The sequence below is a fragment of the Rhipicephalus sanguineus genome, chromosome 5 (assembly GCF_013339695.2).
Source record: "Rhipicephalus sanguineus isolate Rsan-2018 chromosome 5, BIME_Rsan_1.4, whole genome shotgun sequence".
Classification (NCBI taxonomy): Eukaryota; Metazoa; Arthropoda; class Arachnida; order Ixodida; family Ixodidae; genus Rhipicephalus; species Rhipicephalus sanguineus.
Window position 1 is genome coordinate 79,718,442 of NC_051180.1, and position 72,089 is coordinate 79,790,530.

The 72,089-nt window shown below is 45.6% G+C and overlaps 1 protein-coding gene and 1 pseudogene across 1 annotated transcript; both read right to left on the reverse strand.

Moving 5' to 3' along the window:
- Positions 1-33,668: 33,668 nt before the first annotated feature.
- LOC125758615 (uncharacterized) lies at positions 33,669-34,333 on the reverse strand (annotated as a pseudogene).
- Positions 34,334-59,998: 25,665 nt separating this feature from the next.
- Positions 59,999-61,686, reverse strand: LOC119394749 (short transient receptor potential channel 4). Its single transcript, XM_037662055.1, has 2 exons — positions 60,490-61,686; positions 59,999-60,388 (listed from the first exon to the last, which is right to left on the reverse strand). The coding sequence occupies exons 1-2, from the start codon at positions 61,684-61,686 to the stop codon at positions 59,999-60,001; spliced, it is 1,587 nt and encodes a 528-aa protein (XP_037517983.1).
- Positions 61,687-72,089: the final 10,403 nt, after the last annotated feature.

Sequence of the window (72,089 nt, forward strand, 5' to 3'; positions counted from 1 at the left end):
TTTAATTGCGCGCACATCGCGGCTCTCTTCTCCTGCTCCACCGACGCTATGGTAGCGATGTGTTTCTTTGTTTCGCTTTATTTTTCGCAACGGCTGCGTGATAAAACTCCAGCAGAGAAAAAAAAAGAACGTAAGTGTTGTGGGAGAGACGCTGCTCCGCGTGGTTGAGGCAGTGCTCTTTGTTCGCTGAGCGAAGCCAAAAAAAACGATGCCCAGCGCTGGAAAGTCAAGCGCAGACTACGTCGCCGACGACGTCAACCGACCGGTGTAACGCACGTAGAGGAGGACGACGAGGTCGAGTGACGAAGGGGGGGGTGGGGGGTGGGGAGGTACAGTAGCTGCAGCATAATGCTTCCCTTCCCTCCCTCATCGTCTTCTGCCAACACCTACCTTACCCTTTTCGACCTGTACCAAGGCTCGCTCGCTTTAACTAGCGCAACCCACCCGCTTTCCCTTGTGTTTTACGCCGCGCTGTAAATTAAAAGATGTGTCGCCTGTTGTAGCTGATAAGGAGCTCGAAAAAAAGCGTTTTCTGGGACTCTCACTCACACGCTCGCTCGCTCACTTTCACTCTGCTCCTGTTGGTTTTTTTTTTATTTTGTCTCTCTCTCTCTCTCTCTCTGTGGGCAACGACGGTTTCGGAGGGCATCCGTGAACGCCGACAAGCCCCAAGTGCACCGGCACGACGCCGCCAGCGCCGCTTGCGTTCCTCGGGGAGACAAAAGTTCAAAGGGCCGCGCTGGGAGAAGAGAAGCCATCTGAAGAAAAAGAAACTATACAGGCAACAACGCTGCACTTGCTACCCCCGCTCCTCTTCCTTTAACCATGCCCTCGGCAGCCCCCTGACGCTTGCTGGTTTGCGAGCGCTAGGGAATCTGTGTCACATTGCTGTTGCTCGTGGGGCTCCTCGGAGTCCTAGTTTTTGTCAGCCAATTTCTTTGGTTTTGTCGGTATCGTTATTCTCTTAGCAGACTTCGCAGCTACTTGAACGTTTTTCTGCCGTTCTCCTATCGTCGTCCGGTGTCTCCTCGTTTTTCTTAATTTGTTTTGTTTGGTTCCCTGTTCAGAGCGCATCCTCTCAAACTTGCCCTCACTCTTCGGTTGTTTTCGAGCGTGCACTCTGATATCGGTAGCTTCCACGCTCAAGAGTTTACAGTGTGTTCCGGTGCTTTCCTTTTAGTGTCTCTTTTTTTCTCTCTGTCCCTTTGCTTTTGTTCGTGTGTGAGGCTTAAAAATACGCGAGCGCTTGTTCACGCTTCCCTTCGGTGAACAAGGAACTAACTACTTATTACAAACGCTGGTTATTTGCCCCTTCCAGCGCGTTGCTTCTGGAACTTTTTGGAACGCGTTGCTTTTAGAACAAGAAAACTGACCGTACAACTTTTTAATAAGCTTTTTTTTTAGCACTCTTAACTGCCTGCTGTGACAACGAAAAAGCGAGTGCGTTTGTCGGATGAAACAGGTCCTACATTCTGTAGCTTCTGTTTGTGGAGCACCGTCTCAGCTCAATTAGAAATTACTGAGGCGAAATCCTTACACGCCTCATCAAACGCGTAATTTGACCGTCGGCGTCGGCGGCTTTAACACGAGTGATACAGAAAATCATCGTCACGTAATGACGTCAGCATGACAGCTCAAATCGCCAAAATTTGTGACGTCATGATGACGTCACATGATGGCGTCATCACATGGCACTGTCACTTGGTCGAAGGTGGGCCGATCAGGGTGGCCGTGCAAAACCACGTTAGGGACAGAAATATATGTGAGCGCGAAAGAGTGAGGCACAAGAAGAGAAGGCGAATACATGAGCGCTCCTCTCTAATAATCTTCTTGTGTCTCGTCCTTTTGCGCTCAAATCTATTTCAGAGTGAACCAACGCGCCCAGCAAAGCACTCTATTAAGTTACAGAAAGCTTTCGAAGGGGAGGCAGGAAGAGCAGGGGGGGGCGTGATATGTACAGGGTGGTTACAAGAAATGTGCCCAACCTTCTCAAAAAATCAGGACAACGCGATATTTGATTGCTGCCTTCAGGAATTGGGTTTTCTGTAGTGGCAGGGATTTTAAGGTGGCTAAAAAATTATTAGGACTTTATTAAAAAGTTAAATTAATTAACTTTTGATTAGTGGAGTTAGGTGGTGTGTCAATTTGGGAGAACTGAAGTTCTTCATGCCAGAAACCCAACCCAACTTTAGATTTTGAAAAAGTGACGTCGAGTAATTATTACGAAGTAATGAAATTCAACCAAATTCAATGGCGAAACCTAAACAGAAACATGGAACAACGCAACTGCCATATTCTTCTGAGACGGTCCAAAATGATGTGAATGGACTTTTTCTGTAGCGCTAGGCATCTTAAGATGGTTAGAGACATTACTGAGACAGTAATTAAGAAAGTTACCATTAATTGACTTTTAATTAGTGGAGTTAGGTGATTGTGTCAAATTGGGGATTTTAAGTTCTTCGTGCCAGAAACACATCCCAATTTTGAGATTTCGAAAAAGCCGCTTCTAGTAATAATTACGAAATAATGAAATTCAACTGAATTCGAAGGCTTTCGCTGTTGAAAGCCGTTGCATTTCGTTGAATGTCATTACGCCACAACAATTACTATAGGACGTTTTTTTCGAAATCTCGAAGCTCGGATGAGTTCCTCTCATGAAGACCCTCAATTCTTCCATTTGACACAATCACCTAACTCCACTAATTAAAAAGGTAATTAATTTAACTTTCTTAATTACTGTCCTAAATGATGTCCTTAACTACCTCAAGATTCCTGCCGCTACAGAAAAAGCAATTCTGAAAGCCCCGAGCAAATATCGCATTTTCCTGATTTTTTGGGAAGGTTGGACATATTTCTTGAAACACCCTGTACATCAAATGAGAAGAAAAATATGGCTTTTGCCTTCGAGTCGTCTTAGGCGAATGCATAGGGGACCCTGTGAGTATTCCTGCCTACCATCCCGCTGTTGTTTAACTGCACATGAACCCGATGCCCCACGAGGCTTGCTTCTCTTTGTGGGTGTCGGAAATAAGGCGACATAATTCCGAGTGTGAGGATATAGTTTCGTTACGTAGACACCATTTCGGAAGCAGTGCTTTTGAATGTTCTTGTAATGCTTACTTTCAGTGAACCTTTATGCTGACCTTTGTAGACCAAACGAATCTAGCCACCCGTTTATAAGCAATTCTTATTTTGTGCGTGCATGTGTGTGTGTGTGTGTGTGTGTGTGTGTGTGTGTGTGTGTGGTGTGTGTGTGTGTGTGTGTGTGTGTGTGTGTGTGTGTGTGTGTGTGTGGTGTGTGTGTGTGTGTGTGTGGTGTGTGTGTGTGTGGTGTGTGTGTGTGTGTGTGGTGTGTGTGTGTGTGTGTGTGTTTACCTACTTTTGTCCAAGTCTTCGTCATTTATTTTCTTTACTTTCCAATCTTACTTTCCTCTTCCCTCCTCCCGAAAGAGCAGGCAGGCGTTGTGCCCCTCCTGGTGGCAGTTGTCAGCCTGCTCTCTCCCTCTTTTCTCTGTGTCCTTGTGTATCTATGTATGCAAATAAATAAATAAATAAACCAAATCTGCGCTTAATTGTTAGAAGACTCGCCATGGTGGTCTAGTGGTTATGGCACTCGACTGCTGACCCGAAGGTCGCAGTATCGAATTCCGGCCGTGGCGGCCGAATTTTCGATGGAGGCGAAAATGCTCGAGGCCTGTGTACTTACATTTAGGTGCACGTTAAAGAACCCCAGCTGGTAGAAATCTCCGGAGCCCTCCACCATGGCGTCCCTCATAATCATATCGTTGTTTTGGGACGGTAAACCCCAAATATAATTATTATATAATTGTTATAATTCACTGCTTCTTGACATGGTGCTTTTCCTATATTTTTTAGAAATCTTTCTCTAATCAGTTTAGTTCAAATACATCATTTATTTCTTCAGCCTCTGACTAGACCCACGATCAATATTATCAATACCATTGATACAGGATGCTTTAAGAAATGCGTCCGGAAATCCTCAAAAAGAACGGAAATAGAATAGTTGCTCACTGCCTCCATAGTTACTTTTTCTGTAGCAGCATGCATCTTAAGATGACTACAGATGTCAATTCGACCGTAATAAAAGAAATTAAATTTGATTAGGTTTTTAATTTTACGTGATAGGCGCTCGGATCAAATGGGAGAAGTGAAGTCCTTCCTGATAAGAGCCCATTGCCGCTTTAAGATTTCGAAAACAGCAGCCTGTGGTAATTATTGCGGAGTAAAGAATTTCTGCCAAATTCACCGGCAAAGCCGTCACCGAAGCGCAGATGAGCTCAACTAGCAGACGACCAGAATGACGTCACTGTTCGCGAAAGCGATTACAGCGGTGTTGTTTCTTCTGCATATGTTAATTTATGAGCGCAGTGCGTGCTATAATTGCAAGGAGAGCCCACACACCCACGAAGCGAAGTCGATCGATGGTTGATCTGACGACTGTCGCGCATTCCGGACGTGTGGGTAGAATGTGGGGGTAGGGCTATTCCGCATTTAGGTTCTGGTTTCCCTGGAAACGTTGCTGAGATTTCGTCACGGTGATAAAAGTACCAGTCTCGCTTTTTGAAAATCGCATAGCAGCAATGGGCTCTTCGCAGGAAGGGCTCCAATTGTCTCATTTGACCCGACCACCTCTCTCCTCCAATTAAAAGGGTAATTAATTTAGCTTCTGTCGTAAATGATGTCTCTAGTCATGTTAAGATGTCTGCCTCCACAGAATAAGTAATTACGGAGGCAGCGAACAAATATTGAACTTCCCTTATTGTTTAGGATTTTCGGACACACTTCTTGTAACACCCTGTAAAGGTTGACATGCAAACGTACGCAGATATACAAAGACGCCAAGAAAACGGGCATGAAGCAGGCTGACGACCATAACTGTGAAGGGCCCATTGGTTGCCTACTCTTTCGAGAGGAGAGAATAGAATTGAGAGATGAAGATAGGAAAATTCAAGAACGAAAGAAGTAAAGAAATGGCAGAAAACATGGACAAAGGCTATTACAACGAAACAATTTACCGACGCTTTCGTTTCAGGCTAATCAGTATGAATGAGAAAGCGCGACTATTTTTGAGACTATAGTAATAATTGTCAAATATGTTTGGTTCATCATCAGTTCTCTGAGTGCTACCTAGAGGTTTCGGTGGAGGCGCTATAAAGATAGGGCGGCTCGTTACGCACACTGTGATACAACTGCTTCGATCTGATTTTTTTTTCAGTTTTAAAGAATATTTCGTTATTATTAGCCCTTTCACTGCAATATATCAAGTTCATCATGAATATTTTCCTACACTATTGACAAGGCTGTGAACATAACCTATACGTCTATATATATCTATATATATATATATATATATATATATATATATATATCATATATATATATTATATATATATATATATATATTATATATATATATATATTATACCAGGGTGTCCCAGCTATCTTTAGCCCAAGGGTTTAAAAATACAATATTAGAGGCAGGCGAGTGGAATCACTTGCAAATTACTAACAGTCACCTTGCGCACTACAGACAATTTTTGTTTGGTAATTAGCTAATTGTTAATTAGGATTATTTCATTAAATTGCTGAATAGTGACTGTAGGCAAGAAAATGCTGCTTGCAAAGTTCGAGGGCGTTCTTCAGAAACCCATTCCATATTTGCGATAGAGAAAGTCTCACGTCATAACCATTTCAATTTTTTTCCAAGCTGGCAAAGAAAGCCCGCGAAATACAAAAAGAAACCACGTGACTAGCGCATTCGCCCCGCCGCGAGTATGCTGCCCCTCAGCCGTGGTTTGAGAGAAACGAAAATCAGCTGCGGGCCACGACTCGCCAGCTCCGTTGCAGCAGTAGGCTGATAAGTTAAACGGTGGTTTTCTTGGCCCGTTGCAGCAGTTGGCGCGCGTGACGGTGCAAGTTGTAGCGAACGCGGGCCAAGAAACCACCGTCAACTATCAGCCTACCGCCGCAAGGAGCCGCCGAGTCGCGGGCGCAGCTGATTTCGTTCTCTCAAAGCACGGCTGAGGGCAGCATACTCGCGGCGGGCGAATGCGCTAGTCACGTGGTTCTTTTTATTCGCGGGCTTTCTTTGCAGCTTGGAAAAATGGTATACGTGAGACTTTCTTTGCGCAAATAATGGAATTGGGGTTTCTGAAGACGCCCTCGAACTTTGCAAGCCGCATTTCTTGCCTACAGCCAATATTTTGCAATTTAATTAAATAATCCTAATTGACAAATTAGTTAATTACCACACAAAAAATTGTCTGTATGCGCAAGGTGACTGTCAGTAATTTGCAAGTGATTTCACTCGCCTGCCTCTAATATTGTATTTTAAACCCTTGGCTACAGATAGCTGGGACACCCTGTATATATATAATATATATATATAATATATATATATATAGATATCAGTCGCAAACTTTAATGGGATGTCAATAAATGCTTCAAGATATAATTTTTATTCTAACAAGCTACAAACTTATATTCAATGTGGTATAATCACTTTGCATTGGAAACCCTTGGGCCTTACAGTGTAGTGCAGCGAGACAGACGTTGAACCTTCTCGCTTTCTACGCTTCCTTTCTTTCCCACCCCTCGTTGCTGTGGTATCTATAGAAAAGGAAAATAAGACATCACATCTGATAAAATTAACCCTCTAGTCTCGGCCATCCGACAGCCCACCGACTTCGACAACCCCTGCCCCTTTGTGAAGGAAAGATAAATGAGAAGAATAGACTGTTGGGCGAGTTGGTAATTTATGATGAATGAAAATAGCGCGAAAAAACGTAGGATGAGATGAAGAAAGCTACAGCACAAGCTCATGCGCTTGTGCTGTAGCCTTTTTCGTTTCGTCCCACGTTTTTTAGCGCTACTTTCATTCATCGAGAAGGAAAAATGCTAAAAACAAATATCCTACAATTCAACTAAATACGTAAATGTTCATGAACCGGTCGAATTGCGGACTAATAATTACTATTCTTTTTGTTGCCTCCATCAGCCTCCCCCGCTTCGTCAAGCCAAAACATGCACTATCAATTATAGTTCAATTGCTTCACCGCGTGCAGTGTTGCCTTACAGACAAAGCATGCTATACAGGCACACTAATACACGAAAAATTGCCGCTTCCTACTTCCTAAATTACCCATGTGCCCCTCGAAGCCCTTAGGACACACGGAAGCAATTGTTAATAATCTTTCAGAAAAAAAAAGTCTGGTTCAACATCGGCAGAGCTGCGATATCAATGGATGCAGCCCAACGGATGGCGCATCCTGCGACCACCGATGCGCGTGTTTGGCGTTAAATTTTTGCAACGTCGAAACATCGCTAATGCGGTAGCTCGAAAGCCCAGAAGCCGGGCGCTATCGCAAGAGCTCTCCAACCCAGACGACTCACCAACATAACCATTAAACATAAGATTTCCCACCACCACACAAGTCCCTCAACCGAGAGGAAGCTGTTGCGTGGCGGCAGCCTCAGATTAATTCATTCACCTGCCATTCCATAATTCATCTGTTCCACCTCACACAGTAGCCCTCATACTGCCCCTACTGTGGAGCAAAGCCCAAGCGCATCACAACACCCGGGAATGTCCCACCCACCAAGGCTACCCCTCTAATCCTTCCCGCCACATTCTTACCAAAATTCCCTGTCATCTGCTCTGGTTTGCAATGTCATACCATCGCTTTACCGAAGTCGCAGCCTGGATGAATAAAGTACAGATAACGGTGCTTTACGTGGATACGTTTCTATATGTCCGTAGGAAGTGTACACGAATTCTAGCCTAGAAAATGCCAGATAATTTATGCCCTTTGGATTTTTTTTACATCGCATAATGTTGCGGTAAGGCTATGTATTCCCTATTTTAATTTTTGGTCCCATCAATTTCACCGCTTTATTAGTCAAAACACAACCACCATCGCTTTGTGTTTTAGTGCTTCACCGCATGCAGAAATGTCTTACAGACAAAGCACGCTTTAAAGGCAGTTATAGTCCAGAATAGCGTTATTTCTTTCCTACTTTCTCTCTGTCTTCATGAAATCATCAGAAATCATTAATTATTAATATCTATCTCTTCGCACGCTGTTACCACCACTGCTTAAAATACTGTCGTCCTCCTATTCTTGTTCAATCTTTCGCCGCTCTCTCGAAAGTTTCGAACACAAAGGCATTTCCTATGTGTAAAATAAGCACTTAACAGTCCTTAATCAATCATTCGTCATTAATGCTTGAACTTTTGTTTTTGAGCTTCGTAGTGATATCTGTGCTGCTGCCACAACGCTTCAAAAAATTTTTGTCGAATATTTATACCGCTCATTTCTTGCTATTCAATTCCTTACTTCAGGTCCTCCCACCTTCGGTAGCTTGTTTCTTGGGTTCAGTTTCTTTAGTTCGAATTCATTATTGTCAATGTTTTAATAGAGAATATGTAAACGCGTGCGTCCTTTATTATTCTCGAAGGGAAGACATGCAGTTGAACTTTCTGCATTGTTCCGCCGTTGCGAACTGTTGTGATTTTCGCGATCGATCCCTAATATCTCAACAAAAACATCCGTGCCCAAACTCCTATGCTATTAAAATGCGAAAGCATTTCTTAGCGAACCTCAGGCACTTTGGCCGTTCTATCTATCTATCTATCTATCTATCTATCTATCTATCTATCTATCTATCTATCTATCTATCTATCTATCTATCTATCTATCTATCTATCTATCTATCTATCTATCTATCTATCTATCTATCTATCTAGGCCGCCTACGTCTGTGGCGCTCTCCTGATCCTCTCCATAAATTGTAATATACCAAATTGGCATAGCTGGGGATCAGATGACGAACACGATTCACTGGTCCATGACATGAATACACAAAATAGCTCTCCCGTACGTCATGAAACCGTTCTCTCAGTCACCTGTGGCACACACCCGCATACCTGAGTTCATGTTATGCGGGTATGTGCCACAGGTGACAGAGAGTCTCAACCAACAAAGTAACCACGAACACACACACATTGACACCGCAAGTACAGTGATATATGAATTGTTCGGGTTCATGTGCCAAAACCACGATATGATTATGAGAGACGCCGTAGCGAAGGGCTCCGGAAATTTTGACCATCTGGTATTCTTTAACGTGCGCCGAGATCGTAAGCACACGGGCATCTAGCATTTGTCTCCATCGAAATGCGACCAACACGGCCGGGATCGAACCTCCGACCTTCGGATCAGCAGCCGAGCACCGTAAACTGCTACACCCCGAAGCCGACGCAAGGAAAGTGGGGAAGCTGAGACAGAACACCCCTGGATGACGCTCAAGTACCATCCACTCGCCCACGTGGTCCGCAACGTGGACTACATGGACTATCAGAAAACCGGTGTGAAGGCTTCCCTACAATGATTCTGCCGAGAGAACCAGGCCTCTCAACATTACCGGTGACTTCAACATTGCCTTGTCAAGACCCACAACGCCCGGTCCTTTTACTGCGTGAAAAGACGGCTTGGATGTGGACAGGGCATCGAAAGACGTCGCTACCACGTCCACCACAGGAGGCATCGTAGATCATTTCATCGTAAGAGGCATCCAAGATTTCCACCAGCTGCACTATACCACTACACTCGGACCCCGTGTAGCCGTGATCACGAACGGAGCCGATAACAAGTCCGGTCCAGCTGCTGGTGCTCACTAATCACGGTGATGATGACCTTGTTCAAGAACTGCCAAGAACCCCTCCTACACATACACACATGTTCATGAAACGTGCGTGCGTTCTCCGTCATAACCGACAAGTATAAGCATAACAACTGTAACGCAACTGTAACAACTGTAACTGTGACTGTAACGTACGTGCGGTGCGCCTGCGCGTGCCACTCGGCTGTGTATATATCTAGGGAAACTTTCCTAAATGAAGCTTAGTTTCGAGTAACGCCTGTCCTGTGCATCTGTGTTCCTTTTTGTCCTATTCGAATTCGCGCTATCCAGTATGCAAGAATATAAGCACTACATATCAGCTTACCGCGTCTGGTGGTGGTAACACCCATGTTGCTGTTGGCATCGTTACGCAACTGTAAACAACTGGTTACATAATACATATGCGACTCTTGAGCATATGGGTGTGCGTACACCACTTCCAAATTTCTCAAGCGTCATTCTGTAACGTTTCGCTCAATGTGAAAAATTACGCCACAGTCACCATCTCGCGCAAGCTTCGCATAGCATCGACTTCCACGGTGCGTGGGAAATGCCGAATTTTTCATCGTTGTAGATCAGCTGATATGACTGTTTGCTCTAAATCACAAGGTCACACGTTCATTTAGTGTAGCATCGGCATGCGCAAATTCTCACTCATATCGATATTTCGTGTATGCTAAAAAGATCTGTCAGATTGATGTCGGTTTGTTTAAATTGAAGAAAGCCACATATTTGTTTTTAATTGTCCTTAAACAAATATATAAAACGCATAATATGGAGCATCATCAGATGTGTGACGTCAAACATATGATCAAATTGTTCTCACTTTATCGGCATGCACGAAAAACGACAAGAAATTTGCACATGTTGCGTTCATTTTTACTGTGGTACTTTATAGCGAAGGCAACAATCACCAAGAGCTAACGCACGTTCACCACAATCAAAAATAGGAAAATGCAAGCGTGATATCTGCACACTTGGAGCTCGGGCAGCACGAACCAAAGCTAGTTCAACTGCTGCATAAAAAATGTACCATCGTCTGTGTCTGAACTTGCCTTAAACTATGACAGCTATGCAAACACAATATCCTCTTCGCCATGAAACGATGAGTTCCCTAATTTGCATGATTTGAAAGAAGGCATGTCCGAGTGCGTCAGTCGCATTTAGGGGATATTTGTGCTCAGCCGTGTAATTATTACTGCGTGGCCTGTACTTTCTATATTCTCATGGCGATTGTGGGAGAATTTTTGCGTTGCAATATTTCCAAGTGCCTCCTTAAGTTAACACCTCATCAAAATATTACGTAGCAAACGCGCTACGCTCCAATACCTGTGCTACATTCGAAGTATTCACAAAAGTACACTTCTCTGTTTTCCAATATTACTAGAAAACGTCACACGTTGCAATCAGGGGCGTAGCCAAGGGGGGGGGGGTTCAACCCCCCCCCGAAATTTTTCAGTTTTGCTTGCGTATATAGGCATGCACACATACAAACGCACGCACGAACATACATAAAATATGGTTGAACCCCCCCCCCCGAAAAAAATTTCTGGCTACGCCCCTGGTTGCAATTAATTCAACTGAAGCACACGCTTTGTTGAGGGCGCACCACCACCACGCTTTGTTACCGTTTCTCTTGAGATCGTGATATTTAGCAGCAGTGCTATGTCACATGTCGGTACAGTGGTGCAATCTATCCAAAATATCGCGAAGTCGTGTTCCGCATTTGGCTAGGCAGTAACGCCACCTCGAGCGCCTATTCTGACTTGAGCGCGCTGTTCCCCTTCTTTTTCCTCAGGTCTTTATGCGAACTCCCGTGAGGGGGCGGTGGTGGCGGCGGCAGTAGCCAGAGACGTGTTCCGAACCGCACGACAGATGGCGGCGCTATGTAAGAAAGCCTAGGGTGCCTTGATGCGCGAAGGGGGGCGCACACATCGAGGCACACTAAGAAAGCCTAGAGTTACTGTATATGCTACCTTCAGGTAGCAGAGTTGCGCATAGGTCGGGCAAGCAACCACAGCTATGCGGCGAAGCCACTCTCCGTTTTTGCAGGCGACATGCCTACCGCGTCGCCGATCGATATGTTTGCCGTGTCGAATGCCGGTGATTAACTTAACTGTCGATGTCTGGTGTCAACCCAATTCGCTGTAGCGGCGGCGTAGAGAAGTATAAGAATTGAGCCAAGTGGCAGCTTCTCCGCAATGCATGATTGCTAGCGGCGTTTGGAAGACATATGCGCAACTCTGCTACCTAAAGGTAGCATATACAGTAACTCTAAGAAAACCTGGACCGCGCAAGTGCCCGCTCCGTCCGCGTGGCTTCTGAGACTATGGTAATCTGTAAATTAAATTTCTCGGTGTGCTTTATGGTAGCAGCATTTTAATCCATTTTGCTTGGGATGCGATCATTAATCTATTACTTTTTTTTCACAAATAGAAATGACATTTTGTACGATTGAATCGTTTTTACGGCTGCGCCCTTGCCGTCTTTTACTGCTTGCTTCGCTACATCACGTTGTTTTATACTTTATCGTCAATGCACATTGTATCTCTTGTATTACTTTATATATGCGCCAGTATGAAGGCTTATTAGCTTATCCTGGGTAGTATGAAAAACATTGACTATTTGCCATTTGGTTATTCCATTAATTTTTTTTTCGTTTAATAAAAAGTCAACTCAGATTTCGCACGCAATGCCAATTAGCCTATCCTCAGTGTAAGCACACATAAAGGCTTTACACAAACTCTCGCTCGTCGGGGCAGCCCGCCCGATTGCTGTGGTCGCGCTAATAAAAATGTTTCTTATTTTAATCTCGTCATTTTTGTCTCCTTCTCTGATTTTTTTACTGAATATTTCACTCTTTTTTGTTTTTTTTGTCAATTAGCTATGTAAATATATTATTTCTGCCATAACAGGCCTCTTAGAAACATGGAACGTGCTAGGCTGAATGCATTTGTTTATTTGCTGTATGTACGTCCACTATATTATGTATGTTCTCCTCGAAATAATAAATGGAAAAAGAAAAGAAAAATGAACGAATACGAGGTTCCTCACGAAACACCGGCCCGAAGTGTGAAGTCACGAGATATTCAAAATAAAAATATTCAAAGTTTTCAATATTGCTTAATTTGTAAGCACGCCGAGGTTTCAATAATTAAAGAGCGCCTAAAATAAGAAGTTCACAGAAGTTACGTGAGACAAAATACAGTACTCAGAAAGCCCATTATATCCCCTTATCTGACCAAATGCCCGCCTTAGGTCACCCCTCGATATTCTGATGCATATTTTTTTGCATATAAATGTTAGTCGTAAGGACAGTGCGTGCTTCAATTTTGTGCAAATGGATGTATAAAACGGCGTTCACCGTACTTTGTGCAATTTTGTGCAAATGTCTTTAAATGTGTGCCTCGCGTTTTGTGCAAATTTGTGGAAATTTGCAGCTTTATTTGGCCTTTTATTACAAGTAACAATGCCCCGTCTTCAATAAATGCATTTTTTATTCTATGAACGTTTAGGGAAATGCTTAGGGAAAACAACAAGCTTAATAAACTCCAAATAAAAGAACATTGTTCATTCATGCTTACTTGAACAACTCCCATCGAGGCCCACTGCGCTCGAAATCCCTACACCAATTATCTTGCTTAAGAAGTGGAAGTGACCGCAAACATAGCCAAGCATTTAACGATATTGTCACGCGCGATTATTTCTTTATTGCTAAGGGGTCGAGGCTTCCCCGACAAAAACTTGGAGGACGCTTGAGCGTCGTTTTCAAGAGTAAAACGCGATAGCGTAATTGAACAGTGTTCGTATCGCTAGCCTGGCTTCACTTCTCGGTGGAGACCTAAATCGCGCCGCAAGGAAAGCCAAAGTGCGGACGCCCTCTGGCTCCTATATCCACGCATGCCGCGCTACGAAACACGGTCACACGGCGGGGCGAGAAGGCCCTTTGCGACTTCTCGCGGGTGATATCCAAGCCGCCGAAGAACCTCCGAGATGTGCGTACCACCGACGGTAAACGGTGTATGCAAATAGCTCGCCGTTAGTACGCTAGAGGATGTATGCGTGGTGGCCGAGTGGCTGAACGCATAGCACCGCGGAGTGAGAGGTCGCAGGTTCGAACCCCCGGTCCCACTCGAACCGAAGACTTTTAGCGGCGAAGCTCCTTAGGGTCGAGGCTTGTCCGTTGTCCGTTGTAGCCACACTAGTACTGGAAGCGCTCACTCTCGCGCTCGAGCCAAAGAGAAGTCTTCTTGCTCTTGTTCTTCGAGCGCCTTGATGATGATCATAGCCACGTATAAAACCACATATAAAAATTGAAAAAGAGCAAGCAAGCGAGAATAGAGAGAAAGAATTAACCTTTGGCTTTACATTTCACCGATCATAAGGCGGTCAAAACGAAAAGAAAAAAAGAGAGGAGGAAAGAAAGAGAAAACGGAAGAGAAACAAGGAAGCTGCCCAGCTCCGACTTCCTTCAGGCTCGATCAGAGGGACTTGCATTGACCTCGTCTTCCGAAAATTCAGGTTGGATCCCATGCAAGAACCTTTGGCTTTACATTTCACCGATCGTAAGGCGCTCATAATGAAAGGAAAACGTCGCCCACATCTCAACGCCATATACGCAGTGCGATTAACAAACAACTTTGTATATACTGTACACACGTGTTGTCACGTCTTTGCATGATCGAGTGGGCAGTGTACGGGGGGATTCACGGTTAATGATCCCCCACCATATACGCAGTGCGATTAACAAACAACTTTGTATATACTGTACACACGTGTTGTCACGTCTTTGCATGATCGAGTGGGCAGTGTACTGGGGGATTCACGGTTAATGATCCCCACCATATACGCAGTGCGATTAACAAACAACTTTGTATATACTGTACACGCGTGTTGTCACGTCTTTGCATGATCGAGTGGGCAGTGTACGGGGGGATTCATGGTTAATGATCCCAACCATATACGCAGTGCGATTAAGAAACAACTTTGCATATACTGTACACACGTGTTGTCACGTCTTTGCATGATCGAGTGGGCAGTGTACGGGGGGATTCACGGTTAATGATCCCCCACCATATACGCAGTGCGATTAACAAACAACTTTGTATATACTGTACACACGTGTTGTCACGTCTTTGCATGATCGAGTGGGCAGTGTACGGGGGGATCCACGGTTAATGATCCCCCGGAACATCGCCCACTCGTCGTCATTCACTTTGTGGATATGCTGTGACTTTTTTTATTATTTGTTTATTTGCATCTACCTCAAATTTTCGCTCCCAGACACGCTGATTTCTCGCTCACAATCGAAGACCCCACCGCCGACACCCACCAACACCGGAATTTCTGCGAAACGAGATCTTTAATGCTATATCGTTAACACTGTTACGACAGCTCTACGTACCGGAACTCCTCATCAATAAAAAAAGATATGAATTTAGTTGTACATGATGACTTGCACATTTGTTGGTATTGTGAAGGTGGTACGCCAGGCTGAGTAATCTTGCGGAAGGACACGTCACCTTGTGGTTCGCTCGATTAATCGGGCAGAGAAATATCAGAACATAACGGAGCTTTACGCCCATTTTGAGGCAAGATATGGCACATTGAACAACGATCAATGATCGCGAAAGGACAATTTCTACTTAAATTTCTGCAATACCGTTTTGAAACAGCTACCGTAACCAGGTTCAAGTCAAGTAGCGGCATCTGTCGTCAGTTTGGCCAGGCATGCACAGACGTGCGCGAAGTTGCCGAGAGGAGTCACATAGACTGCATCCTTTGACTCCTCTGTTCGCTCAAAAGAGGGCGCCAGAAGCCTGGACTGCTCCTTTCTACAAATATCGTTATTATTGATGCCTTATACGTTCACCATTTCAATATATTCAGTCGTGAAAGTATTGCGTTTTCTTTTGGGGGGGGGGGGGGTATCAGCGGGCAACGATAAAGTGAGAATGTTCTTAACTATGATACGAATGCTGTAAACTTTGATAGTAATCTAACCTTGTGCAGACAAACGGCAACAACACTATTTCACTGCGACACAGTGATGCGTATGCCGACGTCTTCCCAAATTTCATTTCATAATTGAAAATCACGAAGTAAGAATGGCAGACTAGGCGTGTTTGTTCTCCGTGTGTGTATATGACTCTCCGTTTTGTCCGTTGTCGTCGTCGCGCCGTTCACCTCAAAGTACATTGAAAATCACCTTCTGCGATTATTTCACCAAAAGTATCGGAAGAGGTCGCACGTCCAAATACCGGCAGCTTCGGCGGCATTTCGATTAAATTAAAATGCAAAACCACTCGTGTTTCATACCTTAAGAGCGTTTACCATGGCCGGTACATACAACGGGCAAGTTTTTACTTACAATGGTTATATTGCGCCCGTGGTTTAATAAAAACCCAGGTGGAAGAAATTCTACCGGAGATCCCGTCTACGATATTTCGCGTTTCCCGCGACCTAGTTGAGGACAATAACTTCTGTAATTTATTTTCAAATAAACTTATGTTAATAATGAGTCTCCACGACTCTGTGTGTTGTGTGTGTGTGGTGTGTGTGTGTGTGTGTGTGTGTGTGTGTGTGTGTGTGTGTGAGTGTGTGTGTGTGTGTGTGTGTGTGTGTGTGTGTGTGTGTGTGGTGTGTGTGTGGTGTGTGTGTGCGTGCGTGCGTGTGTGTGTGTGTGTGTGTGTGTGTGTGTGTGCGTGTGTGTGTGTGTGTGTGTGTGTGTGTGTGTGTGTGTGTGTGTGGTGTGTTGTGTGTGTGTGTGATACTATGGCCCACGAACGTGAAACCGTGCTATGAAACAAAAGATATACTGACAAAGGCCAGAGCGAAATTCTGCACGTATGAAGAGACATGAACGACATATTTTAGCGCACAAGATAATGAGCCGCGTTGAACGTATTAATCCGCATAAACAGAGCACCTGACGAATCTTGTCTAGGTAGTTACCAAACCTAAAGAAACCGCGTGTAGTACAAAACGCAAGAAAGGGATCGTTGAATTCCAGTCCCCGTGTTCCCACTTTTTTTTTTCGTTCGGAGTGACAAAACTTTCCCTGTTCTGCTCCCCGTGCGCTCCCCAGAATCCACAACACACAGCTCCTCGTGCCATCAGCCTGTTTCCCTGGCTTCTCCACTGGACCGTAAGGAAGCTCAGCCAGCCAGGCAGTGACCAACAGAGGAGAGAGAAAAAAAACCATAAGTGATCAATGTGCAACCGAACATTCAAAGCCCCTGTCGAAGGAGACGAAGAAGAATTGGGTGACAACTAAGAAGCAAGAAGCTGTCGCGTCATCTTATTTCTCGGTAGACTAGTAGTCCCTTCTTTCTCGCAAACAAACAAACAACAAGCTCAGTCCTCTTCATACGCGCCTTTTGCTTCTCTCCCCCGCAGGTTTCTTTCAACTCTACCTTGCTTCCTTCCTTTCCTTAGCGGACAAAAGGGCCTGTGTCTACCCAAGCTCTTGTCCACGTGGTGCGGCCCTCTTCTCCTTTTTTGCCTCCGTCTCTCTTTTTCTCTTACTCTATATTTCTCTCTAACACACTCTCTCACTCTCTCTCTCTCTTGAGCTCTGGAAAGGTAAAAAGGCATGCACACGCCGCCAATAGCGAGGTACCGCCTCCAACGTCGCATAGCAACAAGAAACGCCGAGACAACCTTTCAAGGTAGCCGCAGAAACAAGGGCAAAAATAAGAAATCCAAGGGAGGCCTAGTCTAAAAACCTTAAGACGGAATCAGCTCTGTGCGTTTTCAGCAAAGCCGGCACGGGGTGAGGGAGGTTATCACAGCGGCCCGTCGCGCGTCTTTCTGGAGCACTATCTTATGCGGTTATGGTCTTCTTCTTTTTTTTTTATCTCGGGAATGGTGCTGCCGCAGATGTTTTAGTTTGCTTCCGAATATTTGGCTGTAAAAATCTGTTCGCTTACACGTGCATGTAGAACAATATTTCCGAGTGCTTTAAATTTTTTATGCCACTCATGATTCTTTTGATGTTGATTCTGTGGCCTCCTGCCCTGAAAAATTTTTACCCGAAGAAGACTAAGTTATAAGATAAAATCCGTTCGGAAGAAGAGAGCCAAAACAACAAATATGAAACGTAGAAAAAATACTAGAAAGAAGTGAAGCCTTTGCTGTCTATGAAAGTCATTAAGATGTATCTAGCTCTATTTTTCAACCCATTCCGCAGGGATTACTGGGACATTAGGATGAACGAAAGAAGAGGAACTATTCGAAGGACACGTGTCTTTGTAAGACGCAGCCAAATGAATCCAAAACACAATTAAGCCAAGAAAAGCATAGGTGATTTTTTTTTTAACTGAGCCCAAGGCCTTCGAGTAAGGTTGTGGGCTCTGGTCGCATCGTCGGCGATGGTGATTTTTCGTCCACTCTAACTTATTTCATTTGTTTATTATTTACTACACTACAGTTAAAAACAACAAGTGATGTCTCCTTTGCTTTCCTTGGCTTAATTGCCTGCTGGATGCATTCGGTTGGGACATTTGGATGTTACTCGTAACAATTGTTTTTTCTTTTCCTCTTTCTCTCTCTCTCTTGCTGCCTATAAGTGAAATCAAACCTAAGGGTCTTAACAAAAATACTGTAAACGTTCCACACACGTTCTGACTAAAAAAATTATAAACTGGGCTGGTACTCCTGAGAGCGTCTTACGCAAAAAGTGTTCTTCAGAGAAACAAGTGAATCCTGATGCTGCCCATATCGTAAGGCGAGACGGCCGTCTAATGGCATAGAGCAATTGCGAAAGCAAAGCTACGTAAATTCGGTCCTTGTTGAGCAAGTCGGCGTTCTCCTGTGAGGCTCAAAAGTGATCTTCACAGACACCATAAAATAAACGGTGGCGTTCTTAATTCCCCGCATTATAGGCACACGGCGTAGGCAACGTGCAGCTATAGAAAATACATTCGCAAGACTGGTTCTTAAATTATTTAAGAAGAATATGCTGAGGCATGGCTGTTTGTGCAGCAGCCATGCCTCAGCGAAACATTTATGTGCCTTTCTGCAATGTTTATCTAAATAGGCACAATTCTAAGTTTTGCCGCAGTGCTTAACATCGCAGGCTTTGTACGGCATAACCCCGCGCATTTTCGTTTACGTCGTTTCTTTAACCTAGTCAAGTACTCCGTAAAGAAGGCTGCTTGTCAAAGCCTGGTTCAATGTTCTTTTGAATTTATTGCCACCACATTTGTTTCGTACGTGAAGATCGAGCAAAGCTTTCCGCATCGCATAACAGGATCAGCGCAACCTTGCTATCACTCCCCCAGTTCATACTCCGCCTTTGCTAATGAGCGTGTTTTCTGCAACTGAATATGCTTTGTTTCCTGACTGTTGTGTAGCGCCGCTAAGACCAAGGTCGCGGACTGGATCCCCCACCATGGCAGCCATATTTCAATGCGGACGGAATGCGAACGCAAATGTGCTTAGATTTACACTCGCGTTTAGATAACGGCAGGGGTTCAAAATTAAAACTGCATCGGTCCACCAGTTCAAGCCTCAGAATTGTATGGCGGTTTTCGCAAGCCCTAGAATTTATTAATAGGCGAGTTACAAGGGGGCTCGTTCTTAAGGACCTGCGTGGAGAGTTGGGCGAGGTGGTACGAGTTCATTCTGGTCGAAACTGCGCAATAGGACGGGGCACGAAGAAAGGCGAGACAAACGAGCCCAGTTGGTCTGTACCACACCGTGGTCTGTATATAGATATATATATATATATCCTTAAGGAGCTATATATATGTGCAGACCAACTGGGAACGTCTTAGTAGCTATATGAACTTTCTCGCCTCCCGTGTTCGATAAAGGTTACGACGCCGGAGCGAACCGACTGCGAGTCAATAAGGTGAGCAAATAAAAGGGACATGACAATGCTCTCACGCGTTCTCCCGTCAAAGCCTGCTGTCCGATCTCTATATGGCATGCCTCCGGCATCACCTCCCATTAGTGTGCAAGGCGATAATGCGGCCATCCTCGGCAAATGTGTCTCTTTCCCTACGTTTGCCGTTCGAATTACTCGATTAGCCTTGCAGTGCGCGTGGTTTTGCTGTTACGGTCACATCTGCCGATGATATATATCTCCACGCTTATGACCTCATTCATGATAAGAAAAAAAAATCTCACAGGGTTCCTTATGCATTCGGCTGAGCCGACTCCTTTTGTTGTCAGTCGATGTATTGGTCCTCCTCCACCTCCGAACGTTTTCTGCACCTACCGCGCTTTTGCACTGCCTCCAGGATCGGAGGCATTGCAAGCTTTCTGCAACTCACCTGGTTTTACAACGAAAGCTGTTATCAGATCACAACGAGGGCCGTTTTTGGCGCCGTAGTTGTCCGCCGCCGCCGCCGCCGCCGCCGCCGCCACCGGTGTCTGTAACCGATGTCGCGTGAAACCGCTATGGATGGAAACAACTTTGTCCATAGCGGTTTCACGCCCATCGCGTGAAATTGTGCAAGGAGTGAGTTGTCGAATACTTCCAACGCATTACAAGGCCTCAGCCATAATTCTTCATCGTCTTCAGGCACAGCGTCAACAAAGAGCACATAATGTTTTACAGGTGTTTAGCGGGTACCACGGCTCTCCGCAGAATGACCAAAAATAGCATAGTTGGCCGCTTTCCTACTTCCCAAAAATCATGATGATTTATAGCGTAGTGGGTACCTCGCAAGTGCACTTGTATTGATTGCCAGGAAGTCCACAAGGGCCCATTATCTATTTCCTCGGGATCTCAATAAAGTTAATCCCTCCCCCTCTCTCTCTATTTCTCACGTTAACGTATGTTATAAAGCGTGGTGGGAGAGTTATAAAGCGTGGTGGGAGAATTAAAAAACGAGCAGGCGTCACACAATGCGAATTACGTAACTAGTGGGTCGTTTAAAACTTCCAACCATTACAAGGGGATCAGCCATAATTCTTCATCGTCTTCAGGCACAGCGTCAACAAAGTCCACACAGTGCCTTATAAATGTGTAGCGGGTACCTCGCTTCTTGGCAGAATGACGAATATTGGCGCAGTGGGTACTGCCCAACTTCACAAAAGTTATAATTCATGGCGTAGTGGGTACCTTGCAAGTGTACTTGTGTTGGTAGCCCAAGAGAGTTTACAACGGCTTCTAGAATGCCGCTGTGAGCTTTCCGCGCAGGCCTGGCGTTTTATCTCTACCTCCGTGATCGGCCCGGCCTTTGACGAAGCGAAGATGTAATGTGATGAAGTCATCAGGTGACGTCATGGTGAGTCATATGGTTACCGTCACCACGTGATAATTATCTTTTGTATAACTGGTGTTGACGCTGCCGATGCCAAGGCCAAAGGTCAGTTTCGTGTTTGATGAAGCATCTAAGGAGGAGGCGAGGAGGAGGAAGAGGAGGAGGAGAACGGAAGCATCTAAGGCTTTCGCTTTAATAAAGCAGGAGCGTCAGGCTGGATTCTCTGTTCCGCGTCTGTCCTTACTCCTGTAAAGTTTTACCTGCGGGGGTGGTAAGAATTTAGAAACTGATGAGTGACGGTTGAGAAAGAAGAGCACCAAGAAGCTATTAAAGATCCTTCCGTGAACGCGAATTTCTTGATGCAAATTTTTCAGCCTAGGCCAACAGTGATTACGCAACGTGAAATCTAGCAAACTACGCCGCAAAATAGTAGGTTTTAGCCCTTCCACGTTGCCGTGTAAAGCGCACAGTAATATTTTAAAGATTACTCCTGTAGCTGGAGTAATCTAAATCTTGTATTGCAGATCTTTTCTTTTTCCCCGATTACCTCCGGTGAACTACAGTTGTCTCGGTCTTTTTTGAACGTCTGTTTTACAACTTGTGACGAGAGCCAAAGCATTCCTTACACACTTTCTTGGAGGTGAAGCGCCAAATTTGGATAAAATGGTATGGCTGTGAAATGAAGGCCTATATGAGGCTATCGCACCAGAAGTCTTTTACACCCGTGACATTGCTCGGCCCTTGCCATCGAAAACAGCACAGGCAAATCATTGTGCTGTGTCGAGGTCTGATAACTCCAGTTCCCGGGACTCAGTACAGTGCGTGGTTCAGCCTCTCCCGGCCATTTGTATTTGTATGTTTATTCTATCTATACAACTTTACGTCAAGTTTAATGCCTAATCTAACTAAGTCCTTACGAACCCGTGGCATTACTGCTTATCTTGTAAGACTTTTATTTTTAATGCTATTGTTGTGACGTAAACGAAGTATCAGCTGGTACTACTAACTTTCTTTCTTTTACGTTGCTTCAAACGAATAGTTTTAGACATTAAACGACATTGCTCATCTCTCCAATTAGGCAAGCCTATAGTCCGCGGCTTTTTTGCATTCTTAGTTCTATATTTTCAACATGTATGCACGAGGCCCATGCATCAGCAGCTCTTCTTCACTGTGAAAATCTGTGAAAATCTGTACCAATTAGCCACGCAGATCAGTCGCAAGTTGTAGGCAACCACTTATCATGGATCTCATACGCAATCACTTGATGAGCAATTCGAGTTTCTTTCGAAAAAGCATAAAACTTCCGAATGCAGAATTCTGCTTGAATTGCACTCGCTCACGAAACGCTTGTAAACAAACAACACATCTTATATTGCTACGTTTACATTCCTGAAGCAAATTAAAAATATAGAAGAATCATTAGAGACACAAACACGTAGAACTTCATTTCACGAAGGCTTACAGGGGGCTTCACCTTCTGATTTTTCATTTCATTTTTCATTAGCCGCTTTAAAAAGAAATATCATTCGTTGAACACTCCTTTCAATTCCTTGCACTTGCTGCCGATTTCTTTTCACTGTATCATGAGTATGATGTTTCTTAAATTCAGTACTTCTGCATGCTTGAGAATAAGAGATATACCGGATGTTCAAAGTTAAGCTTTATGGTTTTTTTAAAATTCAGCACTGGGAAGAGCGTGAGAACCACCGTTGCAGATATGTTATGTATCTAGGGGGACACAAAGTGAGATAATAATTATCGCTGCCAGCCGTCCATTTAACGAAGATTGAATAATGAACTTTTTAATGAGTGCTGCAAGCGGGCATGTTTGTATTGAAAAGTTGGAGGCAGCCGCGTTTCTACGCAGTCCACTTGGAAGAAATCTTCTAGCATGCCTTGTGTCCCGAAATATCCCCGCTGCACAGTTTCATTGCGGTAAGACCGTGAGGATCGGCGCAATGTTCCGCCCTGATGTCACGAGCAGTCAGTGGTCGCTATCACCAGCCGGTAGCAAAAGGGTAACCGTTATCATCTTTGCCTATGCATTCGACCCGTTGTCAGATTAAACGCCGCACGGGACCTGCCGCGGCACCTCGGGGAGGAGCTTTGCGCCAGTGCTCACTGCCTTGCATGCGTATCATGCAAACGCAATCAAACTTTGCAGCAGGATATCTCGGGGCACAGACATGCTAGGAAAAGTTCTTCCAACTGGAACTACGTAGAAACGCGACTGCCTCCAACTTTTCAATACAAACATGCCAGCTTGCTGCACGCATTAAAAAGTTCATTATTCAATTTTAGTTAATTGGTTGCTGACAACAATCATTATTGTCTCACATTGTGTCCCCCTGGATACATAACTTATCTTCAAAGGTGGTTTTCACGTATACCTCCAAGTGTGGAATTTTCAGAAAACCATAAATCTTAATTTTGAACACCCGGTATAGCCCGTGCACTGCAGAGCAAGGCATCCGCTTCCTTATATAAGCCAGCACCACCGCGTACAAGCCACTCAGAGTTCCTAGGCAGTAAGCTGCGCGTAGCATTAACGTTTACGCCCCCACTGTTAGATGAATAAGCGGATGACTACGCACTCCTACCTTTTGATTACGAGTGAATCTTTCGAGCGTTTAAGAATTCAGTTAACGTAAAATACGACACCATCAGGCTTACTGGACTAACTAGAACACTTCACTAGCCTCACGTATGGATGACGTTTATGGCTTTTTTTTTAACTGTTATCCCAATAAGCGAACGAATATGCCGTCCTATCTTTTTCTTTACGACTGTATCTTTCCAAAATGTTAGATTTAAGTTAACGTAAGAGGCGACACCATATGTCTATTGTTAACTATCACGGTTCACTGCACTGGCGCCGGCATTACAGCGACGGAGATAGCAGCCATCGTACAGGAAAAAAAAGAAAAGAAATAGCGCACCTAAAGAACGCCTTATAACAATCGCTGACTTCCCTGACTCGGTCGAGGATGGGGCAAAACTACGGCGAAAAAGAAATGAACGAGAGCAAATGTCCCATAGGAAAATAAGACAGCATAAAGAGGCAGAAAAAGTGTCTAAAAAAAAAAGAAATCGCAGATCTAACGTGTGCAGACGCGATGGTGTGTATTGGCTATCGGAAAACAAGGAGAATTCGCCCCAGCTCCTTTATCTGGGGAGTGAAGGCTTGAGTATGGCGCAGGACAATGGAGCACCGCGAACCGTCCTGGAAGTTCGTAAGGAGTAAGAAAAGAAGGTAAAATAAAATAAAAAATAAAGGAAGAAAGAAGAGAGCGGCGGTGCGGTCAGGATGGAGCTAACCTTCCGCTGCGTTGGGGCGCTGTCCTGCGATCTTCGCTCTTTTGACGAGTCGGAATTTTATGTTACTTCGTTTCCATTCAGTTTCACTTTGTCTCGCTCCATTTGTTTTACTTTTTTTTACGGATATACGTCGCCGCCGAGCGATTGCCTGAACCAGAAGAAGAGAGAGGAGAGAAGGTGGTTTTTCGGGGGGGATCAAAATGAGAAAAAGATGAAAAGGGAGATTCACTTCTTCCTTTTTTCCGGCTGGCCCCTGACGGTCCCAGAGATTTCGTTATTTTTCGGGGGCCACCGCGAGGTTACCGTCTTCTCGTAACGGGAGTAGGACGGTGTGCAACGCGCCTAAAAAAAGGAAAGAGAAAAAAATATATGAGAGAGAGAAGGAATGAGTGAAACAGTGTTGGTGTGCAGAACGCGTCGCAAGAGACACACGGCAATGGAATATAGTGCGCCGCGCGGCTACATGTCTCTCCCGGGTAATGACGGAACTACGCCGGCGTGAAATTGCTTACTAAGCAGCAGCAGCAGCAGCAGCAGCAGCAGTAGCAGCAGCGCGGTAGCTTACTGTACTGCGGGGGGAGCTACCGACCTCCAAGACCTGGCGGCCGTAACCAATTTGTTGGCCCTGCCATTTAATATTCGGCGCGGAGCAATATCGCCCCGAAACTGGTGTTGCTTCCCCCTCTCCATCGCCCGGTCCCAGTCAATACCCAGTCAGCAAAGTGCCGAAACAGCGAGCGCGGCAACCCTGAATTTACGTTCTACCGCTCCTCTTTTCGATTACACCCTTTCGTCAATTTGTGTGCTTTCTTCCCCTACCCGGACGTTTCATTGTCTTCGTGTCACTCGGGCACGACGACTTATCTGCGAATGCCCTTCCATACACCTTCACGTAGCTTTGTCTTAGTTAGCAGGTTAACCTTAGTTTATGTTTGTCATTAGCAGTCTCTGTGCGTATATATTGCAGAGATTTTGCTTTTTCAGCTTTACAGTAATACGTGCTTGCCAGCGGCGATGTCTCAGGTGTGTGGGCAAAGGCTATAGGTCTGCGCACAGCGAGCGTAAAAAATAGTAGGAAAGAAGGGCATTAGCCTTTCATGTTCGAGGCACGTAAGTTTTTATCGTCGCAGTAGCGCTTTTTATATTGATTCGGCACAAAAATACGGTACCTAATAGTTATTCGTAGTTCGCTAAGGGTTGCGCAAACGAAAGTATATTGCAGTATGGGCTAATTACAAATAATTGTATGTTTAGTTCTTACTCGTACCCAAAGTACCGCACCTTTGTCCTCGCTTGGGTGCTGAAGAATATTAGTCATACTATATTACTATCCCACACTGCACTTTTACCCTCTGTATTTTTTCTAGTTATGAAGATTAAACGATCAAACGACTTCGTATTTTATATTTGTTGCTGTTGTCGCCTTTTCTTTTCCAAACAGTGCTCAGTAAATACTTGAATTCATACACAACACAGGCCTTACAGCACACATCAAGAAATATGCCTGAAGAAAAGGTCTTAATGTCAATTTAAAAATAATAAATACTTCGCAAAGAACAGTTTCATATAATCCTCGAGCTTTAATATTTTATCAGCTTAAGCTGTATGCATTAGTGCTGCAAGCTTGCAGTCACTGTTTGATGTTACTATTAATAGCTTTCATTTTTTTTTAAATTCAGCTTTGATAATGAATAACCAAAGAAAAAAACATTTATATGAAGTTTGTTTTTTAATGTATTAACTGACCGTGAAGATTACAATAACGAGTCATTCATAAAAGTTTTCAATATAATATATATTATATATTATAATATATATATATATATATATATATATATATGTATATATAATGCTTTAAAATTTTTTGCGCTAGTGTTTACTTACAGGTTTTCAGAAGGCCTTACAGAGAATCATTGGCACTTTCTGTTTTTGTCACAAGGTTCCGTATAATGCTACGTACGCACGCATATATTTAGCGTCCTATTTACTGGCAGTAACCTTTATTTTACTGTAGATTTGTACTAGGTCGTTAACACTGAATTTCCTGAATGTTGCACAAAGAACGCACCTTGTCTACTTTATTTTTTTTTATTTCGCGGGGACTCGCAGCAGTGCATGTAAATAATAAATGAAAGTCATTACTTTCTTCATTTGAGGTACTAATCGGAACTTCTAATCTATTGTCTCTTCCCGAAGCAACAGCTCAATTTTTTTTTGAAAGGAGAATTATCGTAAAGTGGTGGTATTTTATGAAACATAAATGGCGCTGTGTTTCTCCTAATGAGCACTACAGTGCTCATGCCACATAAGGAATGTGTTCACTTTGGTGCTGGTCGATATGACATAACTTAATCAAACAAACTACGACTTCTTTCACGAGGACGAAATAAGCTTCCAATAAGTGACAGACGGAGGTGAAGGTACGGTGAGTTTTTTTTTTTTTAATCATCTCGTCTGATAAAAAGTAACATATCTCGTTTTTATTTGACACTGCATGCCATGTCCGTGCGAAAACGAGTTCCAGAGGGGTCTCATATACGCAGCCTGGAGAATGAACCGTAATTACGTGAATGGAGAGAAACTTGTCACTAAACGTACGTATCCTTTTTTATTTTATCTATGTCCCGTGTTTTCATTGTCCCGAAAATGAGAACGCGACACATTTCACGCGCGCTTAAAAGCGGCCGTTACGGATCCAACATCATTTCCTCGTCGCCCAAACGAGAACGACTCCTTAGCGCCTCCTAGGGACCGTCTTATTACTGCCGTAACATCGTATAAGCGTGGCTCTTAGGGAAGTAAACGAGCGGTAAGAAAAGGAAGAAAATATCCCACAACGAAAAGCAGCAAGGCTGTGCACGCCCACACTGATGCGCACTGCATCAGGAGAGGCTTCTATATAGGGCGCTGGTCAGTGTAAGAGAAAATTAGGCGGAAGAAAAGTTAATAAATTCAGCAGCAGCAACGACAACAAAGAAAAGGGGACTAGCTGTCCGAAGAAGGGTCTCGCAAGAGATGGTGAGCTTTTTTCGACTTTGGAGGTACCCATTGTCAGTTACCTCCTTAATAACGCGAGCCGCGAGACCCAGAGCAGCGGTTCAGGCTCGTTTGTTAGAGAGCGATCAAGACATTACGTCCCGGCGCTCTTGGGAAGGGATAGATTGGACCCAGATATTCTCCTCAAATCGACGACTCCGTCCTCGGTCTCGCCACACAGCGTTCCTTCTCGGCATCCTTCACCTGCCAGCCTCACGGGCGTTATCGTGTTGAAAGCCTGCGGGAATACAATAAGAAAGAGAGAAAGGCCGGACCAGGCGAGCGAGGAGGACAGGACGGTCCCGGGAGTTGCCTCAAAATCCTTCTCTTTCCCATTGTCATCTGGAGCGAAACATAGCTGCCGCCACTGCTGTCTCTGCAGTCGCGGGAGCAGCTTGGTGTAGTCGTCTTTGCCAGCTGGCTGCCTGGTTTGTGTGGATCGATGTTGGGCTTCCTCCTAGCTCACGGTGTGCTGCAACTCCGGCCCGATGCGGCGATGAGCTGGGGGGCGCGAGTCAATCTTGCACGAGCCGCAACTCCAGCGGTCCCATCTGCCTCTTTCTTTTCCGAATCCTCCCCTCCCCGCCTCTCCAACTTCGGCACGCTGGCATGCTCGGGCGAGCCTTGTGAGTGTTCTCACGCAAGCGCTAGGCCTTCGGCAAGCGCCGCCCACTGGGTCTGTACTCGAGCACAACTCTGTGCGTATGCGCGTGTTCGTGCATATAACCGCCAGCGTGCACGCACGGACGCGTGTGGTGGCGCATGCACTGCTTGTACGATGATGCACTGCTTGTACACTGGTGCCCACTCGCGTCAATTTCCGTGAGTATACGTGTCTAAGCGAGCACGTGCTCGTGGCCAGTGCGCAAGCATAACTCACGTGCAAAGTTATATGCGTGTAAGAGAGTGTCCGTCGTCCATCTTGGTGGTAAAGTGGTTACGATGCTTGGCTACTAACCCGACAGTCACGGGTTCGGTCGTGGCTCCCCCGTTCGCATTTCGATGAAGACGATATGCTACAGGCCGTCTACTGTGCGATGTCAGCGCACGTTAAGGACCACCAGATGGTCAGAATTTCGGTAGTCTTCCACTGCGACGTGGCTCATAATCTTATCGTGGTTTTGCACGTAAAACCCCAATTATTATTTTTATTATTATATTTATTATTATTTATTATTTATTATTATATTATTATTATTATTATTATTATTATTATTATTATTAGATAGTGTTTGTGCATTGACATCTTGTTACGCGTTCGTTTGTCGTGCTGCGGGCACGCCGACGTGCGTTTGTGTTCTTGACGTGCACTACAACGTCTCCCATTGCTCAGTTTGCGAGCTCAGCGAGTTTTGCAGGGGCTATTTGTTTGTGTGTGGCCCTGTCTGAAAAGAGCGATGCCGCTAGGCGAGCTAGTTTGTCAACGTCAAATACTGGGGCGAAAAGGCGCTGGCGCCTTCTACACCTTTTGTCTGTAGGGTGCAGTCTCTATCTTGGGGTCATAAGTGGTGAATACTTTCCGTTGAAAGCGTTGTGAAGCAGTGCCATGCTGACCAAAGGGTCAGCAGGGTCAGTGCTTCTCTATATATATATATATATATAATATATCTTCAGCCTCCCTCTTGGTTTTGTGCACTGTCGCGCTGCCGGTCAGAAACGCGGCTGCGGCACTTAAAACAAACAATCAGGTTTACATACACTAAATTTCAGCGCCAACAAGCGTAACGTTCTCTGCACGACTACATCCTGAAGCTCCACACTGCACTTTTTCTACGTATCTGCAGAGTGAATACGCGGTTTCGAATGGCGGGTTGTATTCTAAGCCCGATACTACTATGGGGCATAAGTCGTACTCGCAGGGCCGTTTAAAAAGGACTCAATACTGTCCAAGGTAGGAAAGTTGGCTCATCATCTTAATTTGTAAGGGTATGCATGTTAGAGTATACATGTACAGACTACACGAAACGTAAACCTGCAGTGATCGATGCATTACTCTATCAAATAATAAGGTAAAAACCAATATCCTCATGGAAACGCCCTTCTAATGTACTTACTATAACGCATTTGTTTGAAGTACTTTATTACAAGGCATTTATATTTGAGACTGTTTATATGAATATTCAACATAAATAGATACAGCCGAGTGCTAAGCATATTGTCATCTTATGAGATCATATATATTCCCAACACGTTGATCGCATCGATTCTGTTGTTGGTTTTCAATAGCAAGCAACTATTCCTTATTTGCACCAATAACGGCACAACGTGAAACAACGACGCAGAGGTGTTTCAACTTATTTATTTATTTATTTATTTATTAGAATTACCCTCAGGGCAGAGGCATTACAGAGGGGAGTGGTACATGAGAGAAAAAAAAAAAAAAAAAAAAAAAAAAAACATAATACAAACGTTGTCTACAAATACAATGTTAGCTAAAAGATATAAGTAACATAACAAGTCGTAACCAAAAAAGCAAGAATGAGACAGTTTGCCGAAAAAGAAAACACAATTACATAATTGGTTGGTTGCACAACAGGACACTTGAGCTTAAAACGTTATGAAAATGAGAATGATGAACAATGGACGTAATTGATCCTGGAAGATTGTTCCAGTCCTGTGAGGTTCGCGGAATGAATGACTTATTACATGTGTGCGTTGAGCATTGTATGATTCCCACCTTTTGGGGATGATCACAACGAGAGGAGATGTATGATGGAGGGAGAATAAGGTCGTTATGCAGAGTGGGACTGTAGTATATTTTGTGAAAGAGACATATGCGGGAGAATTTGCGGCGACAAGCGAGAGACGGAAGCTCTAAGGAGTCTTTCATTAAAGTGATGCTTGCGGTACGACTATAGTTTCCAAGGATAAAGCGGACAGAGTTATTTTGGACTAGCTCAAGAGGAGTGGTTGGTGCGATAGTGGAGGGTCCCAAATGGATGCGGCATATTCTAGCTTACTTCGTATTAAGGTCTTGTAAAGGAGAAGTTTTAAAGCGACAGGGGCAGAAGAAAAGTTGCGTCGGAGGTAACCTAACGAACGGTTAGCATTGCTAATTATTTTGTTAATGTGAAGAGACCAGGTAAGAGTGCTTGTTATGTGTACACCGAGGTAGCGATAGGACGTTACGGGTTCAAGGGCAGCGTTATCAAGCAAGTAAGTAGCGGAGCAGGAAGATGTACGGGAAACACGTAATACTTTACATTTACTAGTGTTCAGTTCCATTAGCCAGGCTTTACACCAGTTAGATAAAGATTTAAGGTCATTCTGAAGAATTGTTACGTCATTTGGGTCACTAATTTCGATATACTACACAATCGTCGGCAAATAAGTGTATGTTGGATGTAACGCATTCAGGCAAGTCATTAATATAAATGAGAAAAAGGAGGGGGCCAAGTACTGAACCTTGGGGTACGCCAGAATGGACGGGACTCAACTGGGAATTAAAGTTATTAGCAGACACATATTGCGAGCGACCGTTAAGAAAATGTTCAATCCAAGATAGTAGTTTGGCGTCTATGTTAATTTCCTTAATTTAACGAGAAGCAAATTGTGGCAAACTTTTTCAAAAGCTTTTGCAAAATCAAGAAAAATACAATCGGCAGTGGAACGACGATCAAGGATAGTGTGTAGTTTATGGGTAAATAAAGCTAGCTGTGTTTCACAAGACAGGGATTTGCGGAAGCCATGCTGAGCAGTTGAAAAAAAAGAGTTCGCATCAAGAAATTTTACAATGTTAGTGTAAAGGACATGTTCAAGAATTTTACACGGAATACTGGTCAATGAAATTGGTCGGTAGTGAGAGGAGAATTTTACTTCCAGATTTATGCACAGGAACCACCTTTCCGATTTTCCAGTCAGATGGTAGTGTGGATTCATCGAGGGATTGTTGGAATATTTTGATAGAATAACACTGGAATATACTTTGGTACTCTTTAAAAATTTAGCACTGATAAGATCAATTCCGGGGCTTGAAGACACTTTCAGAGATTCAATAATTTTTCTACGCCACAGGGTTCAATGAGGATTGGATCCATAGTCAAAGAATTAAAACAGTGCACCTCGGGAAATGTCGCACACGATGACGTAACAAAGTTGCGACAAAATACTTCGTTTAACACAGTAGGACAGGCGGCAACCGGAATCGTTACCCAGAAGAATCTTGTAATACGATTTCGGTGTCTCGATCGGGGTTTATCGTACGCCAGAACTTTTTGGGTCATTACAGAGCAAAGTAGGCAAGGTGACTTGTAGAAAATTATTGCGGGCTGTCTTTAGCGAGAAACGTAAGCATTGCTCGCCTTTATATGCGTCCCACCGCATTTCGGAGGGAGAGTGCTTGGCCGTACGGAAGAGTCGTTTTTTTCTGTTAGAAAGTCGTTTTATATGCGAGTTATACCAAGGTGCTTTGGAATGGAGGAAATAGTGCGCATAGTGCAACTTATTGACAACATACACAACGATCCACAACGATGGCCAAGGAAGGCTCTCAGTGCGCTTCTGATCGTACCCTCATCACGAGAATAACACACGGGCCTCACTTCGGCATCATTCGCCTCCTTTCCGTAGGGGGCAATATATCTGGCCGGGCTTTCAGGTACATGCCTGGACGCGCCATCACTTGGAGGCTATACGGGGATCAAAACCTGCGCAGCTTTCTTGCTGCGGCCGCCGATGGCTCTGTGCCCTTCTCACGAGCAATATTAATCACTCTGCTCGTACCACAGTCTTTCGGACGGGCGGCTGACCGGCCACGCGAGTATGAGGGAGGTCACCGGCGTCATCTCTCATTGATGACCGTCCCAGCGTGGTGCGCCTGACGGCACCGGACGTTAAGTTCATCAGGCTGAATGAAAGCCGATCTTCGGAGAAATCCGAGCCGAACGCGGCGGGAGTGCAGGGAGGAGACGTTAATGTGAAGCTCCTCCTGTTCCAGCGCAAGCCGCCTTATGAGACGTTGGAGCAACGGCCCCTTTGCGTGAGGCCGATCACCTTGCCGTGAAGGGCGTGCAACTAACCCCTGACCCTTGAACGAGAGGGTACAGAGAGAGAGAGAGAAAGAAACGAAGGGGAAAGACAGGTGGGTTAACCAAGCCTTGGCTTTGTTGGTATCCTACACGTGGGAAAGGGGAAAGAGGGAATAATGGACTACACTGACAAGAAAAAAAAAGAATAAGAAGAAATGAAAACCTATTTTCCGGGGAGATGGTTTGGCTGTGCCGATGTGACCCAGAAGCTTCCGACAAGACAGATATTGTGATCATTTGGTTAGTAATGTACACATAGTTAAAAAAAAGGAAAATAAAGGTCATTTCGACAAATTTTCACTGGAGAGAGACACAACTTTTACCAACTATTCGGGAAAGAAGCAAGAGAAAAAATTACTGCAGTGCGCACATGACATAATGAACGTGTCCAAAAAATCCCGACGTCACATTATAACACGCACATTATGGAGCAATAGGAGACACTGACGCGTAAGTCTGACACTGACGTCCATGCGACAATATAAAAAACTTGGAGGACGCTTGATCTTCGCCTTCAAGAGTAGAACGCGACAGCGTAATCGGGCCCCGTGCGCATCGCCTTCCAAATTGCCAGCCTCGCTTCGGTTCTCGGTGCCTGCCTCAACCATGCCGTAGGGAAACGAACGCCTGTGCGCGAAAACATTGGCCGTTTCAAAGTATCCTAGAATGCCTACTGCAAGTACAGTTGTTAAGTGCCACACAACGCCATAATTCTTCCTTTTGCGAATCAGCGAAGGGCCCACTACGCGCCCGTAAAGCGACACGCGATCCTACGCAGCTGTTCACTTTGTTGATGCTTTTGCTCAAGATGATGATAAATATGCTGAGCGATTTGTGATGTGTGGGCCTTTTAAACAACCATTCGTTGCTCAATTCACATGTTTTGAAGCCTCGCGCGATTCTACGCTTCTGCAACGCAAATTACATGCGACAAGGAGACTCTTTCCACAACATGACATTGATATAGTGTTTTTTTTTTTTTCGGAGAAGTGTGAAGCGAAATTTGTGGAATTGCAGAACACGCAGGAGTTTGTACATGAGTGGTTATCGACGATGGAACCCTTGACAGTGCTCAAGGAATTTTAAAATTGATGTCTGTCCAGTAGGACGGACATCATTTGTTGTCATTTATTCGATGTGCTGGTGATGTAATTCGTGTCTGGAAAGAGGCAATAAAGCAAAAAAAAAGAACTCGTGGCTCTGCATGTCATCTTCCGAGACCGAGGCAGGATGAAACAGCTGTTGCGGAACTGAGGCGCTCTTATCTGGTATTTCTTCACTGGAAGTCTCTGAAGGTACGGCCCGTTCCTTAACAGGCTGGTCAGGACAATTTTGGTCCAACTGCTTGCATGGTCCACTCGGTTCTTCGTTTACCGCAGCTTCCTCGGACGCATCGACTGTTGTTTTCGTGCGTCTTCAGTAGGCGTTCTGCTTAATCCTGTAGCATCTGTGCTTGACGAAGTGTCTCCCGTCGCGTCGAGAACTTCTGTGGCATCCATGATATGCTCTTGCAAGTTCTCATCTGGTTGCTGCGTACGTTGTCGTAGTTGTTGGCGTAAGTCATGACACATTCCTCAGCTGAATGACCAAAGCGTCGACAGTCGTCGCAGCGAGGAGTCCTGCAGTTACGACGAATGTGCCCTACCTTATTACAGCGAAGACAAAGTGGTGGCCGGCCAGGAATGAGGACAAGACTTTGAACTCCGCAGACTGTCAGGAGATGTGGAATGTCACCCACTCGGACTCCATCGGCAAGGGACAGTACAACATCACGATTAAGAGTCCGCATTTGCTCCATGTCCGCTACTTTCCAGCTTTCTGTTGATATTGACTTGATCTTCCCGAAAACATGCAGTGCATCTCGAATGTAGGTGTCTTCTAAGTGCTCAGGAAGCCACAGGAGTTTCATCTTTACTTCTGTGGGTTCCGGGTCAATCACAAGGCATCGACGGCTCTTGACAAGAAATTCACCACGTGTGACTAACTTCGTTTTCGTCATTGTTGACTTGCACGTCACCATCCATACGTGCGACATTTGGAATTGACCTATCGAGCTGATTTCCTTTAGGTCGATAATGTTCCGAAGTGCATCTCTGAAGTCTTGAACACGGTAAGGGCGACCAGCCAAGTCCGCGTGCAGAAAAACGGAGTCCACAACCAGCTTACCGGTAGGAAGGCGAGGAAGCACAACACGGTAGTCATTACTGCTGGCTGAAGCCTGAGCAGCACCTCGGCTCAAGGCCGATAGATCCTTTGAGGCGGAGAACATGAAAAACGCGACCGCCGCGCGACGTACAGCTCCGATTCAAGCAAGGAGAGCGACACAAAGAGTGTGAATCGGAAGGTGCGCCGTCGCCGAACATCGAAACACAACGGAAATTGTCGGCGGTCACGATCGAGGAGGCCTGGTGGGGGTTCAAGAGAAGCCTCACCGTCGGCGGTGACCTATACAAGTGATCACAAGGGACAGTAAGCATACTGTTGGTAGACATCATGGCGCAGTCCGAGCGACTCAATTTTGCAACATTGAATGTTCGTGGCCTTAGGTCTTTCCAGAAACAGGCTCAGCTCCGCAAGCTTTTACAAGGAAACGACTCGATTTTGTCGCCATCCAGGAGACAAGATCGAGAGTGACGAAGACACTGAGAAGGCCTACGGCCCTTTGTCCGACTATAACGTTTGCGTTTCACACGCAAAGGGTCTGTCTGCGGGCTGCTGGTTGTTTCTGAGAAAAGAGTCTACCCTGTACAGCAATTACTACTCACGTTGACAGTGAAGGCAGGTACATATGCTGCGATTTTGTGTTGCATGGAGTGCCGGGCGTATTATCAACTTGTATGCATTCAATGAGATTTCAAAAACGGGTTCACTATTTGAAGATATGTCAATCTAATTAACTGTGATTATTCACTGTACTAATGGGCGACTTTAACTGTGTATGCGATCCTAGTGATCGCAACAATCCTAATAGTCACCGAGACAGGAGTGGTGAAGTTTTAAGTGGTATCATAGATAATGCAGGGCTCATTGACATCGGTACTTTCGGTCAAGTAACTGCGTATACTCGACTTCAGGGAAGCTCTTCTGCTCGCCTTGATCGAATTTACATATCTTCATCACTTCCACCTCGAGAAATTTCGTGCAGCACTGAGCCAGTTTCATTTTCGGATCACTGTATTGTTATCGCAAAAATTGGCGCAAGCCGCCGAACTCACTTCCGACCACAGGGGCACTTTGGAGATGAACTCGGATCCTAAATGATCAGGAATTCAATCATAGAGTTAAAGAGGCAGTGAGAAATTCTTTTTCTAAAGGATGCATGTATTCGCTGCTTGGGAGCTTTTTAAGCAAGAGATTCGTGCACTAGCTATAGAAATGGATCTGTCAAACCATACTATCGAAAGAACGAGGAAAAGAGATTATTTAAAAGTCTCTGTAACCTTTACGAGATCGAATGCGAAAAACCAGGCGCATACATTAATGAAATAGAAGGCATAAATGCCAGCTACAAAATTATGATGCTGCTGCTACAAAGGTGCACGCATTCGATCTCGGAACAGCAGGACTTTGAATTCTGAGCTACCGACGCGTCAAGCTTACTGATGAGCGGCGCCACGCAATGTCCAAGTATTCCAGATCTGATTTCTAACGGTGCTCTTCTAACAGATACAGCAGACATTATATTGCAATTCGAAAGGTACTACAAGGTGTTGTTTAGTGCTCTTTCGGATGACCATGGTGGTGAAAACAAAACAATTTGTTTCTCTGTTAAGCCCATTGAGCGAAGACGATTGCGCAATCATAGTAGTCCCATCACGTAGAGGAAATTAAGCAGGCCATTGATCAACCCTTGTCAAAAACACTGGCCCTGATGGGATTCCTGCTGAATTTTACAAATCATTCAAAACACTCTCAGTACTATTCTGCTGGATAATATTTAGACAAAGTTACGTCATGAAGACTCTCCCCCAGTCTTTTGCAAAAGCCATACTGTTCTATTCCAAAAAGTTCTGGAAGGAAAAGCTTCGTTCCGTTGAAGGCTACAGGCCAATAGCGTTGACAAATGTTGACTACAAAATTTTTGCTAAGATATTATCAAATCGGTTCAGTTTGTTTGATGTCAATACTTATTGGTTCTCACCAGACATGTGGAATTAGGGTCGCTCCATACAAACAAATATTCACATCGCTCGAAACGAAACTTCTTCAGTATTGCTACAGTTGTCAAGGACAGCTTGCTATGCTACAAGTAGACCTTGCCAAAGCTTTTGACCGTGTCAGTCATTCCTTTCTGTTTTTCTGCAACATGCAAATGTTGGCTCTGTTCTGCTGGAAGGCGTTAAACTTTGTTACAAATTGTTCAACTCGTCTAATTATTAATGGCCATCTGTCAAAGCCGGTATCTATTTGCTCTTCTGTAAAGCAAGGCTGCCCAATGTCCCCACTGCTGTTCGCACTTTATCTTGAACCGCTATGCCTGAGCATAATACGATCGAATAGTATTCGAGGCTTCAATATATTAGGCAATGAAGTTAAGGTATTGGCTTATGCAGATGACGTAGCTTTCTTTTGCTCAGACAAACGAAGTGTGAGAATGTGGTATCTACAATAAGTAAATTCGGCATTGTATCAGGTGCGCGTTTAAACACATCTAAAAGTTTAGGATTATGGTTTGGATCATAGGGTAGTACGCCGGAGAAGTTCGCAGGAATTAATTGGACCCGTATTCCACCAAAGTACCTCGGTGTGCCGCTAGATGCATACAGATTCAGCGCACGATACTGGAAAGAACGTGTTCCTAAGCTTGAAAGACAAGCCCAAACTTATGTTCCACATCGTCTTTCCATCTTTGGGAGAGCTGAAGCTTGCAATACATTTTTAGCCACAAAGCTATACTATGTACTGCAACTTATTCATTGCGCTCGATCTTACATACAGCGCTTTCATCGGACTTTCGCAACTTTCGTGTGGTCTTCGACGTTTGAACCAATGAGACGGGACAACCTATTCAGGCCAGTTAAGGAGGGAGGGCTGGGTTTAGTTCATTTATATCTATGGCAAATTGTTTCACGGTTCTACTTTTTTCGCGACAGTTCCCATCCCATTATTCGATCTTTCTTGCAGATTACGTTTGCCAATGCTTTACCTGACTTGATCGTTTCCTCAGATTTCTCTGTACGACCGTGTTTGTGGGGATTTATGCAGGAAGTTTTCATTGCTGTTCGGTTTCTCAAGGTCCGGTTTTCCATAGAATATCTATACACAGTATCACGCAAGAGACTCTACAAGGATTTGTTATCCATGCTTTTCCACCTCCACTTTACCGCTCATTATATTCTGACCTTCCAGGACATGATGTACTAAAACGAGTTCGGAAAATGTATCTTTCTCCTGCTAAAAAACCTTCTTTTACAAACTCCATACTGATACACTGCCGGTGAAATCATGGTTGCAGAGGAAAGGTATTTTTGTTTCCTCAGTTAACTGTCGTCTTTGCGAAGTACCAGAGACAGTAGAACACTGTTTTATTAGCTGCAAAGATGCCATTCTGTTTGGGAAATCCTTCAACGAACTGTTCAAAAATTTTTAACATTAACTCACATACTATACGTTACCTTCTCCCAACGTCTCTTCATGAAGTGCCCTTTGACATGTTTTTCCTTATGGGACTGCACAGTCTGTGGAAAACGCGCATGCAAGACCGTAATGCAGAACTAACCACTGCTTCAAGTATGCATTTCATGCGTATGGCTCTCCATCTAAAGGACATTTACGAAGAACTTGACATCAGACCAGACTGGCACCCCATCTTGATGAGGTGTTCATCCTTACCAGCCTCCACGTGTGACAAGCTTTGAAGAACTTTTCCTGTTCTCTGGACTTGCACAGTATATATGCATGTAAGCCTTTGAATGCTTGTGCAGTGCTTGTGCGATTATTGTCGCTAAGTGAATGCATCACTACGTCATAGCGTTTGTGATAATTTCAAATACGCATTATAATAAATACCATGAAAAAGAAAAAAAAAAAAGAACTCGTGGCTCTGTGGTAGAACACTGATTGCCACGCAGACGTCCTGGGTTCGATTCTCAATCGAACAGAAGTACTTTATTATTTTTTTTTACATCTTTCTCGGTTTTTCGGTCACGGACAAGATGATTTTTCGCTCTCAACCAACGACGCCGACACTGACGCCGGAATTTCTGCGAAACTAGCTCTTTAACGCTATCGCGTCAAAGCGGGAAACCGATTATTAAAGTGACATAAGGGACAAAAAACTTGAGGCCTGGAGGAATAAATGAACCCGGTAGCGGCAGAAAGTCCCAACATGTCCTCATGGGAAAACAGTCATAGCTTCAATGACTCTTCAATCAGTGGTGCTACAATCAACGCAACCTCGTCTACACGAAAATATCTAAACAAGACCGAAAAGCTACGGGGACACCCTAAGTAATTCATATGACGTTTAGAGCCGAGAGCATTACTTGTCGACAAGTGTGCCGCTGAGTTACGTCGCTGAGTTCACTGCCGGCGAAACATAAGACCACCGAAACGTAGCGAAACACGAAACAGTGCGAAACAAATTACTGCGGCGAAACAACATTCACCACTCAAGTCCCCGACAACGTTAAAGCAGTAAAGGCAGAGCGAGCGGCTGCGGAACATGGATGGATGGATTGATTGATGCTACGAGCGTCCCTTTTATAATGTGGCAGTGACATCTGCGCCACCAGGCTCGACAAAAAGAAAAGAAAGAAATACCCCCTTGTTTTTTAGTTGACATGCCTACTTCGATTACGTCGATCTTACCATAGAAAAAAATTACACCATCTCCCGCTAAAGGGGACCATGAGGCGATGCGAAGCCGGAGCACTTGCACGATCGCGTTCCGTTGGCGTTCGTTGGGCATGCTACCGACCTCGCGTCGTGGAACGCGAAGAGGGACGCTACGCGCGTCGTATCTTCCATCTAGCCTGGCCGTTAATTCTCACAGTGCGAGCGGGGAACGCGGTCGACAGGCGGGCGAGAGGGGGGCAGCGTAGGAGAGGAGAGAGGGGAGGGGACGCGTATGCGCTCGAGCTTATCGCGGCGTTGCGCAGGAGAGAATTTCGGCATGTCTAGCATGGTCTAGCCCGCGTTTCAGAGGAAGAGTGGAAAGGGGGAGGGGAGAGGGGGAGGGGAGAGGGTAAGTGGAAAGAGGGAATATGGAAAGAGGGAAAGTGGGGAGGGAAAGTGGAGATGAGAAGGGGAGAGGGAAAGTGGAGAGGGAAAGTGGAGGGGGAAGGGGAGAGGGTGAGTGGAGAGGAGGTTGTGGAGAGGGTATGCGCATACGCAGTAAGGGTGGTCACGCCGCACCACCACACCACGGATTGAGCTCGGCCTTAAGATACTTCGCATCTAAAAAACACAAATTCCCAGCCAGCTCTCTGCCATTACAGCAGAATGACCCTATTTTTCCCACTATTTATTATTTTTGTCATTTCTCTCTACTTATCATCCACCAATACTCTAACCGTCTCTCACTTATTTCTATCGCTGACGGGTCAACCACGACGGGCTACAGCGCCATCTAGTAAGATTGACCACGAGGCCGAGCACAACCGCGTGCATAGCATGAAGATGGTGTAATTCGTGAGCCGTGGTTCTGCCGCGACATTCTCGTGACGGCGAGACCACACAATCAGCCAAATAAAGCTCTGGCATTAAAAAAAAAACAAATTGCACGCTTTGCTGGACGGCATAATAATTCGTGGACAGCACCTTAGGCCTGCGGCTAGCCAGCAGCCAGGACATTTCTGCGCACGGAAGGGATGTCTTATGCAAGAGCGTGGATTCTATTAGAACAACAGCTAAAGAACGCGGCAACGCTACAATGTGCGAGTCAGAAGTGTAGCTAAGTAAAGCTAAAAGATAGGGAAACAAGCAAGATTTTGTTAGACGCAAAATGCGCCGTCGCGCACGGTCTAGTCATGCCTTGGACGTTTGTGCAATGGTCCAACTTTCTTGTATCTCTAATTCCAGAACACGAGTGCGGCATTTGGATGGAGTGGAAGTGCAAGAACGGCCGTCGTGTATTTAGATTTAGGTGTACGTTAAACAACCCAGGAGGAACAAAATCATTCCGTACACCCCCGCAATGGCGTGCCTCATGATCTGATGACTAATTTCATTCATCATTCATTCATTCATTCATTCATTCATTCATTCATTCATTCATTCAATTGTTCATTTACTGCGGACAAGTGGTCGAAGCAGGGAGGGTAACAAATGGTACATGCAATGAAAGTGCGATCGACAAGGAAGGATACGAGTCAATAAAAAGCACCAGAATGACATAATTATTATAACATTCCAAGAAGAAATCTTGATTAAATTACAGAATTCCTGCGATGTATCACTGTAATGCATATATGATTTACATTTACTATAATTACTATTATGCAATTCTTACCACATACCAGAACATGAACATCAATGTAATACATGTTACATACCATACTACGTTAAACATACATATACGTGCATTAACCTTAATACATCCAGTTACAATACGAATAAAAAAACCATATTTACACGCATACACTCTCGCAAAGTGTTCTTACGTTACTCTCGCAATTTGTTTTATTCTTCAATTCCAATAACTTTTTCTCAAGTGCAAGTATGCGATGGAATGCGTAGGCATTTCTGTGTCGGATCATCGAGAAAACTGTTTGTCCGACCACCCTTCTGTCGTACTTCTGTCACGTAAGACAATTCGCTAAGCTTCATTAATCAATCAGTTAATTAATTTTGGGCTTCTAGCAATCTCTGAGCTTTCAGCAAGAGCTTCTTCGAAATGCTGTGAGCGGGGAACTTTACAGTCTCGATTACCAATGATTTTATTATTTTTCGCACCACCACGAATAGCCAGCAACAAAAAGAACGAACTTCTAAAGTTTACGAGGGAATAATTACGGAAGAAAATGGTAATACGTGAAACCCGAGTACGTTACTTGCAATTTGAATTTAAATATAATAGCACTTGCTATCAACCCCGTGACAATATAAACTTTTATAGATTCCTTTGACGAACTGCGCGTACGTACAGCATCTTGCACAGAGCCTGAAATCCGTAAAAAATATGAGCCTGTAATAGAGCACTGCACGGGCCCGGGCCGGCCCGTAAGCCCGGGCCGGGCCGTCCGAAGCTTTTTTGGGGGCCCGGGCTGGGCTCGGGCTTGAAAGTGGGGCCCGGGCCGGGCTCGGGCTTGAAAGTGCGGGCCCGGGCCGGGCCGGCTTGAAGCTGCGGGCCTGGGCCGGGCCCGGGCTTGAGGCTGCGGGCCGGGCCGGACTCGTACCCGCTCATTAAACGGCGTAAGTCGGGCCTTTGAGCACACGCGAACGTTATGCATTGCATGGTCTAAGGTATACTGTGCCAAGCTGAAGTGACACGTGCAATGAGCTGGCTCTAAGTAAATTAGCAATAAAAATAGAAAAACAGTCGAAGTGCTATTTTTTTCCACCAATATAGATATAGATTGGCACTGCATATCTTCACTAACGTTTCGACTGCGGGACCAGGCTTTGTCAAAGTAACAAGTACATCGTGGTGGGTTTCCTTATAAACACGCCAGATCACGTATATATTAATATATATATATATATATATATATATATATATATATATAATATATTATATATATATATATATTATATATAATATATATATATATATATTATATATATATATATATATATATATATATTATATATATATATATATATATATATATATATATATTTAACAGCATAACAATGGGCCAGATCACGGTTGTTCCCATGAGAGGAATAAAGATTTCGGTCTTTTATTCGAGGTTGACACATACGGTACATTTCATTTATATTCCTTGGTATATTACGTGCCAAAACCATGATATGATACGAGGCACGCCGTAGTGGCACCGGATCAATTTCGACCACCTCGAGTTCTCTAACGTGCACCTAAAGATAAGTATATACACGGGTGTTCTTGCATTTCGCCCCATGAAATTGCGGCCGCCGTCGCCGCGGGAATCGCACGGTGTCCTAGGACTTAACAGCGAAACAGCTTAACCGCTGAGCTACCACCGCGGGCAAAGCAACATTTCGATGCATGTACACACCAAATTTCCCGTCCGATCGCCCGCTACAAAGCGCACGGCCATCATTAATAATCATCATCAACAACTAATATCCCCTAGCGGGCCCGGGTCGGACCTGGTCATGAACAAGCGCGCCCTGGATTAGTTTAGTAATGAACGCCCGGGCCCAGGCCGGGCCCGGGCGTGGAACGACGGGCCCGGGCCGGGCTGGGCTGGGTACGGTCAAGTACGCCCGGGCCGGGCCGGGCCCGGGCTTGGAACCACGGGCGGGCCGGGCTCGGGCTGGGTTCGGTCATGTACGCCTGGGCCCGGGCCGGGCCCGCGCTTGAAACCACGGGCCCGGGCTGGGCTCGGGCTTCATAAAGCGGGCCCGGGCCGGGCCCGGGCCGTAAAATCCGGCCCGTGCAGTGCTCTAGCCTGTAATGCGGGCGGCGCATTTTTAGTGCGGTGCGGTTTCACGCTCGCCGTCCCCTACAAGCTAGTAGTTGCGTAATTGCGTTTCATGTGGCTGACACCTCAAGCAACCCCAACCGTGATGAGCTTCAGCAGAGTTTAGAGCGTGAATACAGGCACCAAAACAAGAAAGTTCGTTGGCGAGTCTGAATCGCCTCGGAATTGGAATACAGTCAAGCCTTCTACCGATCGCGTTTCCTCTTCAAGAGCTGCAGTTTAGGTTCTAGTTCTTAATTGACATCTTGCGGCCCGCACTGTGACACTTATACCATAGCCATTATGGTTATTCTGCGATTATTTATTTATTTATTTATTTATTTATTTATTTATTTATTTATTGTTAATTAATAAATAATTATTTATAATTAAATAAAAGTGATTGATTTAAAGTGTTTGACGTGCCAAAACTATGATATGATGATATGAGAAGGACACGTGTCCTTTCTCGTGTTGTCCTTCCTCATGACTGTGTTCTGCGCGCCTTAAAGCAATTATGCGGAGGGATCCGTAAATTACGACCACCTGGAGTTTTTAACGTGCACGGAAATTGCACATTGCACGGGCCTATAGCATTTTGCCTCCTAAATTTCGACAGCCGCGGCTGTTGTTTAGGTCCTCCTCTTGTTTTTTTATGGCGCTCCGTCTTTTCCACTGTTTTCTTTCTTCTATGTCCCACCAATACGTCCAAACATCCACTTTACTGGATCGAACCCGATTCTTTCGGGTCAGCAACCGAGCACCGTAAACTACTGCACCACCGCGGCGGCCTGACTGATTGATCGATGGATCGATCATCAACTACTTTAACTAGATTCTTCTAACGGGCGGTTCACTAAGGGGCATCTGTTTACGGTAACCAAGAGCAAGTTACGCAGCTGCCCTTCTCACGCGATTAAGCGGCAGCCCAGCGGGTGTCGCAGACCACCGCCAACCTACACCAGCTTCGCCGCCGGAGGCGACGTGCCCTTCCGCGGTCGACAGAGGGCTCGCCAAAAGTTTGCCGATCGCGCAGAGAACGCGGCTAACGAGCTCAGACACGGCAACGTACCTCTCGTGCCACCGCTGCCCCCCCTCCCCTTCCCGCCCCCCTCCTTTGCGACAGGAGGAAGCGAAATGGCCGGGAGGGATTGTTGAAGAGAGAGGGGGGGGGGGATGGCTATCGAGCCGGCTGCCAGCATTCCTTGCGACAAGCGGTGCAGGGCAGGGTGACCGCGTTGACCGGTACTGCGAGCGTCCTAGGCAACTGGGCGGACACGCGCAAAGCATTCGGAAGATGTGATTGCGGGTGTCACGTGCGGGCGGAAAATCAATCGCGATGCCGTAGCGAACGCTGCGCTAAGCGTCGTTCCGCTTCCTCCGAGCGTCGATCAAGCAGCAACGGCTCTGCCTCGTCTCTGAAGACTGAGCATCCTGATGCGGCGCTGCTTAAATCTGGCGTCCTATCTTGTCATCTCTCGTTTTTTCATCGTTCTCAGTTCGCGCGACAAATCTTTCGTTAAGCTATGCACCAAATATGTTCAGCCTTGACATGAGAGTCGAGGATAACATTCGACAATGCTCAGGTGAGTGATTGATTTTTTTTTTTTGCTAACTCGCGAGTCTTTTAAGCCATACTCACACCCATACTGAGGTAGCTGCGATAAAAAGTATAGAACCGCTGAAAATTTAATTGCATTAGTGTTGAGCATGCGCTCAATTACCAGTTTCTGCTGTAAGTGATGTTTACTATTCACTAACTCAAGCAGCTAACGATGCCTTCCAATCATGTTTGATTCATATAAGCAGTTCTAGGGTAATTTTTTTTATGAATCTGGAGTGTAGCACAGGAAAGAGCAAAGTAATACTTAACTATAAGACGTAAACGTAATAACCACGGATAATTGTAACCTTTAGTTTGTAACAACACGGTACAGCTGGAACACTTCCCACTTTTCTGTATTTTGGTTAAACTCCAGTTGGCCACCAGTTTAAAAAGCCGTATAGAAACCATATTGTTTCGGAGGAACAGATGTCTTGATATTGTACACACTTACCCGTTCGTAACCTCATGTCCTACGTAATGACTCGTATTGTAATTGTTCACAATGTATTAGTAAGGCTACACCAGAGGTGCCTTCCCATATAGCGACTCTGTCGTGAATAACTGATGCGGACGTTCTGCGAATACGCAAATAACTCTTGATACAGCTTTATTGAGCAAAGGAAAGCTACTGAGCCTCTACAAGTACTACGTATTTCGCGTCGTGATTGACATGCCATTTCCAAACAACCCCAGCGTTTTTCTAACACTATCTCGTTACACCAGCGTTTTACTTTTTCTTATCTCGCTTTGTCATTCTACGATTTCTCGTGTTTCATCGTATTGAATGTCTTTACAAAAAAAAAAGGTAAAATGGACAGTCGAGGACTGGGTGTTCATTTCTCCGTCAGAGTTGAGCGAGGTGCGTTGTTCCAGTTCAAAATAAGCGATGGCAGTTTCTGCGAAACACCAAAGTAAGAAAACTGCATTTTAAAAAACCCAACTCTATGCGACTGAGCCACGACATATGTCGAACTCGCCAAGCAACTCGAAACAATTCTGCGCTGCCTGCAGCTGTAAAATACGGAAATGAAAACAAGGAGTCGTCGGATTTCAAGCGATCCACTGCGCAATCGCGCCTGTTGTAGCTGACTGGCGCTAAGTACCGAATAACTTCACGTATAACTACAAGCTTTCGTTCCATGCTTCGGTAGGCCAGAAAAATATTTCTCATGCTTATGTTGAAGGCGGCTACAGAACGCTACAGCTATGGACAATCGCGTATGGATGGTCTGTTTACATTTCCTACATCGCTCAGCAAGCTTGAACGAAACATGATGCCGATCTAGCTCTCTATATAACATTCTTGCAAGTATTATTTCTCGAAGTCCAGTACTCTCTTAGTGGCCTCCACGTTCTCACCTCACTGTGGTGATTGAAAGGCTGCATCATAAATTCTTATTGGTATTTTTCTTTCGTTGTCTTTTTGCACTGTTGTCAGTTTTCCATGAGCCACATAAAACAATCGTCAACAATATTAATCAAACAATCTTCAAATCTCCCAGTACATACATACTCGCCTTTTAAATTCACTGCCCCTTTTCCTCCTAACAGTGTTTTCACAGTTGGTAATGTTCTCATGTAATATTGCCATGAACATGCATATGAATTGTTCGAAGATCTGGTCTAAGCACTGCATACAGGCTAATTTTTCAAACCGTTGCTGTCGAACCGACCCCAACTGGCCAGCGTAGCATAAAAATGTTCCTTTTCTTTCTAAACAACGATTGGTTGATTAATGAACTAACTGATTGATTGATTGATTGATTGATTGATGATTGATTGATTGATTGATTGATTGATGATTGATTGATTGATTGATTGATTGATTGATTGATTGATTGATTGATGATTGATTGTTGACATCGCACCCAACGGTCTAGCCTTATCGTCACTGCCCTCAGATTGCTTTTCTTTTTCTCCTTCCTGTCCCACTAAGCAGAACAGCAGACCAAGAAAACTCAGGTACACCTCTCCGCGATTCCTCTAAACTTGTCCTCTCGTTTGGTAGAAAACTCGCCTCTCACAGAGATCTGGTTGCTTTGGAAGAGCTTAAGTGTCTTGAGACAAATTTATTGCGCGTCACATGTGTGCAAGGTGGCCAGAATTATTGCGGAGCTCCCCACTATACGGCGTACATCTTCTCATGAAAGCAGCTATAGCACGAAAACAGCTCATCGTCTCGTTTTCTTTTTTTTTTTTTTCAGTTCGGTTAGCTTGGACAGCTAAGATAATTCTTTCATTCTGTCAACCTGCTGCGGCAGCTCCATGAAAATGCATAGTTTATGGCCTGTGAGCCCAAGCTGTCAGGTCTGATTCTCCGCAACTAAGGACGAATTTCTGTTGGGTGGCTCGCGAAGACCTCGCGCACATTTCTTTACTACACAAAACAAAAAAAACTACATAAAATAGGTAATGAGGGATGCGGCATCCTCATTACTCACAGCGTAACTTATAGGCGTAAATCCGATAAAACCATCAACACAAGCTGCTTGCATACGCGTACATACCACTTGTCTTATAGAGCATATGGTCTTTGATCATCACTGACCAATTGTCATCGCTTGTAATATATATTCAGATAGATTCTGCTTTCCTGTTTCCTTATTCAGTGGTTCTGAAGCTTCTTTATACTATTCTACAAAGCATTTTTTTTTCGATCGCACACTTACGTTCACGGCAGGTATATTTAATTTTGGCCCAGTTATCTCTTGTCGGCACAGCCAACACAGGGAGACTTCGGGCTTGGTGAATCTACAGCTGCGGCGAACTAACACACGCAGAAGATTACTGTAGTCGTTTATTTTTGTGTGTTTCGGCAGTATGTGGCCAAAAGATATTCCATCCAAAAGCATTGAATGTTCTGTGCCCCCATTCACACAAAAGAAAGCATCATACGCAAGAAATATTCGTAACAGAATATTTCAGCCAGTTTCGGTGCAGGACACTTCATTAACGGACTTAATGCTGCTTTCACTTTAATGTTGCCGGTATATGCATGTAACTGTTGATTGTGCCATAATTATATTAACTGTCGCGTTATATCTAAAATACAATCAGTTTAAGTGCTGTACAGCAGTGTTCTGGTGTTCATTAACCTGCAATTGTATATACGTACCACGTTTCTTGACGTCCTTGTGTCACGTGACGTTATTTGACATGTAATTTTGAAGCCTACATATTGTGTATTCCATACATTCAAATGCCAAGGTGTAGTCCGTGCATTTTTGTGCGTCAGCCTCTCCTTATGCCATATTAAAAAAAATCTCACAGGGTCCCTTATGCATTCGACTTAGACGACTCGAAGGCGAAAGCCGCCATCTTCTTTTTCTTCTCAGTCGATGTACTGATACTCCCCCGCTCTCCTCCGAAAGCTTTTGCACCTAGCGTGGTTTCGCGCCTCCGGGATCGAAGGCATTGCAAGCATTTTGCACCTCACCTGGTTTGCACTGCCTCCGTGATCGGCCCGCCTTGAACAAGCGAACTTGTCATGCGATGATATCATCATGTGCCACCATGGTGACTCACAAATTTGGCGATCTGTGACGTCGTGATGACATCATACGATGACGTAATCACGTGATGATTTTATATCACTCGTGCTGATGCCGCCGACGCGGTACGCTGACGGCGCCGACAGTCAATTTCGCGTTTTACACAGCATCTAAAGCGTTCCCTTAATAAAAAAAGGCATCCAGCCATCGGCAAACAGGACTTTCAAACCAAAGGTTCGCAAAAATTCTATGTGGTCCATAACCGGTCGTGTATTATACACGAGGTTTCACGGTACTTCAAAGATCGCATGGTTCCGGCTAACGCCGTGTTAAAAGCTCTCCGAGCGTGGCCGTGTCGAGGGAACTACGTTTCGTTTTTGACAAATGAGTCGCTTTCGGCGCCCCGCGTTTGCACCAATGGCTTCGGTCGTGAATCCTGGGGGGACGCCGTGCGCTTTCCAGCTTTTCTTTGATCCGCCTTTTGGTTCACAGAGACGAAGAAGCAATCGCCGAACTGTTGCTTGGTTGGTTGTTCACCTTCGTTCCGGCCGTTCATTTATTCTCTTTTTATTTTTTACTCAGCTCGTACTTTATGATGTTTTCATCGTGGCGACGTTGTCCGCCGTTGGGACAGCGTTTTCCCTCGGCGACTTAATCAGACGAAGTGTTTCTACGAAAGCCAATCGTGGTGACGAAGAAAATATTTGCACGCACTTCGTCTTTCGTGCTCCCGCCGTCACTACGAATTGCCTTTAGAAGAAAAAGAACACTGTCGTCAAGCTCGCTGTTTTTGCGTTGACACAATGCCGTGTATGCGGTCGACCTGGTCCCTCTTGAAAAAACAAGGGCACCGTCATTTTTGAAACGGTTACGAGAAGTGCACCTCACGCCGTCGCTTTAACGTCGCGACAAACCACTTAGAAACGAAAAGAGGGGGAATCGATCGAAAGACTCGTCTTCGCCAAAAGAAGCATATGATGACAACATATAATGAAGCCTCGAAAAGCTTAAAGAAAGTATTTGAAGGTTAATTTTATGCAGTAATAGACGGCAGTGAACAAAATTGGGGACGCTTAAGCTTCGCCTTTAAGAGTTCAACGCGATAGCGATATCCGGCCTCATCTCATCACTAATGTGTACGCCCTTTGTAGTGGGTGGCATGCTTTAAACCAGCAGCAATTACGCGCGTGATACTTTTTCGAAGTTACGAGCACGCACTACGTGTTGTAAGGGAATACGTGCAGTAATGTGTGGCCTTTTGTAATAGGCGGCCGGCTTTAAACCACAATCGTTATGCAGTTCACATGGTGTGACGCCCGATGGCAATATACGCTTGTACCCGTTTTACTGCGATATTACGTCTCGTACTGTGACAGCTGTACACAGGACGTGTATGTTTCTGAAGCATTAAAGTCAATTTCAGTGGAGTTCCAAGCAATGGAGTGGCTCTGTGGCAGAACACCTGCTTGCCACGCAACCTAACGTTTTTTTATTATTATTTTATTTGCATCTTTCTCGATTTTTCGGTCACGGACAAGATGATTTTTCGGTCACAACCAGCGATGCCGACACCGACACCGACGCCGACGCCTACACCGGAATTTCTGCATAACGAGGTCTCTAACGCTATCGCGTTAAAATTGGCGACAAAAGAAACAGAACAGCTTGCTGCCTTTGGCACCTGAAGCTCCGAGAGACAGACAGAAATATGAAGGAAAGACGGGGAGGTTAACCAGAAGAAGTCTGCAGTTTGCTACCCTTTACTTGTGAAAGGAAAAATGGGGTAAATGAATGAAGGAGAAGAACAAGAGTCTGTGACGACACCAGGTGACAAACCAAACAAAACAAGGTCATGCCTATAAATCACCAACGTTGTGTGTGAACAGTCACAATTTGCCATCCAGTCCGGTTTCTCGAAGCAACCGCAACAGCGCCCTCAGAGCGGTTCGCGTTGAAGACCGGGTAGGCCAGTGCCCGAGGATTTCGTTCCCTGTGAGAGGGCAGTCGTCCAGATGGCCTAGTGCGGCGGAGAGGGCGGCTCTTTCGGAGTTCCAAACCTCCGCATTGCATGAGCGGAGCACATAGTGTTACGTCATGGCGACGGATGTTCTCCCGTTCACTTTCTTGTGTATTTATGCATACCTAGCCCTGGGCGTTTAGCCAGTGTCACTCGTGTTCGTGGTGACCGAATGCGGAATATATTTTGTCCCAAGGCGTCATGTACTGCGTGAACTTTATAAAAGCGAGCTGCTGACCTCGTATACCATCTAATGGCATTAACCCTATTGCGCAGTCGAGACCTTGCCTATGAAATGATTACTGCACTTCAGTTAGGACTGAAAAGAACTTCACCTGTATTCTCTATCATAAGCGTGCGCAGGGTTCCCCTTCAGGGGGGGCGAAGGTTCGTCGCGGCGCCCCCCTCCCTATTATGTCAATGTATGCGGCTGCCTTTGCGCCCCTCTTTCGCCCCCCCCTACAATGTATAGGGCTGACTTTGCGCCCCCCCACCTTCTCGCCCCCTTGCCCCCCCCCCCCCCCCCCTGCGCTCGCCTATGTTCTCTATGTATATTGAGTAGCACAAATATCGGTGTGAGGAATAGGGACGCAAAGAAAAAGGCAGGGAGGATAACGAAAGACAGGGTCGGTTGTTTATCCCATGCTTGGGGAAGAGGACCGGAAGAATAACAGATAGAATGGATAAGAAGAAGTAACAATAGTAACAAAGGGGCCGTTAATGTGACTCCACAAAACAAGTACTAACAGCTCGCAAGCGTTTGTACGAAACACAATAAGGCGACTTAGTGTAGAAGCTTGGGCGTGTTGGTGAAACGTTGTAAGGAACACAGCGCAATAGAAGACGGGGACAAGGAAACGAGACGCACAAACAGCGCTGTGTGTGCGTCGCGTTTCCTTGTCCCCGTCTTCTGTTGAGCTGTTCCTTACAATAAGGCTATTGTGGCCTTGAGAATGTAAGATTGTGTAGGCCAAGTGTTCAAGATTTGTTCCACGAACAGTTGTCTTTCATCAAGGTTTTAACTTTCAAAGCGCGTCGTGTAGTTTCGAAGTATGTCCAGTGGCACAGAGGTCGTCAAATCGTCTCCCCACAACCGCAAAAGTTGCAAGCCGTACTGCTGTTCATTCCTATTCACGAAGAATTGGTGCGAAGCCTTTCTAATTATGTATGTCACGTCATCAGAGTGTATCAATTTCTCTGGGATGTTCATTTTCCGAGAGATACGTAGCGATATCGCACTTTAAATTAAGTGTGACTTCGAATATGGGAAGTTAAAAAAAAATCCGATTCAGAAGCACGAGCCATCTTTCAATGCCTTCTGTGAGTGAGAACAAACGTTATCTGGGAAAATGTAACATTTCTGCAACATTTATGTCCCGTTAAGACACGGGTAAAATAACAAAAAAAGTTCACAATAGAATTGTGACTCACGTGAGAGAGAGAACAACTTTACTGAGGTCCGTTACATACGTGGGGAAGAGCGTCTTCCGCGCCCACCCGGCTATTCCCACGTGGGGACCGACAGGTCTAGCCTGTGGGCCTTGTCGCGGACGTGTCGCTGCACAGCCCGAAGTCGCAAGACCAAATCCTGACTCACGGGACAATAGCTTTTAATACAGCTCCAACCGTCGAGTCTGTATCTTCTCATATCCGGCGTACAAACTATCATCAAAGGCTTTTACGCTCCAGGGCTGCGATCATATTTATAGGATTCTCTTGCTATCTCAAGGCAACCCTCCATAAAATAACATTTAAAAATAGTATTGCTAACGGGGTTGCATTGCACACACCTTCGCTTCCAATATCGAACAAAATTTTCAGCCCGTGAAAGATGGCTGTACTCTCTCAAGATCGGATGACGCAAGGGCGAGACGAGTCATTCAGAGCTGCGCGCAAATCCCCACCGTCCAATCGTTATTGCGTAAAAACCGATATCATTGTGTCGTCATTCGACAGAGCTCAATGCCGGGGAGAAAGCGCCTGAAACATCGATGACGTTCAATAAATACTGCTATGCTGTTACGTCCTAACCGACTCCAGAAACGCAGTTGCTCAACCACTAAAATAGTGACGTGTCAATCTGTCCGGTTATTAATGATTGATGACCTTTATGTGGCGTCGAATAGCGAACCACACGAATGCATGCATATAGTAGTAGCCTTTATGATTCGTCGTTCCCTCATGTGATGGGAAAGAAATGTAAAATCTTCAGTAGGGATGTAAATGATGACGCACTAAAACATGTTTTAAATGTAAACATTTCGACAGAAGTCTGTCTGGCTGCGTGGAAGAATTAAGAAGTTGAAATACCTCCAGCCACAAATTCTTGGAGGAAACCCGACGTTTCGAGACCGGCTTGGTCTCTTCTTCAGGGGTGACTGTGCTGATCAGGGGGGCTTCGTCGCAGCTTGTTTTGGCTTTGTGGTGGAGGTATTTCAACTTCTTAAAACATGTTTTAGGTTGCACTGGCGTAGCTGTGGGGGGAGGGGGATGGTTAGTTTCCCCACCTCCTCTCGAAAATTTTCAATTTCGCATGTTATATATACAGAGCTTCTGCCAGCTCCTCTGAAACGACATGGGAGACCTTAATACGGTCCCCCGACGAAAAATTGCAGAAAGCAATCATTGCATGGGCAGAAGAGGTCGCTGCAGACAAGCGGCCAGCTCCAAACCCATGAAATTTCTTTTAATAAAGTTGTATGCTCCTCCTCCTTTACACGCACACATACGAACGCACGCACGAAGAGACATAAAGTATGGTTGAATACCCCCCCCTCCTTCCTTCATGACAAAAACTTCTGGCTATGCATGGCCCTGTAGGCTTGTATTCACGACACACTCGCGTTTAGTCTGTTCAAGTGAAGTGAAACAGTTCAACCCACTACGCATGACAGGCCGCGCGCGAGAGAGAATAAACATCTTTGCGTGTCTACCGGTAGGAGGCCACAGGAAAGTGTCCGCCTCCCACTTATGTCTGAACAGACATCACCTCGCTAAAAACGTTATCCACATTTACTACTACACAGCTTTAGAACAAAGGCTCGTTTACAAAGATATCCTACGCAACGGGCTCCCTCAGTCACTTCGCAATTGTTCTGGAAGCCATTGAGGAGCGCCTCTGTACTCTACAAGACTCGGCTAATCGGCGACGATTGCGCTCTGGGTTCCTCGTACTCGCAGCATCCCAATCCCTTTTAGCATTTGGGGAGCCCGGTGCGCCAGGCGAGCACTACGCGAGCCAAGTTAAGCAACCGTCCAACCAACTACTGCAAGAAAGTGCGCCGAGCGCGATGCGTTTCCCATCGGTTAAGAGCTATAGTTACCGGCGGCCGCCGCAGCTTCAGCCACATTTAGTTAACGAAGCTGCGGTTCGTCGGGCCCGTACGCTTTCTGGGATAGAGAGGGAAAGAGAGAGAGGAGAGCGAGCGCTACCGCCACTGTGACTCTCCAACGAGTAACTCGCCCATCTGCATCCACATGCCGGGAATCCTTTTTCATACACCTATATTGTGCGGCTGCAAGAAGCGAGCTAGGTATCCGACGCGCACCCCAACTCCGCGAGGCCGCCCTGCTGCTCTGGCGGAATACATTTAGCATGCGCCTATGGCGCCTGGTGCTCACCGCAGAACTACACTCGACGGCTGTCGATCAATACGTCTCGGCCTGGCGGCGGTAATTATGAGAGAAGTTTCTTGAGTCGTTGTCAATGGGAGGGTGCGGGCTGAAGGACGCACACGCTGTGCGCGGGAGCGGCGCAAGCGCAATAATAGGATGCCGCTTCGCGGTAGGCAGTCAAAGCATAACGATGTCAGTGGTACCGGAGTTTGAAAGTCGAACTTTCGTTCCGAGGTCGACCTAGTTTCACAACCAGAAGCGCCTGACTCTGCGTAAGAAGCGTGGATGCTACAAAGAGGCGAGACGTCTTTGTACGAGCGCACAACGGTTTCGTTTTTTCGTGCCCTTAATTTGTGGCTAGCTCCAGGCAAGGTCAGTGGAGTTATGTGCCAACCTGAATACAGACCAAAAGGTTCTGCTACTCTTCGTTCTCTAAGGAGTGAAAAGCTCAGGAACAGCATTGTTGAAAGTGAAAGGCAGCAGTGACAAGAATGTGTTGACACGGGCTCCTTAGAGCATAGCTTAATAGAAAAAAAAGGCAACGCAATTACGACACACAGAGTGAGAACTATACAAGAAAACACAGCAACAAGGTTTCCGGTGCCAACCCTTTTCTCTGTACACCACGGCGTAAGTATGACAACGCGCACTTCAATTTTCACGCACTTGTTCGCCCTATAGGGTATACGGAGCGTGATGCTGCATATTTCTGCACCTTTTCCCTGAACTTCTTCGGTTCGAATGAACGTTTCGCTCACAGAATACTCAGGACGACATGCGCGTATACACACCGTGCTTACTTTATACATAACCTAGATAATATTGCCAAAGGTGCAGAGCCAACAAAGGTTCTCGCACGTGTCGTTCCCAGGCAAGGCAAAATACGCCGGCCGAGAACAAAAGCCTTTACTTGGCGGACCTCCGTAGCCTCGGACACAAATGTTAACGTAAAGTTTCCAGCAGAGACGGTACTAACCTACAGAGAGAACCGGCGTAAGTTCGGACTTCGCACTTTTGTCTTTCCCTTTACGCTCGTACAGCTGTATTACGCAAGGCTAACGTCATACACGTTGCGCAATTCAAACCTAACCCTCGACTGTCAAGCCTGCCTAAAGCTTCGCATCAGAAGCTCGGACGTTACGAGGGGAGAAGGTGTACTTAACCAAGCGAACAGACGTACCCAGAGCCACGCGCTCATTTCATTCCCCGTTTCTTTTTCTTCGTGTCCACCCCTGTTTATCAGTGTCGAAGCAACGGGTGCAGCTTTCCCAGAGCTTAATGCCTGGAGCATTGGATGCCGATGCACGCGCGCGTAAAGGGGAAAAAGAGAGGGAAAGGTAAGGGCCTGCGAAAACGAGAATGTGCGCGTGGTCGGAGAAGGAGGGTGAGAGAGAAAGCGTGCTGCATAATTGAATAAACCCGGCGCTTTCGTTCGGAAGTCTGCGGCGGCAAACCTGGGAGCACGCCCGAGCGAAAGGCTCCGCTCCTTGGGTCCTAACGGAATTAATGGGTTACGTGCCCTGGTTTTCGGCTTTTATTTTTGCCCCGCCCTTTAGGACCCCCGACGCACCTTTGGGCCTGCAAGGCCCAGTGTATTCCGAGCTTCTTCTTGCTCCGCGGGGCGTTTGCATCGCGTTACCCGCCAGGCATCGGGTGGGAAGGTTGTCGCGCGCTAATGCCTTGCGCCCGCTTCGGCCGCCGTCTACGGGCTTCGAGAAAAGTGCTGCGCGCACTTGTGCCTTCGCGTTCTTGGCGCTTTTCGTCTACCCTACTTGGCAGTCCGCGCGCCTTCCCTTTCATCTCTACTTCCCCATTTACCACCGACATCCCAACATGGCTTTGACTTTCCCATTTGTTTTCCAATTGCTGTGTGGCAGTACGTAATAAGAGCGGGTTGACCTATCCACATTGCCTTCTATGAGGGGTCACGCTCTGACAGAAGACGCTTCGTAGGAAGAGTTGAATTGCGCAATGTTGCCGAAATGACAGTAGCTATTTTTTGCGCCCATTCACACACCGCAGACAATGGGTAGTACTGTGCCCTGCACCCGACTAATAAGAACGAAGAAATTTCAATTTCGACAACCTGCTTCGACCGTAGATGTAATTCGATCAAAAAAAAAAGAGAAAAAAAAAAACCTAAACGCCTTCTGAAACACTTGCAGCGCGCGTAATGAGTCTCAGCATGTCCGTTTTCCTTGCGCAACACTTGGCGGTGACAACAATTAATTCTTTTGGGGAAGGAGTAAAAACAAATACAAAGTGAGCTATCCATAGCAGCATGGGAAACAAACAATGTATGCTTCATGGTTAATTTGGTTAAATATTGCGTAACCGTAGTAGTGTAATTGAGCTATGCGAATAGCTTGTGGACAACAGCACGTGCTGCAACAACTGGACCACGAAAGGTCTTACAGAAAAGCCCCTATGCAATCGGTGTGTCGGTATAATATGCATATTTATAGCTGGTTTGCTAAAGAAAACCCCGACCACTGCCTATTTGAACGCGTCCTCCTTTAGTCGGCTACACTCGCCAGTCGCGTCTGCACAGGTTGATTCATTGTTGCACATACTGTACAGTAGTATTGGCTCATTCGCTCCCAGTAACCGGATATCTGCGCGTATATCATAAAGGAAAATCCGCTGATCTGACGCAACGCTCGAATCGAAAACGCGAAGCTTGTTTGAGTTGGTGAGGTAGCAGTAGTAGGAATGACACGAATACTGTTTCGCCGTTAGTGGTTGGAGATGTCTGCCCCGGTGGTACACTGGTTATGGTGCTCGGATGCTGACCGGGGGGTCATGGGTTCGATCCCACCGCATGGTTTGGATTTCGATGGAGGCGAAATGCTAGAGGCCGGTACTGTGCAATGTCAGTGCACGTTAAAGAACACCAGACGGTCGTGATTTCCCGAGCCCTCCGCTACGGCGTGTGTAATCATATCTTGGTTTTGGCACGTAAAACCCGGTTTTATTATATATATTTTAACAGTCGTGAGACTTATGTGTCACGAAGACGAAAGTAATGAGGATGCTTTACGAGGGAGCTAAACCGACCGTAGATGCTCTTCACAGTGTTTGCGAATCATACAGAGCTTGCGTTCATTTTCCGTCTTTAACCGTAACGTCAACTGTCCACGGTGGGGTAGCAAACCGGCCAGAGTCTAGTTACCTCTATGCGTCTATTTCGTTCCCGCTCCCTTGTCGAGGGAATAAGAATGGTGGGAGGTGAATATTCCCAAAGAATACGGCAGATATCCCGAATATATTCCGTTTCGTGCCTAATGGTCGCACTAACATAATCATGTAATAACTTTTCTAGCGCAGACTGACACAATACATTACGTGTATATGTACCAACTAGCTCCCTTTCGGTATTACTCCAGAACATAATCATATGAAGGATACGGTAAGAGTGTATTAATAGCCCGAACTCCTGAAAATTTATATTTCACGGAAAAGACACGCTCGCTGACAAACATTTCGATTAGTGCCACGGTTGTAGCAGTCTGCAGTGAGGGCTAACGGAAAAACCGTAATTCATTCTTCCATTTCCATTTACAGGCAAATTGATTGGGATGTCATCTGTTGCAGAGTTTTATTCATCCGGCCTTTTTCGATTGTACTTCTTACGCCCATCAAAAAAGCTCACGAGACAGCATGCCAATCTCAAACATTTTCTTTGATATAAAAGGCCGTTTATGTTCTCGTAACACATACGTGAGTTGTTGATGATGTTCGTGAATCTTCAAAGTGTCTTCAGAACTGCGTTGAGCTACTGTCTTCGCAGTTGAAATTTCTTACTGGTGTTGCTGATTGATTTTTCTAATGCTAGAGGCTTCGCTCTTGATGTTCAGTGGAACCCTAGCTCAATGTATCACTGTAAGTGAATACTACTACAGCGCCAAATTTATTTAGTAGCATTGCGGCGTCGTTTTCTCTCCGAGTCTTCGTTTTACAAATCTAAGTTGTTCTTGTCTCAGCTTTTTATCTTTCAATCATCTCGAAGAAAAAAAAGCGAAGAAACGATCACTTATAATATACGGTCCCTCCCTGAGCGCCCGAGTTCGGCGCGCCAATCGACGCCTCGACAAAGCCTACCGCAGTTTCTAACAATTCATCAATGCCAGACGTTTGGACGGGGTTGGGGTGTCTGAGGCGTAAGTCAATATATCACAGTGTCCACGCAGCATTTCACACTCTTGTCACGTTCCAGGCTGCTAAAGTAGACCGCTGGACCACTTTTCGATCGTGTCGACGCCGCTTCATCATGGCGGCAGTGCGCATCGCAAGACCCGGATGTGCAGGGTTAACCATCATTCTGAGAGCTCTTATCTATGAGAAGTATAAAATTTGCAAAAAAAGAGGTCGCTGCCCTAGTTGACAAATCCGCTGTGCGCCGTGCGGTTAAGATTCCACGGCTGAGGTGTATGGTTTCCTTACCTTTTTTTTTTCTTCATCAGTGTAGAAAAATAGCGTCAAAAAGTTTAATGAAACCACTGTAAAGATCAGGGGGAAAATGTGTGCGAGCTTCATTTAGCCTATAATAGAAATAGAGTGACTCATTTATTCGGCAACCAAGCTTGCTTACGCAAATATCTTTCTCGTTAGCTATAGTGCATTCTGAGATAACTGCATATAAGATGACCGCAGGTCGGCAAACATATTTAAGCTCCCCACAGCGGCATGCTTCACAGTCATATCACGGTTCTGGCAAGCAAGATCCCAGAGTTTACTTTACAGCGAATCCCCATATGGCTAGGTGAAAGCAAATTTCGTCTGTCCTATGTGCGCAAAAACTCCTAGAACACATGTGCCACAGAAATTGGGCAAGCTCCCCTACTCACCACTGGTCCCCTAAAAATGAAGAAGAGAACGCACGGGCGGTAAACACCAATTAAGATTTCTTGATAGACGTAACCAATAATGAAAGACTTTAGTGAACTGCCGAGATTAACCCAGCAATAAACACCGAGGCCGCACGTTTCCGCTTCGTTGGTTAAACATCTGTAAGGAGGACAACCATCAACGTGAATTGTTGAACTGCCATTTGAAAACACTTTCTTGTTAAACTCATCCTGTAGGGGTTCACTTCAGAAACAAATATGAACATTTTTTTTAATACAAGAATAAGGAGAAGCATCGCGCACTATGCCACTTGAAGTCGACGATTATGAATGCAAACACAAAACAGCTAAACTAATAAAGATGAATAATCGTGTAGGCTTCCATATCAAAACTGCATGTTCGAGTGGCTGTCGCAAAGAGCTGAAATTCTATTCTAACTGATCACGAAACCTAAAATTCAATTTCGCGGCCTGTCGCAGATATATCACATATCGGATATACTTCCACCAGCAATGAAGATTCAAGCTTCGCGACTCCCAGCAGTTGACCACATTTTTAGACTTTTTCTTCGAATTTTCCTTACAGCTGACCTTGCAGATAGAACTTTATCTGTCCGAAACTGCGCAGCATTCCAAAAATCGAAATTGTGGCGTCGTTGATGAAACTTTCGAGTTCCCGGTTTCTACAGAAGGTAATGCTGCACGTGGAGTCCCAAGCTGCATCAGTGACGCTATTTTCTGCGAGTGCAACAAAACCAGCACAGACATCGAAGATGAGTTGCGACGAAGACGGTGATAGATGTGGCAGAGCGAAAGATCACGCAACACGTAAGAACGCGCGGTTTTCAGATAAATTATCCTTTCGTGTATCAGATGTTCCAACGTGAGTGACTTCGCCTGTAGCACTTTTCTAAGAAGGCCTTCCGTTCACAGAACTGTAGCTAACAGATAATGAAATTCGATAAGATATCTAATAAACAAACAGAATCGACTACATGGAATCTCTTCGTGAGTGTTTTGCCTGCTGCAAACATGACGCTTGTAGCACAAAATTATATGGTATATATTTGCATATCTTGAGTAACTTTGATCATGTAGTTAAGCGTATCTATGCTTCCTCAAAGACCTTCAGTCGTACAGTATGACACGTTCGTGGCAGAGGTATCGTTGCACCACTTTGTTGACGACGTCGGAGTAAGAATCCACCGGTTGGTTCCTCAGCGGCCAGTATCTTCTTTTCTTCACCAAATCCATTATCAGGAGTGGCATCTGGAAGTACAGGAAGGGGCTGGGAGCGACAAGCGCCTCGTTGATGTAGTGCATCCAGAGCCGCGTCCTGTAAAACTTCCAGTGGACCTCAGCGTTGTCGATTATCTTCTGGAAGGTTCCCGTCACGATGGCAATGAGTGAGTTCAGCATCGCGATGAGCATCAGCACCTGGTAGACGGAGTACATGGTGGAGCCAACTACTTCGGTGAACCTGTGCTCGTTGATGGACCCGTCCTCGGCGTTAGCCACCACCACGTCTGCCTGATCATCGGACGCGACGCCCAGCATCCGAAAGAACAGCGTCTTCATGGAATTGCCGAACGATGTGAAAGCCGGGCTCTGTTCACTTCCTCGCCATCGGGTTCCGTCCTTTTCATTCCTTTGTAGGGCTCGTACATGCGCGTCAGCCCGAACGCAAACGCCAGCATGATGCAGATACAGATGAAGAAGAATCGCACGATCTCGATCATCATGGATGAAATAGACACTTGCAGCGGTCCTAGCTTGGCGCTCTCCTGAAAGTAGAACATGAGCTTGAAGACGCTCATCACAGAGGACACCGCGAACAGTGCCTCGTGTATTAGGGTGCTGTCCATGCTGGGCCAATCCTTGCGAGGAGGCACGGTACCTCCGCTCGGATCTCCAGCAACTCCGCCCAAGCGACAATCCAAAAGATGAAAGTGAGCAAGAATAGGCTGATCATGGTTATGTCGTACCAGTGCCACATGCTGCTGAAGTATCGCGACGCGCCGATGGTATAACAATGTACGATTTCTTCGAAGACGAAGCCCATTACCCAGATGACGATAAGCCACTCGACCCCGGTGTGAGGAGCGCCCCGGGACGTTCTCGCCTTGTCGAGACATATCTGCATATACACGAAGAATACGAACATGAGCCTCGCAGCGAAGTGGTTCATATACTTGTTCACGGGGCTCGACCAGTGCTTTGCCATGACCGACTGCGGCATCAGCTTGACCCAAATTACTACGACGGGCAGCGTGAAGAACCTGATCAAGAAGTGGACGAGCTTTACTGGAAACGTCAGTCGGTTCCACGCTTTGAACTCTCCTTCCCATTCTATACGGAGCACTTGCTGGACGTGGCCGTGCGTGACGAACTCGCGCTCATTGTACTGCAGGGCCAGGATGACGCGCGGAAACGCTAGGTGCGCCACCCGGCCTTCGAGTCCCGCCGGTCGTTCTAGGAGTACGCGCGTCTCCTCAACCGTGCGGCATTGGTCGAGCAGGGCGCACGTGAACGTTCGAAGCTTCGCGATCTCCTGGTCGTATTCTCTTCGGAATTCTTCTTCGGCATGGGACGTCGCGGCCATGCCCTGAGCGTAGAGGAACGAATCGAGTATAGGGTCGCCGGATACCTGGAGCATGTAGTGGGGATTGCAGATGGCCTTGTACGTGTTTAGGTTGCGCGTCGATGCGTTCACTCCTTCTACCCTCATTACCTTGATGCAAGTTTTGCAGAGGCAGGAGGCCGTGTGGGGAGCTTCGACCTCGAGTCCTCGTTTGACGAAGAAGTGTATCAGTGTCCAGTGGCCCATTTGAGCAGCCAGAATAATGGGTGACACGTCAGCGGTGTACGTGGCACTATGCGGGTATCCACGTTTCTCGCACTGCGGGTCGGTCTTGCTTAGTTCCGCGACGAGGAACTCCGTCAATGGCACGTCGCCCGTCTCGACGGCGTGTAGCAGCACGTCATTGAGCCGGACGCCATTTTGGACCAAGAATTTCACCATCGACAAGTCTTTCCGGCGGACCGCAACGTGAAGCGCCGTGTAGCCCTGACAGTTGACGCAGTCCTTGTTGAGGCTCGCGTGAGAGCGAGGAACGCCTGCAGATGGGTGATGTCCGCCGCTTCGACCAACTCGAAGTAGCGCACCTCGTCGGGCTCCAGTTCCGGAAGCAGGCAGGATAGAGAAAGTGCTCTCCCGACTGCTGGGCCAAGGACTTCGAGGAAGCGACGATGTGGACTTCATCTTCGGTATCGGTGACGCCGGCGAGAGCGTGCAGTAGACGCTGAGGGGCTCTCGGGGGCATCTTGATCTACCGCTGTTGTTGTTTGTTTGTTTGTTTTCCTTCTACACTATGGCACATACCCACTGTGGGGGATTGGCCAAGAATTCATTGTTTAAAATTTAGAAGATAATTTGAAAAATGAAGAATGATATAAAAAATAAATAAATAAACGAAAAATTGAATAATAGATACCGTATGAAATATATACTGCAATGACAGTGCGATTGCTCTGGTGGACCAGACTGCCGTATTAACCTGATCACAATAACTTCGAATAGATTTGTTAAATTTTGGCGCTTTTTTAATCACTTAACAAATATTTGTTGGATTCAGAATTAAAATGGTGTACGTTTCGTAGCTTGAATGAAATTACACACCTCATCAAAGGCATTCCTGCGGCAATATCCTAAGCCTGAGCCACCGAAGCTTAGTACTATTTATGCCGTTAAGTTTAGGCCTAACTTTGAAAGTGGATTGATGAGAAGACTTTTTCTGATAATTGAATATCGGCGACACGACAAAAAAATAATGCTCAATATTTTCTATTCCTTCGCAGAAATGACAGAGGGTCGATATCGTCGGACCAGCTCTGTGTAAGTATAAGTTACACAGAGCTGGTCTGACGAAATCTGGTGATCGTAACTTCTATTGTCGAGATTGACTCCACTGAGACTTTCATGGGAATTTAGATGTTGATATTCCGTCCACGTTGTTAATGACTCCATCCGATTTATGCCAATTGCTACTTTTCTATATCTTGTTGTCGTTATATATTCTACTATCGTAAGTACCTTAATTATTGGGCCATCCAGCGATGCTCGCGCTAAGGAATCGGCTATTTCATTTAATTTCAACCCACAGTGACCTGGAACCCACAATAATTTTAGGTGCTTCATATAAGGCGGAATTAACGAGCGTAACGTCTTTACCGCTGGTGAATTATGTGACGCTGTAAGAGCTGTGCATACCGAAAGGGAATCTGTTATTATTAACGCACTGTTCCCGTCCGTTGGGAGTGTTCGCAGCGCCATGATGATAGCCATGAGCTCAGCTTCGAAAACAGGAGTGCAATCTGGCAGCCTCACGGCGAATGACCATCCAAGCAAATGGGAGACGATTCCTACGCCTGCCCCGTCTTGCACCGTGGCCTGTCCTTTCATCATTCACGGAAGCGTCTGTGGTTATTATATTACGTGTTTGCGCGTGTACAAGGTAATCTTGTAATATATTGTTTCAGAATTTGCGAGATTGAAATTTATAATTTGGAGCAAAATCTCATCATATTCTATCCTAATATTGTTAGTCGACCCTTTCCACAGCCCGCAGCTTTCGTTCTTCTCTTCCTCGCATGAATATAGACTTCGCAATAGTAATCCGTCCCAAAGTCTCAAATACCTCTGGTTAAAGAAGTTTGCACGTTTATTTCCTTTTTGATATTAGAGCTTTAGGGTGTTTGTTATGCTTTGTTTCTGCTCTCTCTCTCACAGATAAGGTTCTTTTCTCCGTAAGTGGCAACTGCCGACGTAGTTGTTTCTGTCCTGTCTGTATATTCTAATCATTCATCATTCAACTGTCTGTACTTGTCACAAACATCCGGACCAGCAATAATGATGGCGACGACAACAAATTCAACATCGTTCTTCAACTCTGACATATAACCAGAGGCCGGATTTTTAGGCACTGAAAAAGCTCGTTTTAGGCGCCAAAATAGGCAGGCAGAACAACGTTTTAGGCCTCCAATATTGTAAATATAGCCACAATAAACAATCACATAAGTGCAAATAATTTCAAACGAAGACGTGCGCGACCTCTGTCTACGACAGCAAAACAACAATATTATTGCTTAACATGACACAAAGGAGCCAACGGTTGAACATAGCGTGCTTTGTCCCACACGGTTAGCACTCCCGTGTTCTGCAGAGTGACTCAAATGTCCACCGTCAAATCAACACACTCCTGAGTGTCTTTTCGGCATGACTGAGAAGTGCAAAGCCGGAGCAGACAGTCAGATTGCTAAAAGACCTGAAGGTAGGGATTCCTCCTATTGGCCGGGTCGAAATGATCCAATTTCTCCCCTGGCAGTGAACCACTGACGTAGCCAGGCCGGAGGGGGGGGGGGATGTCGACCTTCCCCTCCCCGAAACTTTTCAGTTTTGCATGTGTGTATATACACGCATACATACAAACGCATGGATGCTCGAACATATATAAAGTATGGTTGTCTCCCCGTCCCTCCCCTGAAAAAGGTTTCTGACTACGCTACTGCAGTGAACACCTTAAAAATAAATTACAAACAAAACAAAAGCTGCGTGCACATCATATATTTTTTTTCTTTTTTTGCTCTTCACTTTCCTTTCCGCTTACAGCTCTCCGTGGTTTCGCATTCGCCAACCGCTCGGGCCATGTCAGCGCGGCGGCGAATGCTCACCGGCGTGTCCCGCTTCACTGCAGCTAGCGGTTTGTTCCGGGAGTTGGTTGAACTGAGGACTAGGTTGAACCATTTTATTTTTCTATGGTTGAACCCATAGTTCTCAACAGTCAATCTTACGAGGTAACAGGAATAACGGTCTCAAACAGCACCGGGAGTGAAATTTGAGGCTAAATAGCCTTCGTATAAGCGCCAATTTTGAAAATAAGTATTTATAGGCATTTATAAGCGTTTAGGCACGAACGCCAACAATAGGCATTTATAGGCACTATAAAAACACTATAAAAGCCCTTCTTAACCTCTAATTCATGCTCATATATCAAAATGGCGCGATAGGAGCGCAAGGAACAAAATAGGCATTTGCCTAAAATCCGGTCTCTACTTATAACAAAGAAACAGTAGCAGAGACGTCCGCTTTTAGATGCGAAGTATCTCTTGCACGGGGGTATGTAAGGCGGCGTGGTAATCCGCACGCAGCTTTGTCCGCACTCACACTATGCATGCCCGACTCTCCTCCTTCCCTCTCTTCAATAGCTGCGCGTTACTCTCTCCACTTCTCAACCAGCACCTGCTTGCACTTCTCCTGCGTTCTCGCTTCTGCTCTCACGGCACATACGCTACTCTCCTCCTCTAGTCTCCTCTCTTTCAAATAGTAGAGCGCTGCGCGCGTTCAGTACAGCGCTTGCCTTGGTTGGCTCCTCTGAAATGCGGGCTCGACATGCCGAAATTCTCTCCTGCGCAGCGCCGCGATGACGGCGAGCGCATGCGCGTCCCCTCCCCCTCTCTCCTCCTCTCCAACGCTGCCTCTCTCTCACGCGCCTGTCGACGTTCCTCGCACGCCCTGTGAGAATTAACGGCCAGGCTAGAGGGAAGACACGACGCGCGTAGTGTTCCTCTTCGCGTTCCACGACGCGAGGTCGGTAGCATGCCCAGCGAACGCCAACGGAACGCGATCGTGCAAGTGCTCCGGCTTCGCATCACCTCATGGTCCCCTTTAGCGGGATATGGTGTAATTTTTAGGGGCGAAGCTCCTTAAGGCGACACCCGTTCGTCCCTCGTAGTCGTAGTCGTAGTAGTCGTAGTGCGTAACCAGTCTTACGCTTTGACCTCAAAGGTGGTGCCGGTGGGCGATTTTTCCTGTGCGTTGTTGAACAATAAAAATTCGCAGCGTGCGCGTTAACTAAAAGCCGAATTCTTCGTCTCTCATTCCCCATTAGCAGCCATTGGCATGTTCCAGTAGGAAACGTTAGTAGAAGTAGAAGTGTAAGTGTTAGCTAAAAGCCGACTTCTTCTGTCTCTCATTCCCATTAGCAGCCATTGTTTACCTCCAAGGTAGTGCCTGGTGAGATTTCTCCTGTGCGTGATTAAACAATAAAAATTTTGTTCAAAACGCCATTGATTGATGAAATATACCAACGAAAGACGCCAGATGTTTTGTAAAAGCAAAACGAAAGAACGCCAGATGTTTCTAAAGCAAAACGAAAAGACGCCAGCTGCTTAACGAAAGACGCCAGATGTTTTCTAAAGCAATGGTTTTCTAAACAATGAAAATTCAAAGCGTACATGTAAAATTAAAGTGAGCTGCAAGTCGTCATAACTCATTGAACCTTTAGTATAAACGCGCCCGATCTCACGTCGGTGATGATGTACTGGGCAGAATTCACGGAAGATTCACGGTTTACCGATGAACCTCCGCAGCTTCGCCCACTCATCATTCACTCCGTGGATATGCTGTGATTTTTTTGTGCCGATCTCCCGTAGTGGGTATGAGCCATCGATAGGAACCGTCTATCAGAGGGCCTAGCTGCACATCGTCAGCCCGGGGTCACGTGACCTGCGCAGAACCGTCCCGTATGACGTCAGTGGTAGAGCGGCACGTCGACCCTGGCTCTGGCAGTAGTGATGGTGGCAAAATAGTGAAAACCACGAAGCGGCGTGGCGTTGGTTACTGGCGCCTATGAAACAACGAAATGTCTTAGCAACCTTCTTGGACAAAACAGCCCAAAAAGTCGAGAAATATTTCTCTATCATGAGTCGCTCGCTATCGCAACTTCAGTGCTAATTTCTTTTGCGGCATAACCAGCTCCTCGCTGACAGCTTTGTATAACAACGATTCATACAGTGCGTGGGATCTTCTGACGTTTTTCATCCCGCCTCTTAAGACCTTAATAATGCGAAGCATTTCTTAGCGAACTTCTGCGAGTTTGAGCGTATCTATCTATCTATCTATATCTATCTATCTATCTATCTATCTATCTATCTATCTATCTATCTATCTATCTATCTATCTATCTATCTATCTATCTATCTATCTATCTATCTATCTATCTATCTATCTATCTAGCCGCCTACGACTTTGTGCTCTCCTGGTCGTTTCGTTAATCGGATGTGTACCAAAATTGGTATGGAATACCATGACCGTATTAGGAACATAAATGACAGGTCATAACATGAAAATCATGACATGCATGTCATGAACAACATGATTTACATTCCACGGCCTTGGGGCTCTTGCGGCCATTCCGTTAATTTCATATATACCAAAACTGGTATGACGTGACAGAGTTCATGGCGAATATAATGACAGGTGCTAACGCGCAAATCATGACACGCATGTCATGTGCGGCATGATTTACATGGCATGGTCTCGGGGCGCTCGCGGCCGTTTAAATGAATGGATATACACGAAAGCTGGTATGACGAGACTTTTCGACATGACGAACATAACTGACACGTGGCAACATGAAAATCATGACATGCGTGTCATGCACGTCATTATTTACATGCCACGCTCATGACGCACTCGCGGCCGTTTCGCTGGGTTGATATACACCAAAATTGGTATTGTGCGATGTGACTGTATGAAAAACATGAATAACAGGTGGTAACATGAAAACCATGACATGCATGTCATGTATGTCATGATTTACATGCCACGCTCATGGTGCATTCGCGGCCGTTTCGCGGGCTTGATATACACCAAAACTGGCATTGCACGACGCGACTGTATGACGAACGTAAATTAGAGTAGGTGACATGAAAACTCATGACATGCGTGTCATGTAGAACATGATTTACATGGCACGCTCATGGTGCGCTCGCGGCCGTTTCGCCAGATTGATATGCACCAAAATTTGTATTGCGCGATGTGACTGTTTCAAGAACATGAATAACAGGTGGTAACATGAAAACCATGACATGCATGTCATGATTTACATGTCACGCTCATTGTCCGATCGCGGCCGTTTCACTAGCTTGATATACACCAAAATTGGCATTGCGTGACGCGAATGTATGACGAACATAAATGACAGTTGGTAACATGAAAACCATGACATGCATGTCATGTATGGCATGATTTACATGCCACGCTCATGGTAGACTTACGGCCATTTCGCTCGTTTGATATACACCAAAATTGGTATTGTGCGATGTGACTGTATGACGAACATAAATGACAGGACCTAACATGTGAATTATGTTATGTGTGTCATGTACGGTATGATTTACATGACACTGTTATGGTGCGTTTCCGGCCGTTTAGATAACTGGATATATACCAAAATTGGTATTGCATGACAGGAGTGCGTGATGAACATAAATCACCGGTCATGCAGTGTATATACCAGAATATACGTTTCATTGGCATGCTATATATCACATTGTGCATGCACGCGTGGACAGCAAACATACGATATATGGTGAACTAGATGCCATGGCATGAATGATTTCATTTGGATCAAAAATGAACAAAGCGATCAGGGTTGCCACTGACTTTCGAGTAAATGTCGCCAAACGACGAGCAGAAAGTCGCCAAAGTCGCCATTTTTTTTACAAATTTCGCCAAAAAAGTCGCCATTCTAGATATGTGCGGCATATCCTAGTAATAAGAACTTCCACTGATGTATAGCCCCGTAGAATACAATGCCATTCAAAGCCCTTAAAGTATCTTGACATTTTTCAATGCCAGGCGCATCGCCCCTTCACCATGGGAGTGCTTGGTGCACCTGGTTCTCCGACTAGCCGCAAGATGTGCGCGGAGGCGCAAGTATGAAAGGATAAAACGCTCATGATATCCTTCCATCCCTGTCCGCTCGTTACAAAGGTAAAAGTGTGGTAAACCTTAGGCGAAAGCCGCGAAGGCGTTGTTTGTCGACAGCTTTACATCCCCATATGAAAAAAAAGGATTAACAGGTTTATTGAAAGTAGTAAGACAGAATTCTTACAGGTATCGTTCATTAGTGAGTCTTATGCCTTTCAGTGTGAACTAATATGATACCGGACGCCACTGTCCCTTTCATATATAACCACTTATATCTACCCGCGTCAATCCAGTGCGTTATAATTGAACAGGTAGACATTGTAAAATATTATTAGCAATTGTTTTCATTGCACACGTCCACCGAGAACAGTAGAAAATGCCTAAATAAATATTTTTTTATTGCACGAACACCTGCGTATCCGCCCATCTTCGCTATACGAGCTCGATTAGGGGATACTGCAGCAGTGAATAGGTCGCCAAGCTATTCAGAATAGTTGGAGCTTTGGCGGAACAAATGACCGGAACACACGACCAACCCGTCATCTAGCCCCTTCAGAAGCGAAACTTTAGCGAAGCTCTGAAGCATCTAGATGAATCTAGATGAATTGAGGAGATACACACGAGTTACAGGACGGACATACAGAACGGCGCACAATGTGCACCTCAAAACCGAGAAAAATACAGAGAATAGTGCCGCTCATTCGTGGGAAGGCACTGAGCTTAAGATGCATAACTCAGTGGAGACCTAAGCTGAAAATCGCCAAAAATTCGCCATGTCGCCATTCATAATTTTAGGTCGCCACGGGCCTCTCAAATTCGCCAATTTGGCGAAAAGTAGCCACCACTGGCAACCCTGAAAGCGATGTATGCAGCTCTTTGCTGGCTGCTTCGCATTACATCAATTCCCACAGTGCGTGGGATCTGCCGGACTTTTTTTTTCTGAGAAATTCAGCGAATTATCTGCGGTCAAACTAGACCATATAATGTAATAAACAATATAGGTCACTTAAATTGCTGCATTTTAACACAAAATTGGTTTAGGTCTGGTCCACCAGGACTTCACTGACGTCATTTCCGTCACGGAAATGACGTCAATAAAATGAACACGAACGGATGCCATAGAAAACTAGAAGAAAAAGTTTCGCTGTGTGGGAATCGAACTGTCGTGACGTGACGGCGTGCAACGTAGACGTGCCGCCGTCACTTGTTCAATGAGAAGACGAAGGCGTAGGGCCGAGCAAGGAAGCGAGAGGCTGAAGCCGAGCAGCGGCCGTATCGTCCAGCCAGCCAAAAGCACCCGAACGTCCTAACTGCCTCGCGGCACGAGCCACCGACGCTCGTCGTCTTTTTCTCCGGCCGGCTGGCTGCCACTGGCGCGGCGCTACAGAACCAGCAACTTTTTGGTACGCGACGGTAGGGGCCCGGCATTCTACCCATTGTGCTACCCGCGCACGCGCACGGGTCTTGAGAAACGCGTCCTATATGGGTCATTCCACGCCAAACGACCCAGACATTGCGCTCGACCCTCTCCAACTGTATTGTAAAAAATTGTGCACGTTCATATCAGTGCACTATTTGCCCTCGGAAATTATTTTTTGGAAAAAAATTTTTTCTTGTCTGTTACAGTGATTTGAATTTTGCCGTAGTGGGTGAAACATAGGTTGCGAAAAAATACTCTAAAAAATACAATACTTTACGGAACGCCTTAAATATCTGCTGTTTACTTGAAAAGGGATGGCACTATCTTATTATCGCCCATTGACGACCATTACGTTGTCTCGCGATGTGCTTTGCGGTGAAGCAATGCTGGAATTCTGCGCCCATTTTGATTATTTTTTAAAAACTCTACGAATATTACAGACAAAATAGGACTATATTACATGGCTGGATAGTTGGCAGTAAGCGTGTCAAAAAAGTATTGAAGTCGATGACCGAGTAGTTTCGAAGTGGAAGGGGCGCAAACATTGAAAAATGTGTGAAATGCTCCACGTTCAGGCACATGTAGAGTGGTGATGCAGTCCAAGTAAAAATGCACGCTTCGTCTCGTTGGGAAGAGTAAACAAAGGAGATTTATTTGTGAAAGTTTAATCGGAGTGTTTTTTTGTTTTTGGCGAGAAACAAAAATTTATGTTGAGTGTTCGCGGCGTGCCTGGGCGCGGGCCCGTAGGTCCGCTTCACTGCGCCGCCACTGTTCCTTGGGGCAACGGAAGTATGCAGCGCCCACGCGGGTGGCACGATCGTGTGCTGCTGTGAGTTTTCACGTTGCTGAAAACTTGCAAACAGTGTATATGGCTGGCAGAATATTTCGGAAGGGCACTAAAGGCTGCCGGTTATCAGTCAGCAGAGCACGATTTCATTGCCACGTCACTGCATGCACACGTACGACAGGCGCAGAGCTTGGGTTGTGTTTTTCGATCTCTGCGGAGGTTGCAGTTCTTACTTCCGTTGCCGACGTATGGTCTTCGCCACTTGAAATGCCTGTGTTGCTGAGTAGGTGGTGAGCCCGGCATTAAGAGTGGTCAGTGATGATGGCACGAAATGGTGAAACGTGCGCGTACCTTTGAGGGAGATTGTAGACTCAAACCTTGCTGAGAGCTCAACTTTCTGCCACGCTGCATGCGATGCCTTCATCTTAGTAATCGCCTTGCGATTACTAAGCGAAGGCGGTAGACATTTAAATGGATGAAGCCGCCTCAAAGGCGGCTTCGTCCTTTTGTATATTTATCGCTTTCGGTTTCCGTTGTACAGGCTCTCCGTCTAAAGTATGACACGATAGCAGTATACTCACCGTTCGCTATGTTTCTCTGACGCGCTGCCAAGAGGTGGGGCCGAAAGACCAACCTTCGAGTGCCGCGTGCTCGCTCGGCGACGCGATCACCAGAGCAAATTATGTTCACCTCTGCCGAAGATCCGAGCGTAAGAATACGTAGCACCATTCGGCTCCGAGGCACGAATGGCGCGACTCACGTTCAAGCGAGCTGCTCATAAAAAAGAATTATAAGTGTATTGCCGGTGCCTGTCAGCCACTTTTATTATATAATAATATATTTTAAACGAACCATCACTCGTTTTCCCTGACACTTCGTCGGCGGCACTGCGGAAAGCCGAAGAATGCGTGTCGAAATGTGAAAACTCACAGCAGCACACGATCGTGCCACCCGCGTGGGCGCTGCATACTTCCGTTGCCCCAAGGAACAGTGGCGGCGCAGTGAAGCGGACCTACGGGCCCGCGCCCAGGCACGCCACGAACACTCAACATAAATTTTTGTTTCTCGCCAAAAACGAAAAACACTCCGATGAAACTTTCACAAATAAATCTCCTTTGTTTACTCTTCCCAACGAGACCAAGCGTGCATTTTTACTTGGCTGCATCACCACTCTACATGTGCCTGAACGTGGAGCATTTCACACATTTTTCAATGTTTGCGCCCCTTCCACTTCGAAACTACTCGGTCATCGACTTCAATACTTTTTTGACACGCTTACTGCCAACTATCCAGCCATGTAATATAGTCCTATTTTGTCTGTAGTATTCGTAGAGTTTTTAAAAGATAATCAAATGGGCGCAGAATTTTAGCATTGCTTCACCGCAAGCACATCGTGAGACAACGTAATGGTCGTCAATGGGCGATAATAAGATAGTGCCATCCCTTTTCAAGTAAACAGCAGATATTTAAGGCGTTCCGTAAAGTATTGTATTTTTAGAGTATTTTTTCGCAACCTATGTTTCACCCACTACGGCAAAATTCAAATCACTGTAACAGACAAGAAAAATTTTTTTTCCAGAAAATACTTTCCCAGGGCAAATAGTGCACTGATATGAACGTGCACAATTTTTTACAATACAATTGGAGAGGGTCGAGCGCAATGTCTGGGACGTTTGGCGTGGATTG

Coding starts and splice junctions, on each gene's coding strand:
- LOC119394749 (XM_037662055.1), bottom strand. CDS start 61,686: ATGAAGTCCACATCGTCGCTTCCTCGAAGTCCTTGGCCCAGCAGTCGG. Junction 60,389..60,489: donor AGTGGCTTATCGTCATCTGG/GTAATGGGCTTC, acceptor AACCATGATCAG/CCTATTCTTGCTCACTTTCA.